General features: G+C 42.5%; 2 protein-coding genes across 9 annotated transcripts in view; both read left to right on the top strand.

The window, feature by feature from the left end:
* The window catches only part of TERB1 (telomere repeat binding bouquet formation protein 1), a 45,762-nt gene extending 13,328 nt beyond the window's left edge, over positions 1-32,434 (top strand). For 6 of the 7 annotated variants that reach the window (XM_054453806.2, XM_054453804.2, XM_054453801.2 and 3 more), the window contains 13 exons: positions 1,804-1,864; positions 1,960-2,075; positions 2,181-2,303; positions 9,055-9,207; positions 10,743-10,874; positions 12,810-12,935; positions 15,322-15,482; positions 17,735-18,081; positions 19,862-19,926; positions 20,524-20,619; positions 27,778-27,927; positions 28,230-28,295; positions 31,916-32,434. In XM_054453806.2, the coding sequence (XP_054309781.1) occupies positions 1,804-1,864; positions 1,960-2,075; positions 2,181-2,303; positions 9,055-9,207; positions 10,743-10,874; positions 12,810-12,935; positions 15,322-15,482; positions 17,735-18,081; positions 19,862-19,926; positions 20,524-20,619; positions 27,778-27,927; positions 28,230-28,295; positions 31,916-32,103 (1,784 nt within the window). In that variant the 3' untranslated portion in view covers positions 32,104-32,434. Of the gene's footprint in view, positions 1-1,803; positions 1,865-1,959; positions 2,076-2,180; positions 2,304-9,054; positions 9,208-10,742; positions 10,875-12,809; positions 12,936-15,321; positions 15,483-17,734; positions 18,082-19,861; positions 19,927-20,523; positions 20,620-27,777; positions 27,928-28,229; positions 28,296-29,846; positions 29,963-31,915 lie in introns of those variants that run through there. The other variant, XM_063655251.1, reaches the window with a different exon arrangement.
* Positions 32,435-35,275: 2,841 nt separating this feature from the next.
* On the top strand, positions 35,276-66,131 carry DYNC1LI2 (dynein cytoplasmic 1 light intermediate chain 2). 2 transcript variants are annotated; one of them, XM_054453800.2, is made up of 13 exons: positions 35,283-35,579; positions 35,714-35,787; positions 37,755-37,871; positions 44,357-44,587; positions 50,757-50,926; positions 52,684-52,777; positions 54,523-54,658; positions 56,770-56,881; positions 57,880-57,939; positions 58,738-58,779; positions 59,175-59,292; positions 61,084-61,200; positions 63,217-66,131. In XM_054453800.2, the coding sequence occupies exons 1-13, from the start codon at positions 35,473-35,475 to the stop codon at positions 63,315-63,317; spliced, it is 1,479 nt and encodes a 492-aa protein (XP_054309775.1). In that variant the 5' UTR covers positions 35,283-35,472; the 3' UTR covers positions 63,318-66,131. The 2 variants fall into 2 exon arrangements, 1 of the variants encoding a protein (XP_054309775.1); XR_010124477.1 differs by lacking the exons at positions 61,084-61,200; positions 63,217-66,131 and adding an exon at positions 59,938-60,046 and having other exon boundaries at positions 35,276-35,579; positions 59,175-59,685.
* Positions 66,132-70,712: the final 4,581 nt, after the last annotated feature.

Below are 70,712 nucleotides of genomic sequence, written 5' to 3'. Positions count from 1 at the left end.
TTGAGTTCTTATATCAGTTTTGTTTTTTTGTGTTTTTGGAGACAGAGTCTCGCTCTGGCACCCAAGGTGGAGTGCAGTGGCATGATCTCGGCTTACTGCAACCTCTACCACCTGGTTCAAGTGATTCTCCTGCCTCAGCCTACTGAGTAGCTGGGATTACAGGCACATGCTATCATGCCCAGCTAATTTTTGGATTTTTAGTAGAGACAGGGGTTTCACCATGTTGGCTAGGCTGGTCTCAAATAGTGCTGGGATTACAGGCATGAGCCACTGCTCCTGGCCCAGTGTCTTTTTTTAACCTCACCTCTGAGGAATACTAGTTTAAAGAAAAGTGGGTTATTAGCATGTATTTGATCATTCAATACTTATTAACTTTAATAAATAATTCATAGTGCTTAGCGTTGAAAGGTAACAGGTTTAAAGAAAAAAGAGAGGCATTTAATGAATTAGTTTAGTTGATCTTCTGCTGAATTGACCATTTAGTTACAGTGTTTACGGTGTAAGCCAGCAATGCTTTTTATTTTGGAATAATTTTAGATTTACAGAAAAGTTGCAAAGGTAATATAGAATGTTCCCGTATACTTACTGCTCAGTTATTTTTTAACTCTTTAAAATTTTAATTCTTCAAACTGTTAGAAATTCTGTAAGCATTTAAAATGTTTCTAGGCCAGAGGTGGTGGATCATCCGTGTAATCCCAGCATTTTGGGAGGCCAATTTGGGAGGATCCCTTAAGCCCAGGAGTTTGAAACCAGCCTCGGTAACATAGTGAGACCTTGTCTCTCTACAAAGAAATAAAAAAAAAGAAAGAAAAAGAAAAATTAACTGGTTGTGGTGACACACACCTGTACTACCAGCTACTTGGGAGGCTGAGGTGGGAGAATTGAGTGAGCTCTGGAGGTTGAGGCTGCAGTGAGCTGTGATCAAGCCACTGCACTCCAGCCTGAGTGACAGAGCGAGACCCTGCCTCAAAAAAAATAAATGCTTCTAGGTAGGCACAGTAAGTCACATCTGTAACCCCAGCACTTGAGGAGGCCAAGACTGTGTAACCCCTTCCCCATGTCACTCAGGTCCCAGCACAACGACCATATTCAGTACGAGCAGACTCTCTCATGCCACCCTTCCTGCTAGAGGGGAAATGTGGGCATCAATAGAGGGGGAAGTCTGGGTGGTTGTAGGGCTCAAGGCCCAAACCCCCAGGGTGTTGGGTGGGGGTGGGGCAGCCTCAGGGAAGCTAGGCATCAGGTTGTATCCTTTGAAGGGGAGGAGTGAAGCCTCACCTTCTTCTGCTAGCAGTGGCTGGTCTCTCACCCCTCTAGTCCTCTGCTATTATTGTTTCCATGGGGAGGGTCACAGACCCAGGCACAATGGTAGTCTGAGCAGGCTCAGGTAATTCAGCTAAGCCTCTTGCCAGAGAGGCCTGAGGAGGTGCCTTCTTGCTGGCGTGCACTTAATTAAAAATGTTTCTAGATTTTGTTTTATTTTGGAAAAACTAGAAAAGGTTGAATTTATTTATTTTTCCACTTTGGAACTTATCTTGATACTGCAACACAGAACCATGTTGCAAAGTAAGAGTTTTGTAATTTTTAGAGGAAATTTGAATGCAATTAGTCTCTAAGCAGTAGTGACATATTTTTCATAATAATCTTGATTACAGATTTTTATCCACCGTAATTCTATGTTATACTTTGTAATACTTTAAAGTTGTTTAAAAGTTATTTATTAAAATAAAACTTAACTGTTCTTCATTTCTGCAAGACTATCTGTAAATAAAACTCATATTTTTATATGGCTATTTTTTTAAGGGACCGGACAAACACTCGTGAGAGAAACAGGTTGTATTACAGTTCTGTCACGGTTATTCAGGTAAACAAATACAAATTTCTTTTTGTTAATTATTCATTACTTAGGACCTTAACACATTTGTATTAATTTACTTTCTTTTCTTTTTAACCTAATAGGACAGTTATTTCAAAACATGAGTTGGATTTGTCAGATAAAAATGTTTTCCAGAGTTATCAGTTGTGGTCTTCAGTGTGTAGTACTCTGTGTGTCTGTGTCAACAATCCTCAAAATGGTAATTATCTGTCATGTTTAAATATAAAAATAAAGATAAAAACAAATGAAAACTGATATTTTCCAATTGTCATATTACATCATGATTGACTTTGTCTTCTTTCAGATGAGAATCAAATGTTTTGCTGTTCCCTTTTTCCACATGCTAATGAATGGCTAAAAAATTGCATGACACCTGAGATAATTCGCCCTATTTGCTCATTTATTGGACTCACTCTTGCAAATAACAGTAAGTGTTCGTTATTTTCTAGGTCATAGTTGAAGAAACATATTTCAAAGCATAATAAAAACTATTGAATTTATTATTGAATCAATTGAATTCTTGTAATTTGGGTTATTTTGGATGTATTTAGACTCTTAAAGATAAGAAAATCTTAAAAGTAGACATATTTAGGAGGATATTGGGAAGATGGTGGTAGCAGCATCATTTTTTTTAATCTCCCCAGATACTCTCATAAAACGGAGAAACCAGATAGCAAGACTAAAAACCCATAGAGTGTGTTCTCTGATCACAAGGTAATTAAATTAGAAATGAATAAAAACAAAACATCTAGAAAAGCCCCAAATATCTGGTAATTAAACAACTTAGTACTAAAATCTGTGAGTCAATGCATAAATCATAAGGAAAATTATAAAATGTTTCTAACTGAATGATAATGAGAATACAACATTAGGCCGGGCATGGTGGCTCACACCTATAATCCCAGCACTTTGGAAGGCTGAGGCAGGCGGATCACTTGAGGTTAGGAGGTCAAGTCCAGCCTGACCAACATGGTAAAACCCCATCTCTACTAAAAATACAGAAATTAGCTGGGCATGGTGGCAACAATTAGCTGGGCATGGTGGCAGACACCTATAATCCGAGCTACTTGGGAGGCTGAGGCAGGAGAATCATGTGAGCCCAGGAGACGGAAGTTGCAGTGAGCCAAGATCATACCATTGCACTCCATCCTGGGCAACAGAATGAGACTTTGTCTCAAAAAAAAAAAAAAAAAAGCCAGACGCAGTGGGTCACACCTGTAATCCCAGCACTTTGGGAGGCTGAGGTGGGTGGATCACTTGAGGTCAGGAGTTTGAGACCAGCCTGACCAACATGTGAAACCTTGTCTCTACTGAAAATACAAAAATTAGCTGGGCACCCGTAATCCCAGCTACGCAGGAGGTGGAGGCAGGAGAATCTCTTGAACCTGCAGAGGCTGAGATCACGCCACTGCACTCCAGCCTGGGTGACAGAGTGAGACTCCATCTCAAAAAAATAAAAAATTAAAAATTAAAAGAAATATGTGGGATGCTGCAAAACAGTGTTTAGAGGGAAATTTATAGTATTAAGGCTTGTATAAGAAAAGAAGAAGGGTCTCAAGTCAATTATACTAGCTTCTGGCTGGGTGTGGTGGCTCACACCTGTAATCCCAGCACTTTGGGAGTCAGAGGTGGAGGATCACTTGAGGTCAGGAGTTCCAGACCAGCCTGGCCAACATGAAGAAACCTTGTCTCTACTAAAAATACAAAAAAATTAGCCTGGTGTGGTGGTGTGCACATGTAATCCCGGCTACTCGGGTGGCTGAGGCAGGAGAATCACTTGAACCTGGGAGGCAGAGGTTGCAGTGAGCCAAGATCATACCACTGCACTCCAGCTTGAGCAACAGAGAGAGACTCTGTCTCAAAAAAAATATATTAGCTTCTACCTAAGAAATTAGCAAACCAAGTAAGTTAAAATAAGCATAACAAAGGAAATAATGAAGAGAAGATTAGAAATCATGAAACAGAGAAAAATAATTGAAACATGAGCTAATTCTTTGAAAAAATCAATAAAAGTGATCCTCTAGCCAGACTGATCACAAAGTAATGAGAGAAAGCTCAGATTACCTGTGCCAGGAATGAAAGGTGACATCACTATAGATCTTAACAGATATTAAAAGAGTAATAAAAGAATAGTAGAAACAGCTTTATGTCATGACATTTAACAACTTAGATGAGTTGGACAGATTCTTTGAAAGATACAAACTACCAAACAAAGCTCACCCAAGAAGAAATAGTAACCTGAATATTCCTATATCTGTTAAAGAAGTCAAATTTGTAGTTTAAAACCTTAACACAAGCTGGGCATGGTGGCGCATGCCTATAGTCCCAGCTATTGGGAGACTGAGGTGGGAGGATCACTTGAGCCTAGAAGTTCAAGAGTATAGTGTGCTATTATCATACCTGAGAATAGCCACTGAAGCCTGGGCAACATAGCAAGAACCCACCTCTAAAAAAAAAACAACAACAACAACAACAACAACAAAACGCAAAACAAAACCTTAGCTTAGGAAATTCCAGGCCTTAATGGTTACATTGGCGAATTCTGCCAAACATTTCAGGAAACAAACAAATAATTTCACATACATTATTCCAGGAAAAAGAAGTGAGAGAAACACTTCCCAACATATAAGGCCAGCATTACACCAATATCAGAACCCAGAAACAACATTACGAGAAACTGTTGGCTAATAGCTCTATGAACATAGATGTAAAAATCCTTAACAAAATATTAACAAATCTAATTTAGCAATATATAGAAAAGATAATATATTACGACCAAGTGGCATGTATCCCAGGAATGCAAGACTGGTTTAACATTAGAAAATTCATCATATTTACAGTCTAGAAAAGAAGAACAATATGATAATTTTGATAGATGCAGGAAAAGCATTTGACATAATTCAACGTACATCTGTAAACTCATGGTAAACTAGGAACAGAAGGAAACTTCCTTAACATGATAAAGGGCCTCTACAAAATACTACAAGTAACACACTGAACGGTGAAAGACTTAATGTTTTCCCCTTGAGACTGGAAAAAAGACAAGAGGCTAGGTGTAGTGCCTCATGCCTATAATCCCAGCACTTTGGGAGGCCGAGGCAGGAGGACCACTTGAATCTAGGAGTTCAAGACCAGCCTGGGCAACATAGAAAGAACCTGTATCTACAAAAAATTTTAAAAACTAGCCAGGTGTAATGGTTCACACCTGTAGTCTGAGCTACTTGGGAGGATTGCTTGAGCCTGGGAGGTCAAGGCTGCAGTGAGTTATGATTGTGCTATTGCACTCCAGCCTGGGTAACAGGGAGATCCTGTAACACACACCCCCGCCACACACACACACAGTAACAAAAATAAAAAAGATATATAATACTCTGGATTGTAAGACTCAACACTGTAAGAACATCACTTTCAAATTCATCTTTAGATTCATGGAATTTCCAAGCAAAATCCCAGCAGATTTTTCTCTAGAAATTAACAGGCTGATTCTAAAACTTACATGGAATGCAAAGGGCCTAGGATAGTTGAAACTTTTGGGGAAAAAAGGATAAAACCATAGGACTATGTTGCCTGATTTTAATACTTATACAGAAATCAAGAAAGTGTGGCATTGGTGTAGGTATAGACTTACAGATTCTTTTTTTTTTTTTTTTTTTGAGACAGAATTTCACTCTAGTTGCCCAGGCTGGAGTGCATGGTACGGTCTCGACTCACTGCAACTTCCACCCCCCAGGTTCAAGTGATTCTTCTGTCTCAGCCTCCTGAGTAGCGGGGATTACAGGCGCCCGCCACCAAGCCTGGCTAATTTTTGTATTTTTAGTAGAGGTGGGGTTTCACCATGTTGGCCAGGCTGGTCTTGAACTCCTAATCTCAAGTGATCCTCCCGCCTTGGCCTCCCAAAGTGCTGGGGTTACAGGCATGAGCCACCGCACCTGGCCTTGTAGACTTACAGATTAAGGAAACAAAAGTGAGAGCCCAGAAATAGACTCATACATATATCGTTGTTGATTGTCTACAAAGATGCCATTGTAATTCTGTGGAGGAAAAGATATTTTCAACAAATAATGCTAGAAAAAGTGGATATCTATATGCAAAATATGAATCTGAACCCTTATACAGTATATAAAAACTAACTTGAAATGGTTCATAGACTTAAAGAGTGAAAAATATAAAACGTCGACAAAAGCAGAAAATTCTCACACCTTGGGGGTAGGCAAAGGTTTCTAAGGACACAAAAAGCATAAATAACTAAAGAAAAAATGATAAATCGGACTTCATTGAAATAATTTTGCTCATCAGAAGAGCTTGCTATAAGGATGAAAGGTAAGCTAGACAGAGAGAAAATATTTGAGAAACATTTATCTGATTAAGAATTTGGGCCGGGCACGGTGGCTCACGCCTGTAATGCCAGCACTTTGGGAGGCCGAGACAGGCGGATCACGAGGTCAGGAGATTGAGACCATCCTGGCTAACACGGTGAAACCCCGTCTCTACTAAAAATACAGAAAAATTAGCCGGGCGTGGTGGTGGGCGCCTGTAGTCCCAGCTACTCAGGAGGCTGAGGCAGGAGAATGGCGTGAACCCAGGAGGTGGAGCTTGCAGTGAGCCAAGACTGCGCCACTGCACTCCAGCCTGGGTGACAGAGAGAGACTCTGTCTCAAAAAAAAAAGAATTTGTACCCAGAAATTTGTAAACAGCTCTTATAAATCAATAAGAAGACAAAAGCAACTTGATGATTAAAAAAATGGGCAAAAGATTTGAACAGATACTTCGCCAAAGAAGATATGAATATTAAATAAGCACTTGAAAAGATGTTTAAGATTGGCTGGGCATGGTGGCTTATGCCTGTAATCCCAGTGCTTTGGAAGGCCAAGGAGGGAGAATCGCTTGAGCCCAGGAGTTTGAGACCAGACTGGGCAATGTAGTGAGACCTTGTCTCTACAAGAAAATTCTAAAAATTAGCCAAATATGGTGGCATGCACCTGTTTTAGTCCTAGTTACTCAGGAAGCTGAGGTGAGAGAATCACTTGAGTCCAGGAGTTCAAGCTTACAGTAAGCTACGATCACGCTACTGCACTCCAGCCTGGGTGACAGAGCCAGAACAAGACTTTGTCTCAGGAAAAAAAAATGCTCAAGAAATAATTAGTTATCAGATAAATCCAAATTAAAATCCCATGGAGATACTACTACACACCCACTAGCATGTTAAAAATAAAAAGTGATCATGCTAAATATTGGCAAGGATGTGGAACAACTAGAACTTTCACACATTGCTGATGTATATCTATATTCAAGTGTTTGAAACAAATACTCATATGTCACATGCAAAGGATATATCTCTAGAATTCAAAAAAAATTGGAATCTATTTCCATGATACCCTGACAGTCCCTTTATCTCTAAAAGCCAGCTTTAATGAGTGATAGTTATAGGATGTCATTACCCTCAGTAAACTACAGATCAGAGGAAATCTGAAATATTCAGTGTACAATAAATGTGGTCTAGGATGTTCTTCTGCCTATATGCCTGAGTTTTTGTCACTTAGGCTATAACTAAGAATCTGTGGTAACACACTGCCATTTTCATCAATGCATTAACAAGTGCTTTTTTTTTTTTTTTTGAGCTAGAGTCTCACTCACTCTGTCACCCCAGCTAGAATACAGTGGCACAATCATGAGTCACTGCAGCCTCAAACTTCAGGGCCTAAGCGACCCCCCTGCCTTAGCCTCCTGAGGTGCTGGGACTACAGGCACACACTACTGAGCCTGGCTAATTTTCAATTTTTTTTTTAATTTTGTAGAGATGGGGTCTCCCTATGTTGCCCAGGCTGATATTGAACTTCTGAATTCAAGCAATCCTCCTGCCTCAGCCTCTCAAAAATGCTAGGATTACAGCCATGAGCTACTACCACACCCAGCCTCTTTTTTGAAGATTTTTAAAAAATGAAAATACTTTCTAGGAAAGAAGTCTATTTTGAAGCTACCATAATATTGAAAATGTTTGCCTGCCCTTAAATAATGTTTCTGGGCTGGGCACCATGGCTCAACGCCTGTAATCCCAACACTTTGAGAGGCCGAGGCAGGCAGGTTGCTTTAGTTCAGGAGTTTGAGACCAGCCTAGGGAACATGGTCAAACCCTGTCTCTACCAAAAATACAAAAATTTCTAGCTGGGCATGGTGGTGCAAGCCTGTACTCATTAAAGGCATGAGCCACGGTGCTCGGCCCAGAATTATTTTCAACTAGGGAACAAAAGACTTCAGACTTAAAAAAATAGATACCAGTCCTTGAATCTTTGCTTGGAATAGTTATGACTCTCAGGGATCTGTTATAATTTTATGCTCCAAGAAGTAAAAGAATTAGGTGTAAATATGACGGATGAGATGTATGCTCTTTTAGAACAGTTAAATTACTTTGCATCTTGAAGAGTCAATCTGAGGAATTAGTTATGTTGGATTGCAGAAAATAGGCAGCTTGCCGAATACCAAGATAAATGAATGAATATATTCTTTATAACTCTATTGAAAGACTTGTTTAATAATGTTGAGGGTTAGGTTTTTTTTTTTTGGTTTTTTGTTTTGTTTTTGTTTGTTTTTTGAGACAGAGTCTTACTCTGTCACCCAGGCTGGAGTATAGTAGTGTGAGCTCAGCTCATTGCAACCTCCGCCTCCCAGGTTCAAGTGGTCCTCCTGCCTCACCACCTGACTAACTGAGATTATAGGCGTGCACAACCACACCCAGCTTATTATTTTTATTTTTAGTAGAGATGGGGTTTCAGCATGTTGGCCAGGCTGGTCTTGAACTCCTGACTCAAGCAATCTGCCTATCTCGGCCTCCCAAAGTGCTGGGATTACAGGCATGAGCCACCATGCTCGGCCTAAAGGACAGCTTAATAATGCCATTCTTACAAAATAGAGCAGTTCTTACTAAATGAAACAAAAAAGATTTCTAATACACAAGAAATACTGTAGTTTTACTATGTCAAAGTAAGATACTTACATAAATAAGTAATCTATTTTATGATTATGTATAGCACAGGTAAAGATTGGATTTTTAATTCTTTAATTTTGGGATTTTTAGAAAGTATTTGAAAAGGTCAATGTTATATTTAATGCAAATTTATTGAATAAAACCATTCAGCTGTCTTGTTTGAAATATTAATAGTTTTGCTACTTTATTCTTTAAGCATATGTTCAGAAATACTTCGTATCTGTGGGTGGACTGGATATATTGTCTCAAGTTCTCATGCAACTGGAATCTGATTCACATGAGACTCTTTCCAGTGCTAAACTTGCAGTGGTTGTGACAAAGACTGTGGATGCATGCATTGCCGATAATCGTGAGTGACAGTGCTTACTAGTTTTTTTGAAATTGAATTTTGTTTGAATATAGCATGAAGAGTGTTGAAATAGTAGATTGAATAGTAACATGGTTTAGACTAACAGTTTCTCACAAGTGGAAGGAAGTGTTAGAAAGTATCCAACATGGCCTGACGCAGTGGCTCACGCCTGTAATCCCAGCACTTTGGGAGGCCGAGGCGGGCAGATCACCTGAGGTCAGGAGTTCAAGACCAGCCTGGCCAACATGGTGAAACCTAGTCTCTACTAAAAATACAAAAATTAGCCAAACGTGGTGGCGGGTGCCTGTAATTCCAGCTACTCAGGAGGCCAAGACAAGAGAATCGCTTGAACCTGGGAGGTGGAGGTTGCAGTGAGGGAGCTGAGATCACGCCACTGCACTCCAGCCTGGGTGACAAGTGCAAAACTCCGTCTGGAAAAAAAGGCAGCATTAAATTAAAAATTTCAGGCTGTGTGTGGTGGCTCACACCTGTAATCCCAGCACTTTGGAAGGCCAAGATGGGAGGATTGCTTGAGGCCAGGAGTTTGAGACCAGCTTGGTCAACATATTGAGACTCCATCTCTCAAAAAAAAAAAAAAAAAAAATTAAAATTTCAGATGAGAAACCAAGGGATATTTTTGAGATTAAGAATGGAAAACCCAATTTATGTAAAGAATACATCTCTTTCTGCTAAGTATGAGGTCAGATTTACCCAACACAGCATTACTAGTGAGTGGCAGAACCAGACTTGAACTCATGGCTGCTGCTTCTCACATGTGCAAACACTGAAGAGTAAGAAACTCTATTCTTATTCACAAACAACTAGGGGGCAAAAAATAGATGGTTTTTTAAAAAGTGGTTATTGAGGACCTGCTATATGCGGAGCTTTACAAGTAGAAAAATGATTAATATGTAGTCCCTTGAGGAATTCACAACTTTTTTGTTGATATTAGTATTGTTAGACTCTGGATGAACTCTGTTAAAAGCCACATTTGGAGAAGTATAGCTTAAAATGGTGGACTTTTTGACTTTTGTCACATCTCAACATAGCTTCGCATATGCTTCATTGCAGCAGTAAGTCAGTAGAACTGTGGTCAGTTAATAGTGTATTTTAAATGACAGCAGGAACTGATTATGTAGGAAAGTCTTTACTATCCAATCTAGATAAGAAGAGGTATGTAAGGGCAGAATAAGCATACTCAGCTTTTAGGAAGTTAGTGTTACTTCATCGTCACGGCATTCTGCAGAACAATTAAGAAAAAAATTCTTCAAAAAATTTGCTTTAGTAATATGTCTTTAGTATGGGAAGAAAGAGTAATGAGGGTTATAGTAATAAGCCACCATCTTATTACAATGAATTTATATTTTATTTATATTCACACATACACATATTTATTAGATGTTATGATATGTGTATATTTAATGTTATATAGATATATAACATTCTGCCTGAATAAGCTCTGAAAAATATATAGTATATATACATTTATAAGTTTTAAATTTGTACTATCTTTTTTTCCTATTTTATACTAATAGCTACTTTTGGGATAGTACTCTCCAAGTACCACATTGTTTCAAAACTTCTGGCATTACTGCTTCATGAAAGTCTGGATTCAGGAGAAAAATTTAGCATCATGCTTACTCTTGGTCATTGCACAGAGGATTGTGGTAAGTATTGGATTTATTGAGTGTGGTTATTAAAATAGTAGAGCGGAAATATACTTCTGTTTTTTTTTCTTCCAGTTGTGTGAAGGTCTTAAAAGTATTGCTTTTCTTCTAGTCATTCAGACCTCAAACTAGTCATTTCAGCTCCTAATTCTCCTTCACTCATTGTATTAAGTCAGTCATTAAGACCTGTAGTTCTACTTCTGTTTACCCCTCTTGATCCCTTTCTGTCCAGTTCCAATGCTGCTCTTCCAAAGTAGGCCCTCAAACCCACAACATCTTTCACCAATATTATTGCAGTGGTTTTCTCACTGCAGCACAGGGAGAAAGCTCCTTCCCTTCTATCTTCATTTTTCAGCCCACTCTGCACATTGCTGCACAAATCTGATTCTGTTCTCCTTGTTAAAACTTTCAAAGATTCTTTCTTTTTCTCCCTATTACTGTCTCCTCTCTCTTTTCTCTTTCTTCTCCCCCTTTTATTTTCCTCCTCCTCTCTACTTTCCTCCCATTCTCCCTCTGTTCAATCTACTCCTTCTTACCAATTCTCTCCACTTTCCTCTCTACCCCCTCTCTAATCTCTCTCTGCTCTTTCCACTCTCACTTTTCCACTCTCCTCCCTTTGCTCTCTCTTGCTTCTTCCACTCTTTCTTCCTTCCCTTACTTTCTACTCCCTCCATTAGTTTATCTATTCTTTCCCTTAACCTCTGTATCATTTAGGATTGATTATACCCTTTTTCAAACCAAGTGAGTTTGTTGGCTCTTATGAGTTATGATACTACTCTGTGGCTGCATTTCTGAGATCACTTATGAGACAGGTATTTTGTGTAAGTGAATTATTTTCTTTTTCTTTTTTTTTTTTTTTTTGAGACGGAGTTTCGCTCTTGTTGCCCAGGCGGGAGTGCAGTGGTGCAATCTTGGCTCACTGCAACCTCCGCCTCCCAGGTTCAAGCAATTCTCCTGTCTCAGCCTCCCGAGTAGCAGGGATTACAGGCATGCGCCACCATGGCCGGCTAATTTTGTATTTTTAGTAGAGACGGGGTTTCTCCATGTTCGTCAGGCTGGTCTTGAACTCCCAACCTCAGGTGATCCGCCTGCCTCGGCCTCCCAAAGTACTGGGACTACAGGTGTGAGCCACTGAGCCCGGCCTTAAGTGAATTATTTTCTATATTAATCCTTTTGGGGGCTGGACGTGGTGGCTCACACCTGTAATTCCAGCACTTTGAGAGGCTGAGGTGGGCAGATCATGAGGTCAGGAGTTCAAGACCAGCTTGGTGAGCATGTTGAAACCCTGTCTCTACTGAAAATACAAAAAAATAGCTGGGCATGGTGGCGCGCGCCTGTAGTCCCAGCTACTCGGGAGGCTGAGGCAAGAGAATTGCTTGAACCCGGGAGGCGGAGACTGCAGTGAGCCAAGATTGTGCCACTGCACTCCAGTCAGGGTGACAGAGCAAGATTCCCTCTCAAAAAAAAAAAATCCTTTTGAAACTATGTGTTTCTCTATTTAAAAAATTTGTTGTTGTTGTTTTGTTTTGTTTTTGTTTTTGTTTTTTGAGACAAAGTCTCACTCTGTTGGCCAAAATGGAGTGCAATGGTGTGACCTCGGCTCACTGCAGCCTCCACCTCCCAGGTTCAAGCAGTTCTTGTGCCTCAATTTCCTGAGAAGTTGGGATTACAAGTGCCTGCCACTATGCCTGGCTAATTTTTGTTATTTTTTGTAGAGACTGGGTTTCACCATGTTGGCTAGGCTGGTCTTGAACTCCTGACCTCAAGTGATCCACCCATCTCAGCCTCCCAAAGTGCTGGGATTACAGGAGTGAGCCACCGTTCCTGGCCTGTTTTTAAAATTTTGAACTATATTCATAATTATCACAAGGAAGAATTACGACCTCATATAGATAGTTTATGATAAAATCATGTCCTCTTTGTTTATGTTTCCAGAGGAAAATCAGTATGACCTTTTTAAAAACAATGGGCTTCCACTCATGATTCAAGCCTTAACTGAATCTCAGAATGAGGAACTGAACAAAGCTGCCACATTTGTACTTCACAACTGCAAAAAAATTAGTAAGTGTACTATTACTTTAAGAACATACCAACCAAAGTTTATAAAGGGGAATTTATTTCTGCTTTCATGAGCCAAGGCCTTATAGCTCTCAGATTCTTCTTACATTTGAAAAGCAGACTAGGCCCTGCACAGTGGCTCATGCCTATAATCCCAGCACTTTGGGAGGCCAAGGCAGTCAGATCGCTTGAGTCCAGGAGTTCAAGACCAGCCTGGGCAACATGGAAAAACTCTGTCTCTATTAAAAAATATATATATATAGAAAAAATTATCTGGGCATGGTGGCACATGCCTGCCAGCTACTTGGGAAGCTGAAGTAGAAGGATCATCTGAGCTCAAGAGTTGCTCAGGTCGAGGCTGCAGTGAGCTGTGTTTGTACCACTGGCCCTCCAGCCTGGGTCATAGAGTGAGACCCTGTCTCAAAAAAAAAAAAAAAAAAAAAAATCAGAGTATAAAATTTGGACATGACAACTAGGGTATATTCAGCATATACAAACCCATGTGGAAGAGAGCAGCAGTATAGATAATTCACTATTTTATGCCGTGTGCACAAATTTAGTTTGCAGGAATTAAATTTGTGGACTAAGGGTTATTTATGGTTAAATCATAAGTACATTCATTTATTTAAAAATGTTTGGGGCCGGGCGCGGTGGCTCACGCCTGTAATCTCAGCACTTTGGGGGGCCGAGGTGGGCGGATCACGAGGTTAGGAGATTGAGACCATCCTGACTAACACGGTGAAACCCCGTCTCTACTAAAAATACAAAAAATTAGCCTGGCGTGTTGGCGGGCGCCTGTAGTCCCAGCTACTCGGGAGGCTGAGGCAGGAGAACGGTGCGAACCCGGGAGGCAGAGCTTGCAGTGAGCCGAGATTGCGCCACTGCACTCCAGCCTGGGCGACAGAGCAAGACTCCGTCTAAAAAAAAAAAAAAAAAAAAAATGTTTGGGCTGGGCACAGTGGCTCACGCCTGTAATCCCAGCACTTTTGTAGGCCTAGGCGGGCGGATCACGAGGTCAGGAGTTCAAGACCAGCCTGGCGAACATGGTGAAACCTTGTCTCTACTCAAAATACAAAAAAAATTAGCCAGGCCTGGTGGCGCACGCCTGTAGCCCCAGCTACTCGGGAGGCTGAGGCAGAAGAATTACTTGAACCAGGGAGGCAGAGGTTGCAGTGAGCCGAGATCGTGCCACTGCACTGCAGCCTGGGCGACAGAGCAAGACTCCGTCTCAAAAAAAAAAAAAAGTTTGAGTTTCTGTTATGTGCCAGGCAGAGTGCTAGGCATCAGGGACATCACCGATACGGTGATAAAAAACAGTCTGTGTATTCACAGAGCTTAGTTTAACTAGAGAAATAGACAGTAACTCAAAAAATGAGATTATGTGTTATTATAAATTGACATAACAAGTATACAGGGATAGACCACAGGTCTTTAAGAGCCTATAACAAAGGAATCTGGTCTAGACGTGGAGCAGAAAAGGCTTTGGGAGGAAGTGATTCTTGAGCTGAGAACTGAATGTCTAGAGTTAATTAGGTGAAAAGAAAGGAATTTGTTATCAGCGAGTGTCTCAAGCATAAGCAACAGTGAGGCACAAAGGCCCTGTGATAGGAGGGAACCTGGTGCACTTAAGGAATTGATGGCCAGTGTAGCTTGAGCTCAGAGGGCAGTGGCCATGATAAGAATTTTGATCTTTGTGGAAGAAAAACTGCAGACACAGTATGTTTAAAAAAAAAAAAGGATTATAGGAAGAAATCAATTTATGAACATTATTTTTTTAAAAAAACTACTTTTTTTTGAGACGAAGTCTCACTCTGTCGCCCGGGCTGGAGTGCAGTGGCTCAATCTCTGTTCACTGCAGCTTGTGCCTCCTGGGTTTGAGGGATTCTTGTGCCTCAACTTCCGGAGTATCTGGGAATATAGGTGCGTGCCACAATGCCTGGCTAATTTTTGTTCGTTTGTTTGTTTTTTTAGTAGAGGTGGAGTTTCACCATATTGGCCAGGCTGACCTTGAACTCCTGACCTCAAGTGATCCTCCCGCCGCCTTGGCGTCCCAAAGTGCAAGGATTACAAGTATGAGCCACTGTGCCGGGCCTAAAAAACTGACTACTTTAAAACCAGTATCCATGTACCTGAGGGTGTTTATGTGTCTGGCATAACATATTTGCATGTTTTTTCTCCTGTAACTCTGAAGAGTAAAGTCTGATTTATGACTGTTTGAGTCCTGGGCCTCTGCTAGGTACTCTTCCACTCACTTTTCAGTACCAATTAAGCTGTTAAGATAGTCTGGATGGAAAAATTTAGAGAAAGGAGAGGGTGGGCTGTGAGGTTGTCCTTATATACGAAGTGTTTAAATAACTTTTCATTCATTGTTTTTTCCCATATTACATAGCTGAGAAATTATCTTTAAGTCTAGGAGAATATCCTTTTGATGAAAATGAAACACAGCAATTAAAGGACATAAATGTGAAGGAGAATAATCTTGAAGAGCACTGGAGGAAAGCAAAGGAAATTCTACACAGAATAGAACAGCTTGAAAGAGAAGGAAATGAGGTTGGATTCTTTGTTTTAAAGAATATAGAACTTTTTTCAAATTTTTAAAATTTCTTTCTTTTTTCTCCATACTACACTGACATATAAATTTTTTGTTAATTTTTTTTGAGACAGAGTCTTGCTCTGCTGCCCAGGTTGGAGTGCAGTGGCACGATCTGGGCTCACTGCAACCTCCGCCTCCCAAGTTCAAGTGATTCTTATGCCTCAGCCTTTCAAGTAGCTGGGATTACAGATGTGTGCCACCACACCCGGCTAATTTCTTTGTATTTTTAGTAGAGACAGGGTTTCCTCATGTTGGCCAGGCTGGTCTTGAATGCCTGACCTCAAGTGATCTGCCTGCCTTAGCCTCCCGAAATGCTGGGATTACAGGCGTGAGCCACCATGCCCAGCCAATATTTTTTAACAGCAGAGGTTGGAGGGTAAAAAATTTTTTCTTCCCAAGTTATTTTTTAAAGTTTTAAATGGTTTTAAATGGAAAACTCCATAGTAATACTGGAAGAATCATGCTTTGACATAAAACAACAAAAAAAAAGATTTTTAAAAAGTAGAAATGATGACTGAAAAGACAGGAAATGTGGAATATTGAGCCAAGAGATCTAACATCTGAATAATTGGGGTTCAAGAAAGAGAAAAGTAGTAATAATCTAATAACTTCTTTCCTCTTTATATAAATATATTTTTCTATGTATGCATGCTTTGTGTTTTTGTATATGCATATATGTTAAAAAATAAAAACATAGTGTCCAAGTTAGTATAATATAGTGATTTTATTATTTTAATTGTCTGAGTAGTATTCACTATTGCAGACGTGCCATAATTGATTTAACCAGTCCTTTATTGATGGACATGTAAGTTATGTTTAAATTTTTACCATTGCAAACGACTCTAAATACCTGCTACACATGTACCCGTGTGTGTGTGTGTGTGTGTGTGTGTAACAGCTTTAATGAGATATAATTCACATACCGTACAGTTCACCCATTTAAAGTACAGTCAACCCTTGGTATCTATGGGGGATTGGTTCCAGGACCTCCCACAGATACCCAAATTCATGGATGCTGTGAACTTTAGGGAAAGTTTAGGCAAGTTATTTAATCTCTTTGTGCTTTAGTTTCATCATCGATAAATGGAGAAAATAATAGTACCTCTCAAATACCTAGATAGAGTTTTTATTATGAAAGATACTGTCAAATTGTTTCACCACAGAAGTTGTATCAACTTACACTCCCACTAGCAATGTTTAAGAGTACATGTTTCCCCACAGCGTTTTGATCTTTGTCAGTGTAATAGATGAAGAAAAATATCTCAGTGTAGCTTTAATATTTATTTAAGTGGGATGGAACATTTTTTCTTGTGTTTAAGAGCTATTAATATTTCCTTTCCTATAAACTATCTGTTCATCTTCTGTGCCTGCTTTTCCATGCTATCGTTGATCTTTTTTCATATTTCATTATAGTAGCTTTTTATAAATGTTATTTTTAAAAATTATCCTTCAGCTTGGGCAACATGGCAAAACCCTGTGTCTACAAAAAAATACACAATTAGCCAGGTGTGGTGGTGTATGCCTGTGGTCCCAGCTACTCAGGAGGGTGAGGTGGGAGGATTGCTTCAGCCCAGGAAGTCGAGGCTGCAGTGAGCTGTGATCATGCCACTGCACTCCAGCGTGGGCAACAGAGCAAGACCCTGTCTCAAAAAATATATATATGTATATCCTGTTGCTTAAGATATATGCTTTATACATGTTATTTCTGGGTGTTTTGATTGTCATTTGGTTTTGCTTCTGGTTCTTTATTCCTGAGATCCCTGCCCAGAGTAACGTTTTTGGTCTCTAGAAGAATTAAAAAAAAAATTTTTTATGTGGTCGAGTATATTAGTTTTGTTTTATTATTTAATTTTGGGTAATACTTGGAAAGGTCTTATACCCCTTGAGAATATTAAAATATAATGGTTTCTTTTAGAACATATATGACTTTGTTTTTATATTTAAATATTTGGTTCATTTTGACTTTTTTTTTGTATAAGCTGTGAGATATTCAACTTATTTTTTTCACCAGATGGCTACCCAATTGTCCCAATATTGTTTAATGAATAAACTCCCTTTTCTTCCTAATGTAAACTGCCTTTTATCATATATGTTCTATTGGCAATCATAAACTTTTTCTTCATTCTTCATTATTTAAATGAAGTATAAATTGGATTATAAAGGGAATGGATTATATTGAAATTATTTTCTTGCCATTTTTACACTATAGGAAGAAATACAAAGAGAAAGCTATCAGGATACTATTTCATCTATGAACATAAGTATTCAGAATACATGGAAACATCTCCATGCAGATCAGATTGGTCAAGGTAGCAAAGCAGAAGATGAGGATAAAAGCCATTCTAGACAGTTACAGAGTTATAAGTCCTATGGAGTCATGTCTAAAGCATGTACAAATGATGACCAAATGAAGACACTGTTAAAGAGCGCAAATCCAGTCCATGCTTGTTACAGGGAGAGTGAGCAAAATAAGACTTTATATAAAGCCAAGTCAAGCTGCAATCAAAACTTACATGAAGAAACTACTTTTGAAAAGAATTTTGTTTCTCAATCAAGGTATAGTTTAATAATTGTGTGTAACTTTTATTTATTCAGCAAGCATTTATTGTGTACTACAGTATGCCACACTGTTAAATACTGGGCATGTAGAAGTGACATGATGAAACATGGTCTTGGGAAGAGCCTAAAGTAGGAAGTGTTGGGAAAGGAGTTTGGACGGGGAGGTATGGGCCAGTTCATCTAGGGTCTTGCAATGTCATACTGTGGATTTTGGGTTTTAACTCACAGGGTATAGGGAGTGATTGAGGATTTTAAATTGAGTGGCGTAACAGATTTGAATTTTAGAAAGGATACTCAGAAAATAAAACCTAAACGGAAACCCTTTACTTGAAGTAACAATGCATACATTGATAATCAGCAGTATAGCAAAAACTAGTTTTTAAATTTAATGTGATAAAGGGAATAGGATGTGAAGAAAATTTGGTTTGGGTTTGCCCCTTTGTTTGTTCCCTGCACTTTGTCTCTAGAACATAGTCTTTTTCCCTTGCAGTTAGTTTGTGGGGCTAGACCTGGGATTGTAGCTTTTCTTAAACCCTTTATTGGGTTGTGCTCTTCTGATGGTTACTGTACTTGGGAAAAATGAAGAGGATGCTGCTACATTTCGGGCAGGTTGATGGGTAAACTAAGTACCAGGAAGAAGGGTTACACTAATACCACCCCTTTTATCTGTTTCAAGACCATTCTTGATGTTAATTTTAACTTGATTGCTCAGGTATGGGAATTGGAAAGCAGTAAGATATGGTCCTGGGCCAGCCTTCTTGACCTCCATCCCAAGCTTTCCACCCATACCCTTCTTTCTCCTATAGAGTTAGCCATATTTCTTTCTTTTTTTTTTTTTTTTTTGAGAGAGTTTCGCTCTTGTTGCCCAGGCTGGAGTGCAATGGCGCGATCTCGGCTCACCGCAACCTCCGCTTCCCGGGTTCAAGTGATTCTCCTGCCTCAGCCTCCCGAGTAGCTGGGATTACAGGCATGTGCCACTATGCCCGGCTAATTTTCTGTATTTTTAGTAGCAATGGAGTTTCTCCATGTTGGTCAGGCTGGCCTTGAACTCCCGATCTCAGGTGATCTGCTCTCCTGAGCCTCCTAAAATGCTGGGATTACAGGCGTGAGCCACCGCACCCTGCTAGGGTTAGCCATATTTCTACCTCAGCCAACTTATTAATATTTTCATCTCTTTGAAATGCTTTTTTTCTCCTATGTAGTAGCTCCTACAAATATAAGTACATGGACAGATAGCTATAACTATAAAGCTACTGCTATGCCTGCTATCTGATCTACAGTTCTTGCCTTTTTCTGTACTGCCTGTTATCATTGTGACAGTATAATCAAAACTTGTATTTATTCATCAAGGACTACAGGGTTCAAACATACAAATGTTTTGGGGGTTAGGAAGGATTTTTAAATTCAGTTCTTTAAATGATTATTGTTAGCACTTTGCCATCCTCCACCCATGTTCATTTTTGCTCCCACTGATTTTGTTCTCTCCTTTTTGCCTTCATCTCTCCTACTTCCTTCTTTTTATAATCTTTTTCTTCCATGTTTCTTCTGGCATCAATACTATTGCCCTCTGGAGTCTTGTTTGACTCTAGCTCTAGAAACATGGCTGTAATTGTTGCAGGCCCTACTTTGGCAGAATTTGGTAGATTTTGGTAGATCGTGATTCCGGGTTGCTTTTGCCCACCAAACACCGAAAATCACAACACTGCTTACAGAAACGTTGGTCCACACACCAAACAGTATGTTTACTTTTAGTAATCTGGTGTCTATTTTCTTTTAGTGACCATGTTTTTAAACACCCAGTTCACATTGCCAAAAATATAAAGCAGCAGTTACCAGTAACAGGTATGATTAAAAATGTTTCTTTGGTTTTTTAATAAAACAGATATTTGGGTAACCAGTATAGTTAAAAATGTACATTGGCTGGGTGCGGTGGCTCACGCCTGTAATCCCAGCACTTTGGGAGGCCTAGGTGGGCAGATCAGCTGAGGTCAGGAGTTCAAGACCAGTCTGGCCAACATGGTGAAACCCCATCTCTACTAAAAATACAAAAATTAGCCAGGCGTGGTGGCAGGCACCTGTAATCCCAGCTACTCTGGAGGCTGACGCAGGAGAACTGCTTCAACCCAGGAGGCGGAGGTTGCAGTGAGCCGAGATCATGCCACTGCACTCCAGCCTGGACGACAGAGTGAGACTCCATCTCAAAAAAAAAAAAAGAAGTCTATTGGTATATTGGCCCTCTAAAGTATAAGCCACCTCTTTGACTCTTTCTGTTGTAAATACCTTCCATTAAGATCCAGAATCTTTCTGTTTATTCACCAGCATGACTGGAGGCATAGTACTAGGCTAAGGTTTATGAAAAGCTTGATATTTAATAAATCCTTAAAATATCTGATTCTTTTCATTAATCCAAAAATCCTTCATTTTGCAATTTTTTTTCAGATCCATTTACATTATGTTCAGATATAATAAATAAAGAAGTAGTCAGTTTTCTAGCAACTCCCAGTTGTTCCAAAATGTTGACGTATAGGTGCTCAGGTAAGTATTTTTTTAATTGCAGTTGTTTCACAGTCAAAGCCTTTTATGATATTAACTAGAATTTTTTTTTTTTTTTTGATACGGAGTCTCACTCTGTTACCCAGGCTGGAGTGCAGTGGTGCGATCTTGGCTCACTGCACTCTCCACCTCCCTGGTTCAAGTAATTCTTGTGCCTCAGCCTCCCAAGTAGCTGGGATTACAGGTGCCCACCACCATACCTGGCTAATTTTTTTTTTTTTTTTGTATTTTTTTGTAGAGACAGGGTTTTACCATGTTGGCCAAACTGATCTTGAACTCCTGACCTCAAATGATCTGCCTGCCTCAGCCTCTCAAAGTGCTGGGATTACAGACATGAGCCACCACGCTTATTGTAATTAACTAGAATTTATAATAGTTCTACATGTATGATTTACTTTGTTCCCTTTGGAGAAATAATACTGTGGAGTATCAAAGCATTCAAATTAATATCTTCTATCTGGGCCAGGTGAGGTAGCTGTAATCTCAACACTTTGGAAGGCCAAGGCTGGAGGATTTCTTGAGGCCAGGAGTTCAAAACTGGCATGGTCAACATAGCGAGACCTTGTCTCTATAATTAAAAACAAAGCAAAACAAAAAAAACACGTTTTATCAGCATCAGGCTGAGCTTCCAATATTTGTATTATGAATAAACACAGTTAGTACCTTTTTATTACTTTATTATCTTTTTGTCATAATACCATCTATAAATTTAACCTTACTGAGTAAAATAAACATTTTTTAATGTTTTCAGAGAGCCAGTTATTACTAGGTATGCATTCTGGATTATCCTGTAAACATAGGCATTAAGTTTTAAAAATACCTATTTTTATATTTATAATATGTAAATGTTTCTACTATTTCATGTTCATTATTTGTTTTTTCTGCAGGGCTCTTGTAACTGTTCCACAATACTTATTCCATCCCTTCTCCTCCTCCTTCACACCCCGGTATTTCTTATTTGTTCATCTTGCTGTTGTACTCTGCTCTATGAACAAAATTGAGGTTCTCTATATTTGGCTCAGAACATCATTGTTCTTCCCTCTTGGATGAAGAGGTTATCTCTGTTCTTCTAAAACTGATGTCTGGCCATAAGCTGAATCTCATATCTTTTTTCTCTCCACATTTTAATACTAATTGCAAAATCTTTCTCTTCACTTCCATTCTATTCATTAACTCCTTTTGTTCCACCTTGAACTATGCTCATTTTTCCTCATCTTAAAAAAATACCCAATAGTTTGTTTGATTTGCTATCCTTTCAAGTATTCATCCACTCCTCCCAACAGATGCACATATCCCATTAGAAAGTAAATGTATTAGGCCGGATGTGGTGGCTCATGTCTGTAATCCTAGCACTTTGGGAGGCCGAGGTGGGTGGATTACCTGAGCTCAGGAGTTCAAGACCAGCCTGGTCAACACAGTGAAACCCCGTCTCTACTAAAATACAAAAAATTAGCTGGGTATGGCAGCATGCACCAGTAATCCCAGCTACTCGGGAGGCTGAGACAGGAGAATTGCTTGAACCCGCGAGGCAGAGGTTGCAGTGAGCTGAGATCATGCCATTACACTCCAGCCTTGGTGACAGAGTGAGATTCTGTCTCCAAAAAAAAAAAAAAGAAAGAAAGAAAGTAAATGTATTTAATAAGAATAAAGTACAAATATTTCTTTCAATGTAATTGTATTATTTTTTCAAATGGCTACTAAGTTGTTAGAACATAAATACTTATTAAGTTGTTTTGGATCTGACAGAATCATTAGGCATTTCTTTTGGCTTAGAGGTGCCATGAACCTAGAAAGTTTGGGAATCTCTGGTCAAAAGTATTCTGGGTGGCAGAGTGGATGTTCTGTAATTGCTTAGTTTGTATGAGATGGTTCTTTCCTTGTTCCTTTCTCCCCTAGTTACCATTCATTCATTCCACAAACATTATGGAGTGCTTAGTCCTTGGCTGGCACTGGAATCGAAGATGAATAGAACTCAGTCTTCACCTTTATCTTTCTCTTCCTGCCAGATTGCCACAAGTATTCTCCTCAAGACCTAGTCTATAGCACTTACGCAGTTCTTTCACTACATTTACTTTTGTAGCATCATCTATCATTTTATTGATGGTTTTCAAATATGTGTGTTGACTTTTGGCTTCTAACGTGGGCTATAGCCTTATTCTTTCATTTCCAGTAGTTCTCAGCACATACCCACTTCAATATCTTCTTGTTATTTTAAGCTTAATGTATCCTAAACACAACATCCACAGCATCTTTCTTCCTTTTAAATTGGCCTCCCAACTCACTGCTTTTCTGTCAGTGTTGCCACTATTTGTCTGGTCTCCCAGACTTTAAGCCTTGAATCATCCATGACTGTTCTCTCTCGTTCCGTCCCTTATTTCTAGTCTATCAAATTTTGTTCTTTTTTGCCACATAGGCCCTTTTTGTTTCATGCCTAAATTATCGCAGCCATTTTCTAGCAGTCTTTGTCTCAAGCCTCTCCAACTCCTAAGTATAATATGCATATCACTGTTAACTTATCTTCTTAATATGTGCTTTATCGTGTCATCATGCTAAAGAACCCTCAGTGCTTCTCTGTAACCCACTGAATCAACCTCTCTGCCTGGCTTTCAAAGTTGTATGGAATTTTGTGCTGCTTCCACTTGTTAAATTTTACTGTACATTTACTCTGAATCTGCTAGAAATGTGCTATGATTATTTCAAACTTTGCCATTTAATCAAGTACTGAATTTCTTGAGAATTATCCTAAACGTTTCCCTTATCCCAACAGCTCATTATTCATCAAACTCTGCTAATTTTACCTCAGAAATCTCCCGTTCTCCCTGCAAATGCCTTGTTTCAAAATCCCTTCATTTATTTTCCGGACTACTAAAGTAACCTCTCAACTGATCCTCTTGCCTTCAGGTGCCCTTTCTACAAGACAAATGAAATTGTGTCATCTTCCTGCTTTAAATAAGTATCTCTATGTTCCTCCCTGTTGCCTTGAAGAGAGTTAAAATTCCTTAGCATGGCTTTCAAGACTTTTCTTGGTCTGGTTCTCTGCAACCCTCCCCAGCCCCACCTTTTCTCCCATACTTCTCTGTACTCTAGTCATATTAGAGTGTCCATGATTCTCTGAATACTATGCTTTTTCACACTTCAGTGGTTTTGCACATCTTTATTGTACTGAAATGTCTTCATCTCAGCCAACTATCTGCGTGGCCAACTTCTAGTCCTTTAGGAATGGGCCACTAATACAATTAGGTGACAAACTGATGGAGAACTTTATAATGGATGGACATGGCTGACATTACCTGAACCTACCAATCTATCTTTTTTTAAAAAATGTTTTTCCAACTTTTATTTTAAGTTCAGGGATACATGTGCAGGATGTGCAGGTTTGTTACATAGGTAAACATGTGCCATGGTGGTTTGCTGCTGATCTATCTTAATATTTTAAAAAAAGAGGGAGTTTCTCTAACCCTGTTGGCTCAAGAGGCTGCCCAATTACAATTTCTTTTTTAAAAAAGAGAGAGACGGACAATATGTACCTCTTAATATGATACAGTAAGAAACATACAATACTACCTGCATGGAATTCTGGTAAAAATACTTGAACCTGAATCTGACCAATCATTTAGATTTAATTACTAGTTTATAGGACACACAACAACATTTTAAAAGACACAACTAGGATGCAATCAGCAAAACTTAGCCTTTGAGAAACTGTAGTACAAATGACCTAGTATCTTCAGTAAGTAAATGACAAGGAAGAGAGGGGAACTGGTAGATTAAAAGCACCTTGACATATGTTAACTGAATGTAAGTCAGACACAATGGTGCGTGTGTCTTTAGTTCCAGCTACGTGGGAGGCTGAGGTGGGAGGATTGCTTGAGCCCAGGAGTTCAAGTCCAGCCTGAGCAACATAGTGAGACCCTGTCTCTTAAAAAAAAAAAAAAAAAAAAAAAAAAAAAAAGTAATGATGAACCTTATTTGGATCATGATTCCAACAACTAACTTTCAAAAGAAATTTTTGAATTGATAGGGAAAATTGAACACTAGATGTTAGATTATATTAAGCATGATTTTTTAGGTGTCATAATAGTTTTATCTCTTTACAAAAAGGGGTCCTGGCCGGGTGTGGTGGTGGCTCATGCCTATAGCCCAGCACTTTGGGAGGCTGAGGCAGGTGGATCACTTGAGCCCAGGAATTCGAGAACAGCTTGGGCTACATAGTGAAACCCATCTCTAAAAAAAATACAAAAATTAGCTGAGTGTGATGTTGCGTGCCTATAGTCCCAGCTACTTGGGAGGCTGAGGTGGGAGGATTGCTTAAGCCCAGGAAGTTAAGGTTGTAGTGAGCTGAGATCATGCCACTGCACTCCAGTCTGGGTGACAGAGTGAGACACTATCTCAGAAAAAAAAAAAGTCCTGGCTGGGTGCAGTGGTTCACACCTGTAATCCCAGCACTTTGGGAGGCTGAGGTGAGAGGATTACTTAAGCCCAGGAGTTTGAAACCAGCCCTGGGAATGTAAGGAGACCCTGTGTCTACAAAAAATAAAAAATTAGCCAGGTATGGTGGAGCATGCCTGTAGTTGTAGCTACTTAGGAGACTGAGGCTGGAGGATCACTTGAGCCCAGGAGGTCAGGGCTAAAAGTGAGCTGTGATCATACCACTGCACTCTAGCCTGGGTGACAGGGAGACCCTGTCACAGGAAAAACAAACAAACAAAAAAGCAATTCCTTATCTGTTAAGGATGCATGTGAAGTATTTACAGATGAAATGATACTTTAATGTAAATTCCAGGTGTCATAATCCAGTGCATACGTGGGGACAGAGCTGAGTAGGTAGAGGTATAAATAAAATATGATTAGCCATGAGTTAATAATTATTGAAGCTGGGTGATGGATATATGGGAGTTCAGTGTTTGAAATTTTACATAATAAAATGTTAAAAACAAAAAAGATGACTGAGCTTAAGGATCACTTCTTTTGGATATCTTCCCTTAACAGGGACTGTTGCTCAAAACCAGACAAACTAGATATTCCTTTTTCTTTGTTTTGAGACAGAGTTTCACTCTGTCGCCAGGCTGGCATGCAGCGGTGCGATCTCGGCTCACTGCAATCTCTGCCTCCCGGGTTCAAGCAATTCTCCTGCCTCAGTCTCCCAAGTAGCTGGGATTACAGGGGCGTGCCAATACACTCAGCTAATTTTTGTGTTTTTAGTAGAGACGGGGTTTCACCATGTTGGCCAGGATGGTCTCCATCTCCTGACCTTGTGATCCACCTGCCTAGGCCTCCCAAAGTGCTGGGATTACAGGCGTGAGCTGTCCCGCCCAGCGTTTTTTTTTTTTTTTTTTTTTTTTAAGAGACAGGGTCTTATTCTGTGTAGTGGTGTGATCATGGCTCACTGCAGCCTTGAACTCCTGGTCTCAAGGGATTCTCCTGCCTCAGCCTCTTAAGTAGCTAGGACTACAAATGTGTGCCACCACACCCAGCTAATTTTTTTTTGGTAGGGACAGGGTCTCACTGTGTTGCCCAGGATGGTCTTGAATTCTTGAGCCCAAGTGATCCTCCCACCTTGGCCTCCCAAAGTGCTGGGATTACAGGCATGAACCACCACTCTCAACCCTAGATGCTCTTTTCTTTTCTTTCTTTTTTTTTTTTTTTTTTGAGACAGAGTCTTGTTCTATTGCCCAGGCTTGAGTGCAGTGGTACAATCTCGGCTCACAGCAACCTCTGCCTTCCAGGTTCAAGCAATTCTTCCACCTCAGCCTCCCAAATAGCTGGGATTACAGGCACCTGCCATCATGCACGGCTACTCTTTGTATTTTGAGTAGAGACGGGGTTTTGTCATGTTGGCCAGGCTGGTCTTGAACTCCTGATCTCAAGTGATCTGCCCACCTCGGCCTCCCAAAGTGCTGCGGTTACAGGCATGAGCCACTGCACCCAACCTACATGTTCTTTATCTTTTCTTTTTTCTTTTTCTTTTCTTTTTTTTTTTTTGAGATGGAGTCTCGCTCTGTCACCCAGGTTGGAGTGCAGTCATGATCTCAGTTTACTGCAACCTCTGCCTCCTGGGTTCAAGCGATTCTCCTGCCTCAGCCTCCCAAGTAGCTGGGACTACAGGCACCCGCCACCACGCCTGGCTAATTTCTGTATTTTTAGTAGAGACGGGGTTTCGCCATATTGGCCAGGCTGGTCTCAAACTCCAGACCTTGTGATCAGCCCGCCTCAGCCTCCCAAAATGCTGGGGTTACAGGCATGAGCCACTGCACCCAACCTAGATGCTCTTTGTCTTTTCTTTTTTCTTTTTTCTTTTTTTTTTTTTTTTGAGATGGAGTCTTGCTCTGTCACCCTGGTTGGAGTGCAGTCATGATCTCAGCTCACTACAACCTCTGCCTGGCGGGTTCAAGCGATTCTCCTGCCTCAGCCTCCCAGGTAGCTGGGACTACAGGCACCCGCCACCACGCCTGGCTAATTTTTGTATTTTTAGTAAAGACAGGGTTTCACCGTATTGGCCAGGCTGGTCTCGAACTCCTGACCTTGTGATCAGCCCGCCTCAGCCTCCCAAAATGCTGGAATTACAGGCGTGAGCCACTGCGCCTGCTCTAGATGCTCTTTTTCTTTTCTTTTCTTTCTTTCCTTTTTTTTTTTGAGACAGAGTCTTGCTCTGTCGCCCAGGCTGGAGTGCAGTGGCACAATCTCAGCTCACTGAAACCTCCACCTCCTGGATTCAAGTGATTCTCCTGCCCCAGCCTCCCGAGCAGTTGGGACTACAGGTGCATGCCACCACACCCAGCTAATTTTTGTATTTTTAGTAGAGACGGAGTTTCACCATATTGGCCAGGCTGGTCTCGAACTCCTGACCTCATGATCCACCCACCTTGGCCTCCCAAAGTGCTGGGATTACAGGCATGAGCCACCGTGGCTGGCCTAGGTGCTCTTTTTCTAAAGCACCATAACTGTTCATACCTCCCTCCCAGCACTTATTTCACTCTGTTGTATTTGTTGTCTTTACTCCCTCATATGATTTTGAGCTTCTTGAGGTATTTATAGTTCCTGATTTTACTTCATTTACCATCATATAGATATTTGCTTTCATAGATTTGTTACTAGATATTTTGTGACATCTACACATAACTTTAATTTGTTTTCTTTTAGGTTGCATAGCAGTAGAAAAATCCCTGAATAGCCGAAACTTTAGCAAGCTCTTGCACTCTTGCCCATACCAATGTGATCGTCACAAAGTCATTGTGGAAGCTGAAGACAGATATAAAAGTGAACTAAGGAAATCACTTATCTGTAACAAAAGTAATTAATTCAGCAGCTTTAAAGTTGTAATTATGGCTATACCTTCTGAACTATTATCTAAAGCATTAAATATATTAAAAACTAGAGGGTAAAATAATCTTAAAAAGAAAATCTGTCTCTAAGCAACCAGTAATAGAAGATGTACCCAGGGAGTAGTCTTAGACTGTTGGTTTAAAAATTCTTCCTAATCTACCTAAGTATTCCCACTAGACGGGGGAATAAAGGAAATATACTAATGGAATTGATATGCTATTACTCAGATTGATACGCTAAATGTGCTAAATGTTTTCCATATTTTTCAGAAATTCTGCTGACCCCACGTAGAAGACAACGACTCAGTAATGAATCTACTACCCCTGGAGGAATAAGTGAATATATTTAATTTAATTTTTTTTTTTTTTCTTGAGACAGGGTCTTGCTCTGTTACCCAGGCTGGAGTGCAGTGGAGCAGTCTTGGCTCACTGCAGCGTCCGCCTCCCAGGTTCAAGTGATTCTCCTGCCTCAGCCTCCTGAGTAGCTGGGATTACAGACATGTGCCACCACACCCTGCTGGTTTTTGTATTTTTAGTAGAGATGAGGTTTCACCATGTTGGCCAGGCTGGTCTCAAACTCCTCACCTCAAGTGATCCGCCCACCTTGGCCTCCCAAAGTGCTGGGATTTCAGGCATGAGCCATTGCACCTGGCTGAATGTATTTAATTTTTAAATGAACTTAAATTTCATATATTCCTGAGAAAGAAGAGAACAGCTGGGGTGTGGTTCTCAGTCTCATTATTAATGGATCTTAAATGATAAACCTTGCCTCTGATGAGGGTCAGACCTTCTAATAAAAGAGACTTTCCTCTTCCCTTCATGTTGCTTGCTCACTCATTGCCTGCCAGCAGGGGAAGGAGCAGGAGGAAACTAACATTTATTAAGCACCTGCTAGGTGTTAGGTGTTGTATAGATATTATTTCCTTTAATTCCTATAGTAATATTGTAAGTTAGATATTAATTTGCTATTGTAAGGCATAATTATTAATAGTTGGTAAGTGGCAGAACTTAGATTCAAAAAGCCATTCTCCAGAAGCCCTTGTTCTGTCCTCACATTTCTATTTTAAGAACAAAATTATTATGCACAAGTGCTTCAGAGAGACTTTGCAGGAGGTTTTTGATCATAACTATAGTGCTTGAAACAATAAAAATTGAAGAGACAAATAGTATAAACCTTAAAACTCTGCTTAAAAAATAAAAATGCCTCTTAAACAATTAGTTAATTTATGGGAATTTTTATTTAACTATAGGGTTAACATTTCACATTGATCACCATTTCCGATGTATCAGAAATTTAAATAACATCATCATTTTCTTTTATTCGTATGGAGTTAATACCTGCAGACTAAAATAGGTTGGATATATTAATTAGTAACATCTATAGAGCCACTCTGTTATTTAGACATTTGGACGTGATACATTCAGGAAGCATTTTGCCACATATATTTATTTGGCTATTTTCACTGCCAAAACTTTCAAGGAAATTTCAAATTTGCTTTTTTATATCTGAGTCTTTTTCTAGATTAAAAGTTCTGCATGCAAATTATAATTAAGTATAGTACCACTACAGATGAGCCCACTTTCTGAAGTAATGTTTTCTATAGTAATTGTGAGAAAATGGGTGTTTTTTCATAGAAACATCATGCACTTGGAGATCTTGTTCTTGACAAGGGCTTGGCATCAAATTAATAATAGGTGTTTTTCAGCAACATGTCTTCAAAGCAAGTACGTAACAATGAAAAATATGCTGTAATTTATTTGCATATTAAAATAATTTGCAGAACTTCATGAAATGTGCATAATAATGGTTATACAATGATTATATACAGCGGTCCTATATACTGTTAAGTGACATTGAGCTCAGAAAAACATGCTTTTTTTTTGTAGGTAAGACTTGCTTTAGCTAAAACCAAATAATCTGGCCTACTTTTTAGAATTTAGAAAGGAACCTTGAGAAAGTAGTGATTCTTACATCTCTTTCACAAGCCGGCCAGGAATATTTGGTATGTTGCCATTTTTTCCCCCCTTGATAAACTTAACCTTTTTTCAGGATACTCACCACCATTCATTTAATTATACTTTATACTCAAATGTGAGCCCATTCTTCTGAGAAGGGACCACTGTCCTAAGCATTTACAGATTTCCCCAAGGCTCTATTTCAGGATGGATTGGTGTTTTGAGAGGGCTTGAAAAATAAAAGAGTCCTTAGAATTAAGCCCTCTTGCCCATTTTCCCTTGCTCTTCCCTAATACCTAATATTAAGAGGAGCACTAAAGAAGTCACAGAGCGGGGAGCTTGGGGTGTAGAGAGCTGCTTCCTTCTTCCAGGCTGCTCAGTACTGTGCTGTAGGAATCTTTGAGGATTTGGGCACAGATATTAAGTATAAAAGTCAGAGAGATGGCAGCCACAATGGAAAAGTGGGGCTTTACATGATCAACTCCAGGGCTCAATATCCTGAAAGTTATAGTAACCAATCTAGTCCTGATTATTATGGGTTCAAATCATTTAGCAAGGGAAGTTGAAACCTATTTCTTGGATAGCCACAGTTTTCCAGTATACCCAAAATGAAGGAATAATTTAATTGATAAGTTTTGAGATAGTTTTACCACTAATTTTTTTCTCTTAACAAATATTTATTGACTACCTACTGTGTGTCAGATACTATTCTAAGCACTGGGGATACAATGGTGAATAAAATAGATCAAAATTGCTGCCCTCATGGAGCTTACATTCTAAATAATACTATTAAGTAATAAGACATTTACACTGATATCTCAGCCTTCTGCTGGGAAGATTTTTTCATCTGTTTTAAAAGGTCTGAACTGTGACTCTTAGAAAAGGTAAACAAATGGCTGTCTTGGCCTGCAAGGGCAAGATTTTCTAAGGGTGAACCAGGACAACTGCACCCAGTACTACGAAAGTAAATAACAGCCTCAAGTGGAAATACAAAAAACTTCTCCTCACCAGCATCTACCCACATTGATAACATGAGATAATAATGAATGAAAAAGCTTAAAGAAAGCTATTTCCTAGTAATCGTCACCAGAAAATATTTGTTTACAGATACCAACTGTATATTCTTTCTTTATAGAAAGTATCCCTTAAAAACCAAAGTTAAAAATTTCCTTCCCCATTGTGCAGCCTATATTTTGAGTTTTGATCTAGCTGACCACGTGTTTTTAAAAGCAAATTTCAAAAGACCCTTATTCTTAAAAATATTATCAAACCTAATATTTAACAAGTGTTGATATTCTTTTCTATTCTATCAAGTTATGGAGCCCTTTGGGAAGACTGTATCTGTAAGATACGTAAGCTGTTTTTTATTTTTATTTATTTATTTATTTTGAGACAGAGTCTTGCTCTGTCGCCCAGGCTGGAGTGCAGTGGTGTGCTCTCAGCTCACTGCAACCTCTGCCTCCCGAGTTTAAGCAATTCTTGTGCCTCAGCCTCCTGAGAAGCTGGGACTACAGTCATGTGCCATCATGCCTGGCTACTTTTTGTATTTTTGGTAGAGAGAGGTTTTTGCCACATTGACCAGGCTGGTCTCGAACTTCCGACCTCAAGTAATCCACCTGCCTCAGCCTCCCAAAGTGCTGGGATTATAGGCGTGAGCCACCGTGCCTCGCCGGTAAGATGTTTGTTAACTGTCCTCACAGGAATGTTGAATTAACAATCAAATGTTTATAAACTTTTGTTTCTTGATTGAAAGATGTTGTATTACTACTGTCAATTAAGTTATAATTACTGAAGAAGTCACAGTGATAGCAACTAGCTTAATATTAGGCACTCAGGTTTTTAAAATTGAAGTGGGTTTCCACATGATGAGAAGCCCTGGCATTTCTCACTCTATAGTTTATATCCTTAGGTATAAGTTAAGCATATCCAAATAAGCACTTATTTGCATCTCAGGACCTTTGTTCGGCAAATACTAATATATTCTACCATTCTAATTACAGAAAAAAGAAGAATTCGCAAAAATTTTACTGAAGAAGAAGTAAATTACCTTTTCAATGGAGTTAAGAAAATGGGAAATCACTGGAATTCAATTTTGTGGTCTTTCCCTTTTCAGCAAGGACGGAAGGCTGTGGACCTTGCTCACAAATATCACAAGCTGACCAAACGCCCCACGTGTGCAGCTTCTTGATTGAAAGAAGACTGTCAGTTTTTAGTTTGGATTCTTAAAATACAGTGCCTTTACATTTAAAGTATTTTTCTAAACTCTCATGAGAAGGAATGTGGAAATGAGAATACAGTTTTCATTAAACAGTTTTTGTGATGCTGAAAATCATCAAATTACAATGATTTATAAAGCAAATATATCTTCAGGGTACAGATTAGTAAGAAAATTCCTTCGTAAGATCGAACATTTGTTTAGGAATATGCTTTTATTTTTCCTTAAGCTTAAAGGACACAGAGAAAATAATTAGCCTTTAAATGTTATTTGACATTATATTGCAATAAATACTATGTGAGACATTTGGATTTTAGTATTTTTATATGGTACAAAAGTCCCTCCCCAGAATTCAGAAAGAATAGTTCCCCAAGCTATTTAACTAAGATTCCCACACACTAAATCAATATTTGGCATTTTGTTAATTAAAATGTTTCCTTGGATGTGGTGGTGGCCCATATTTGTAATCCTAGCACTTTGGGAGGCCAATGTGGGAGGATCACTTGAGGCAAGGAGTTTGAGACCAGCCTAAGCAACATAGTGAGACCCCTATCTTTACAAAAAAATTTAAAAATTAGCTGGATGTGGTGGCATGCCCCTGTGGTCCTAGCTACTTGAGAGGCTGAGGTGGGAGGATTGCTTGAGCCCAGGAGTTCGAGGATGTAGTTAGTTATGAGTGTTTCACTGTACTCTAGCCTGGATGTGAGCAAGACCCTATCTCTTAAAAAAGTTTCCTCTTCTATTGTTTACTGTAGTATCCTAGAGGAAAAAAAAAAGTTTCTTCTTCTAAAGACTAAGTATGCAGTTGCTTTGAATACTCCCACATTGTATAGTCAGGTTCACTTCTTTTTGGTATGTTTATTTGCTTTAGCTTTTCAGAAATGTCTACACTTTCCCCTCTTCTCCCTCTGTATCTTTATCCTTCATATTGATGAGCCCTAGTTACTTCATGTTGCAGCAGAACAATGTCTTGTCCCCTTATGAGTTTAGTCACTGACCACTGGATACCTCTGTCTTTGAAAAATGTGTCCAGAAATGTCACCCTAAGAAATCCAGCCTGACTGGCATGGGGGGCTAGCTTCTTTGTTAGCGTCAGTGAGGTTTTATGGGTTCTACCCTAAGATGTTTCTTGGCATTCTACATGACCAACTCTTAGATTATAGTTAATACAGTAATGACGTTTAGATTATCATTTTTATTTCAAATAATTTCCTTTCCTATTCCTATGCATTTTTAAATTTTTTTACTTTATTTGACAGAGTCTTACTCTGTCGCCCAGGCTAGAGTACAGTGGTGTGATCTCAGCTCACTGCAGCCTCTGTCTCCTGGGTTCAAGCAATTATCGTGCTTCAGCCTCCCAGGTAGCTGGGATTACAGGCACATGCCACCGTTCCTGGCTAATTTTTTTTTTTTTTGTATTTTTAGTAGAGACGGGGTTTGGCCATGTTGGCCAGGCTGGTCTGGAACTCCTGACCTCAAGTGATCCGCCAGCCTCGGCCTCCCAAAGTGCCGGGATTACAGGTGTGAGCCACTGTACCTGGCCTTCCTATGCTTTTTTGTTAAACTCTTCCACAGGACTTTAATAGTTCCTGCTAAATTTCAACTTGTTAGATTTAGTCTCTGCTCAGTTTGTCATGCAGTAGATAAGGCAACCCTTCCTGCTTCAGGTCATCCACAACTTCCATGACTGCTGCTGTATTCTTATCCAAGTCACTGATGGCACCCTGAATTGGCTGGCCAGGGCAGGAGGTTTGGGCAGGCCCCTAGCAGCCTCATCTGCTGGTCCCTCCTCTTCATCAGCCACCTCTGGGCTAGTCTTTAATAAGCCTCAATGCTATCATCCAGCATTGATTTCACTTTCGCATCTAAGATGTGAATTGTCAAATGCCCTGTTGAAATCTGCATTTGCTGTATCTGCAGCATCCGCCTACCTGGTACTCCTGCAAAAAAGAAAGATACTGTGTAAATCTGGTACTCTCTTTTCCTTTAATGTTTAATCACAAAATTTCACTTAGTGCTGATCAAGCTCACTGGCCTGTAATTTTCAACTCCATCTTACGTCCTGTGAAAATTCAGCACTGCTTGCCCTTTTAGGACTTCTGGCACTTTGCCTGATTTTCCCAGATTTCCAAGGGAGGAACTCAGTGGGTTTTCACTCTCATTGTCTTGTTTAAACCTTACATCCAGTTTGGCAGATGATATGCCCATTTGTTTTATCCCGTAATTCATGCTGCCAGATTTTTTGGCATCAGGATCACAATCCTACTCATCTGAAACCTACTTAGGTGGTGCTTTTCTGCCGCATTCCACTTCCTTGTGATATTTAGAAATGTCTTGTTAGCCTGTTTCCATAGAGAATGGCAAGAGCCCTCAAGTAGAGGCCACACCTAAAATTAAGCTTGATAATGGAATGTATGTTTTTCCTTCGGTTACTCTCCGCTCTTTCCCTTTTCCATCCCCTTTCCTTTTGTTTTCCTCCCCGCTCTGCACCTGCCAGCTGGCCCCCAAGGAAATTAAGGGCTCTTCTTCTGGTGTGAAATGCTGGCTCCCTGAAAACATCATTTTAAAAAGCATGTTAATAAAGCAAACCAAGTGTATTATGCACTACGGTCAAGAGCACTACCTCACAGTCTTTAGTCTTCGGAGGAGGAGGGGGAAAAGCAGGATATTTATGAGGATTCTGGGATCTTCCTTATGGCTAGTCTTTCAATGCAGGGCTTGAGTAGGGTTAGGCCAAGTTCATGATATAATGGTCCAAGGTTGGGGAATAAATTAGAAGTACCGAATGTTATCTTCTAGCCTTGGGTCCTTGGGTGGGTTTCTTAAATTTTTTGAGCTTCAGGTTCCTCATCTGTGAAAGGGTTAGATAAGATTCAGTGAGATAATGTGTGACTCTGGCACATAGTGAGCTCTAGATAAATGGCGCTTTTGTGTCCATTAGTCTCATTCCCAAAGCCTAGGCTTTCGGGTCAGTCATCCGGCTGCCCGGCGACTGCACAGGAGAATCGGCGAGCGTAGCGGGGCGCTGCGCTGCGCCCCTCAGCCGGCAGAGGCCGCCAGCGCGCCCTTGGTCCGGACGGTGCCCGCCCCTGCCACCGCCTCCCCGCGCATGGCTGCCCCGGCGGCTGCCTGACCGCCGCCCGCCACCTCGGCGGACTCGCAAGCCGTGGGAGCCCGTGGCCATCGCAGACCTAGAGGACACGTTGGGCGGCGCAGTCGCCGCGGGAAGGTCGGCGGGCGGCGCGGCGCGGGGAACGGCGAGCGGGGGGCGGCCCGGCCCGGGTCCTCGCGGGTCCTCGGCGGGCCCGGGGGAGGGCCCTCTTTGTGGCTGCAGTTGGCAAGATGGCGCCGGTGGGGGTGGAGAAGAAGCTGCTGCTAGGTCCCAACGGGCCCGCGGTGGCGGCCGCCGGCGACCTGACCAGTGAGGAGGAGGAAGGCCAGAGCCTATGGTGAGGCCGCGGGCGGTCGGGCCGGGCCGTGGGGGGCGCGGCCTCTGGGCCGGACCGTCGGACACAGGGGCCGTCGCGAGCCGGGCCATCCCAGCCCGGCCCGGGGCTGACCACTCTTGCCATTGTCGCCACAGGTCCTCCATTCTGAGCGAAGTGTCCACCCGCGCCAGGTCCAAGCTGCCGTCCGGCAAGAACATCCTGGTCTTCGGTGAGCGCCGGCGGCGGGGCGTTGCCCCAGGTCGCTGGGGTGGGCGAGGCGGGCGCCCCTCCCACAGGTCCCCGCTTTCCCCTTTCCAGTTGCTTGCCCGCAGCCTGGCGGGAAAGGGACCGTCGGCCCTGGCCGGGCAGCTGGAGAGTGGCCAAGCTTCCCGCGCATGAGGGTGGTATGCGGCCTTCTTTGGAGAGCCTAGTGGTGCTTTGGGGTTGTCGGCACATTGTTTCAGTCACTTGGCCTTCTATGCCTTCATTGCCTCGACGGTTACCAAATTGAGGTCGTGGAGAGGGGAAGCTAGTAGATGAGGTTAGATGGAGAAGGTGGGAGAACGAGGTTACCTGGGCTCGGAGCTGTGGGGAAATGACCACGGGAGCCTTCTTTGAGCCTCATCAGTAGTGCATAGTCCGAGGTTTTAGGGAGTTTGCAGAGGACAGAGAGTCAGCACTGGGGACGTTTCCTGCATTATGCCAGCCCTCACTGCTAGGTTACCTGAGTCAGGTCCCTTACTCCCTCTGGCCTCACTCTCCTCAAGTGAGGGAGTTTGGGTGCATTCACACAGCAAGTCCATTTGTTGCTTGGGACCTGTGAGCTGGGCACTGGCTCAGCATAGGCGACTCTTAAACACTATAGAAGAATCTCAGTCTGGTGGAAGACAGATGTATTGGTGATTGCATTGCACCATGCCGATTATTGTGGAAGCATTACACTGCTTAGAGCTGTTGAAGGAGGATGATTTGGGGGTTGAGTATTTTGCAGAAAAGTGTCAGTATGCAGGGACACAGATGACAAGAGGGTGTGGGGTTTGGAAACTGCTAGAAGCGCCTTGTGGTTGGTGGCTGCTAAGGTAAGTTGGGGGCAGATTGTGGGAAGGCTGAAGAGTTAATGCTGTTTCCTGAAGTTCTCTGATTTTCAAAGGCCTTTTATTTCACCTCCATCCCCCAATTCTCATGGGAATCACTGCCTTGATAGTTTTCCTACTGTTAGAAGAGAATGTGTGACCTTCCTCAGGAATTGACTGTGGTAGGTAATACCGGACCCTTAGAGATCTTCAAGAAGTGGGGGATCAAGATCACCAGATCTGAGTTTTAGAAAGAACACTGCCTGCAGAGGGACAGTAGCTCAAAATGAGCAGGTACTGAAGTCAGGCTGACAGGTACTTACCTTGGTCTGGATGCAGAGGGCCTGAATAAGGTAGAGGCATTGGAGATGGAGAGGAGGTCTTTGATTTGTGGACTGACTGACTGACTTTCAATTCTCATGTTCTGTAATTCCATATTATTAAATGCCAGAAGTGCCTAGGAATGTTTGGCGATGGTTCTCCTTGATGTTTAAGGATCCGGGGAGAGGGGGTGTTGTTTGGGTGGAGGGAGATGAAGAAGTGCTTAATAATTAACTGAGATTGTACTAAAGAGTTTTGCTAGGTCTATAATTATTTTCGTCAGTTTCTTAGCCTTCAGAATGTTTGTGAAGGAGATGTACTAAAATCAAAAGTGAATAACTTCCATTCGTCACCATTGTGAAGCAGGATCAGACTTTTTTTAGTTCACAGTACCTGGACTTTTAGGTTAATTGTATCATATTTTGAAGATTTCTTGTTTTTCTTGTGGTGAAAGTTTTTCTCATGAGAAACTAACCCTACCTTTTACTTTCACTTCTCCAAATGCATGTCTTATAAATTATAGATAGGGCCTGTGGACCTGCCTCATTATTTCCCTTGTGAAGTAAGGATAACTGCAGTAGAATGTCATTTTAGATCTTGGAATTTGCTGCCTTTACCACCCTCTCCTCCCCACCCTCCCAACCACTCTTCCAGCAGAGTCCTTTGTTTATGAAAGCAGGTGAGACTTCAACAGCAGACTTTGCATGAAATTCTTAGTTGCTCCTTGTCATGTGAGTGTCATGCCTCCCCATCCTTGCCCGGAATAAACAGTACACCTTTGTCTTGCAAACATCCTTTGTAGGTGAAGATGGTTCTGGTAAAACAACCCTCATGACTAAACTACAAGGAGCTGAGCATGGCAAAAAAGGAAGAGGCCTAGAATATCTCTACCTCAGCGTCCATGATGAGGACCGAGACGGTGAGTGAAGCATTGATCCCATGGTAAGGGGGTGTATGCAGGACTCTGACTGCTTCCTTGGGTGCAGTTCCTGCAACATGGCCAGGCATTCTCAGTTTTCTGTTTGATTCTCAGAGAGTTAATCACAGAATAGATGAAGTACGTATCTTTTGCAGGACTTAACCCCCTTTATACAGTGTGTTAGCAAAATTGGGGAATGGGACACTTAGCTGTTGCTCTGGCTAGCCTGCCTTTAAAAAGAGATACTGAAGAAAATTTTTACTTACCCATAAAGGTGATAAGAAAGATTTTTTAAAGCTTTGGAGTTTTATATGAGAGAAATGCTTGGCTGTCCTGGGGACCATTGTTACTCTGCCTGGTTCTAGTAGAGAATCAGAAGTTGGTGTGGTTTAGAGTGTAACAATTTAACATATGTTAATAGGAGAGTTTCCTGAATCTCTTTGTGACAGTTTAGAAATGGTAATTTCTGCCGGATTTGGTGACTCCTGCCATAATCGCAGCTACTCAGGAGGCTGAGGTGGGAGGATCACTTGAAGCCAGGAGTTGGGGACTGCAGTGAGCTGTGTTATACACTCAAGCCTGGATGACAGAGCGAGACCATCTCTGTTTTTTAAAAAAGAAAGAATGAAAGAAATGCCCATTTTCTGTGTTTCTTCTGGTAGAGGAGTAGATGCTCAGAGGTGGTAATATTCTTTAATTCCTTATCTTTAAAACGTGAGTAGTAATAGTTTCTGCTTAGGATGATTAAAAGCACATGATAAACATTCTTATAAGGATTACATATAATTTAAAAATGTTTTCTTACAAGTGTAATTGTGAGTTGGAGTAATGGTTTTGGGTTACAACTGCTCAGTAATGCCTCCTTTATAATGTTTTGGTTTTATGTTAGATCTTTTTTTTTTTTTTTTTTTTTTTTTTTTGTTTGAGACAGGGTTTTACTCTGTCACCCAGGCTGAAGTGCAGTGGCTGAGTCTCAGCTCATTGCAACCTCTGCCTCCCAGCCTCGGGTCATCCTTACACCTCAGCCTCCTAAGTAGCTGGGACTATAGGTGTGTGCCACCACACCCGGCTAATTTTCGTACAGATGGGGTTTCACTATGTTGCTCAGGCTGGTCTCGAACTCCTGAGCTCAAGCAGTCCGCTCGCCTCAGCCTCTCAAAGTGCTGGGATTACAGGCATGAACCACTGCACCCAGCCTATGTTAGATCTTTTCAATGATTCGAAAATAAATAACCATTGGTACCTAGGTTGGTTGGTTTGTTTTTTTGGTAGAAAAGTTATCTGTATAACCTAAAGATGAAGTGTATTCACTAAATTACTTTCTTTAGGGCAGGCGTGGTGGCTGACGTCTGTAATCCTAGCACTTTGGGAGGCTGAGGCAGGTGGATCACTTGGGATCAGGAGTTCAAGACCAGCTTGGTCAACTTAGTGAAACCCCATCTCTACTAACAATACAAAACATTAGCCAGGCATGGTGGTGCATGCCTGTAGCCCCAGCTACTCTGGAGGCTGAGGCATGAAAATCGCTTGAACCCAGGAGGTGGAGGTTGCAGTGAGCCGAGATTACACCACTGCACTCCAGCCTAGGCGATAAAACGAGACTCCATCTTAAAAAAAAAAAAAAAAAAAAATTACTTTCTTTGTATTTGCCTTTACTCATTTAAACAGTAAAGATTATGATGTATGGGCAATTATATAATGAGGGCGGGTCCTTTCCAGCACTGTAATTCTACCATCTCCAAGAGCTGTTTAGTAGAGGGCATGGGTGGCTGGGCGCGGTGGCTCACGCCTGTAATCCCAGCACTTTGGGAGGCTGAGGCAGGCAGATCACCTGAGGTCCATTTGAGACCAGCCTGGCCAACATGGTGAAACCCCATTTCTACTAAAAATACAAAAATTAGCCAGACATGGTGGCACACACCTGTAATCCCAGCTACCCAGGAGGCTGAGGCAGGAGAATCGCTTCAACCTGGGAGGCAGAGGTTGCAGTGACCGAGATTGTGCCACTGCACTCCAGCCTGGGCAACAGAGTAAGACTCCATCTCAAAAAAAAAAAAAATGTTGAGGGCATGGGTAAGAGTCTCTTGTGTAAGAAGGACAGAGGCATTTGGGTACTCATCTAGGCCCACTGGAGTCTGTACATACAGGGCTGCTGAGCCTTGCCAGAGGATCTCACATGTCATGAGTCTTTTGCTTCCTGTCTTTTGGACAGCGTGGTTACTGTGGAAAGAGCTGTGGCTTTGGAGCCAGGCAGAACTGGTTCAGAATGCCATGCCTGTAGTCAGTAGTTGTGTGGCTTTGGGTAACTAACTTAACCACTCTGTACTTGAGTTTCCTCATTTGTAGAATGGGGTAATGGTGCCTATACAAAATGTTACACCTGATGTGTAACAGTGCTTGAGACATGGTGATAGCTCTAGTACCCTTTTGTTTCTTTTGAAAGTGTAAAACATGTTGTAGGTAATCTGTGAATCTCTATAGCCTCTTCTGTTTCAAGATACCGTAAGCATATTTCATGCCAGAGCATCGTGTTGACCACATTTATTTGCCTTTAAGTATATTTTAACTTATATACAGATTTTTTTAAAGTTACCTTAAAAACTTCTTGGTCTCTGCATTTATTGGATTTTTTTAGGCCACCCGCTTGCAAGTTCCTATTTGATGGAAGAATTGCCCTTATCTGTTAATGGTATATTTTCCAGCCCTAGTCTTTCTTATTGTGTGGTGTGATTGAGTTATAAATATACACTTTGCAAGCAGTTACCCAGGTAGAGAAAATAGTCTCTGGCTTGTACCTAGCTTGTGGTAGGATGTGACATGTCAAAGGACCTCTGCCTCTAGGTTTGGGGGCATCTGTTTAATGCTACACATGGTGTGATCTCCAAGCACATGGGTGAGTTATGTGTAGTGGGCAGTGGGGAGAGAGGCTGAAAAAAGGAACCATGCCTGTGGATGGGTAGGCATTAAAACCCACAGACTTTGGGTACAGAGCAGTATTTTTGAGGACATTCACAGAACCCAAACTAAAGCCACTAAAATAGAATTTGAAAGTACTACTAGATTTAGATACTTTATACTGTTGACACAAAGTCATGAATATAAATTTTTTATAGCATGTTAATTGCTTATTCAGAAAAGGTAGTTAATAGAAGATAGGTTTTTTTTTTTTAAGTATATTTTTCTAAAAGAGGAAGATTGGGTTTTTTTGTTTGTTTTGTGTTCTTTATTTTTTTCTTTTTTTGAGACAGGGTCTGGCTCTGTCATCCAGGCTGGAGTGCAGTGGCGTTATCTCGGCCCCCTGCAACCTCCACCTCCCGAGCTCAAGCAGTTCTCCCTCCTCAGCCTCCCGAGTAGCTGGGACTACAGGTACATGCCACCAAGCCTGGCTAATTTTTGTATCTTTTGTAGAGACGGGGTTTTGCCGTGTTGCCCGGGCTGGTCCTGAACCCTTGAGCTCAAGTGATCCACCCACCTCAGCCTCCCAAAGTGCTGGGATTACAGGTGTGAGCCACCGCGCCCTGTTGGTTTTAAAGTATATGTTGGAATTTGTTGAAAAAGAAGCTAATAGGCCAGGCGCGGTGGCTCACGCCTGTAATCCCAGCACTTTGTGCGGCTGAGGTGGGCGGATCCCTTGAGCCCAGGAGTTTTCGACCAGCCTGGATAACGTGGTGAAACCCCATTTCTACTAAATATACAAAAATCAGCCAGTATGGTGGCACACAACTGTAATCCCAGCCACTCAAGAGCCTGAGGCATGAGGATCGCCTGAGCCTGGGAGGCGTGGGCTGCAGTGAGCTACACCAGTCTAGACACACCCCTACACCACACCACTCCAGTCGAGGCAACAAAGCAAAACTCATCACAAAAAGAAAAAGTATTAATAGTTAATAAAATATTTTTGATGATGGTTCTCAAGGTACTTTTATAAAAAATAGTTCTGCCGGGCACGGTGGCTCATGCCTGTAATCCCAACAAGGCTGAGGCGGGCAGATCACCACAGGTCAGGAGTTCGAGACTAGCCCAACCAACATGGTGAGACCCGGTCTCTACTAAAAATGCAAAAATTAGCTGGGTGTAGTGGTGCACTCGTGTAATCCCAGCTACTCAGAAGCTGAGGCAGGAGAATCGAAGCCTTAGAGTAGGAGATTGCAATGAGTTGAGCTTGCACCACTGCATTCCAACCTGGGTGACAGAGGGAGACTCCATCTCAAAAAATAAAAATAAATAAAAAATAGTCTCAAAGATAACTGAAAATTTCTAAAAATATATTATAAATTTGGCCGGGCGTGGTGATTCATGCCTATAATCCCAGCACTTTTGGAGGCTGAGGCGGGCAGATCACTTGAGGTCAGGAGTTCGAGACCAGCCTGGCCAACGTGGTGAAACCCCATCTGTACTAAAAATACAAAAATTAGCCAGGCGTAGTGGCACGTGCCCGTAGTCCCAGCTACTTGGGAAGCTGAGGCAGGAGAATCGTTTGAACCTGGGCGGCAGGGAGGGGTGGCGGCGGTTGCAGTGAGCCCATATCGTGCCACTACACTCCAGCTTGGGTGATAGAGTGAGACTCCATCTCAAATAAATGAATAAATTTGGAGAATTGTCTTTGGCAGTTAGATCATCCTGGTATTCATTTGGAACCACGTTTCATTAAATCTTAGCACTTGCACATTTGTGTGAATATATTTTAATAGAAAACAAAAAATATATACAAAGTAGAGAGTAGTGTCATGAGCCATACTGTACTTGTCACCTTGCTTCAACAATTACCAGTTCTGGCTGGGCGCACTGGCTCAGGCCTGTAATCCCAGCACTTTAGAAGGCCGAGGCAGGAACATTGCTTGAGCCTAGGAGTTCGAGACCAGCTTGGGCAATATCAGGAAACCCTATCTCTACAGAAAATTAAAAAATTAGCTGGGCATGGTGGCTTGTGCCTGTAGTCCCAGCTACTTGGAAGGCTGAAGTGGGCGGATCACTAGCCCAGGAAATCGAGACTGCAGTTGCCACTGCACTCCAGCCTGGGTGTCTCAGACCCTGTCTCAAAAATAAATGTACATACATACATACATACATGCATACCAGTTCTTGATCAATTTTATTTCAACTGTACTTTTACTCTTTGCTCTGTTTACTCCCCACTAGATGATTTTGAAGCAAATTTCAAATTTTTGCTCCCCACTAGATGATTTTGAAGCAAATTTCAAATTTCAAATTTTATCTATGGATACTGCCATAAGGACGTCTAAGATAAGGATTTTTTAAAAACATAACCTATTATTATAACAAAAAATTACTAATTCCCCAGTATAATTAGGCATCTGGTAATTCATATCTCAATTTATGTAAGTGATGATTTTATCTTCACATTTAAATACAAAGGTACTGTCTCTCTGGCATCCTTTATAGTATGTGAATGCATTGTTTAGTGTGACCAACACAAGGAGGGCTTGTTTAAACATAGGCTCTTCAGCATAGCTCACTGCTTCACTGATTGCTGTTATCTTAGGATGATGGATTATTTAGGTTGTGGCACAGTTGACCAGTGAACATTAGTATCTTTTGGTTCTTATTGAAAGCTAAGATACTCTCACTCTTTTTTTTTTTTTTTTTTTTTGTGACCGAGTCTCACTCTGTCATGCAGGCTGGAGTGCAGTGGCACGATCTCGACTCACTGCAACCTCTGCCTCCCGGGTTCAGGTGATTCTCCTGCCTCAGCCTCCCAAGTGCTGGGATTACAGGCGCCTGCCACCATGCCCAGCTACATTTTGTATTTTTAATAGAGACGGGTTTCACCATGCTGGCCAGGCCGATCTTGAACTCCCGACCTCGTGATCTGCTCGCCTCAGCCTCCCAAAGTGCGGGGATTACAGGCGTGAGCCACCGCGCCGGGTCTGCTACCCTCACTCTTTACTTCATAGACATTTTGGAAACCTTTTTAGGTGTGAACACTTCCTATATTACTGTAGTTTTTGTTTGTTTGTTTGGTTTTTTTTTTGAGACGGACTCTCATTCTGTCGCCCAGGCTGGAGTGCATTGGCACAATCTCAGCTCATCGCAACCTCTACTTCCTGGGTTCAAGCAATTCTCCTGCCTCAGCCTCCTAAGTAGCCGGGATTACAGGCGAGTGTCACGATGCCCGGCTAATTTGTTTTGTACTTTTAGTAGAGATGGGGTTTTGCCATGTTGGCCAGGCTGGTCTTGAACCCCTGACCTCAAGTGATCCACCTGCCTCAGCCTCTCAAAGTGTTGAGATTACAGGTGTGAGCCACCATGCCTGGACCCTATATTACTGTAGTTTTAAAGGCACCAGGACCAAGGATTGCTGTCTACTGAGCACTTGGGCACTTTTTGGTTTGGATTTCCAAATTTTGCATTCTGTTTAGAATTCATAGCTGTCACCTTCAAGATCTTCCTGATGTGTCTGTTTCTACAGCTGTGCTGATGGTCACTGTCAGGTGGTAACTAGCTTCATTCACTTCTTTTCTCAGATCACACGCGCTGCAATGTGTGGATTCTGGATGGAGACTTGTACCACAAAGGCCTGCTGAAATTTGCAGTTTCTGCTGAATCCTTGCCAGAGACCCTCGTCATTTTTGTTGCAGACATGTCTAGACCTTGGACTGTGATGGAATCTCTGCAGAAATGGGCTAGTGTTTTACGTGAGCACATTGATAAAATGAAAATTCCACCAGAAAAAATGAGGGAGCTGGAACGGAAGTGTGAGTAAAATATAATTTTCTTAATTGGGAAATCCACTAGTCTCTTTAGATGGTTCAAATCACTTTCCTTTTCCCAATCCTAGAGGCTTCCCTTCCTTCGTGGTTTTGTTTTGTTTGCACCATTTATTTCAGAGTTCCTCTTGTAAACTCAGTAGTCAAAAGTATTCAAAGCAGTCTTTAACTCAAGTGTCACAAGTTGAAGAAAACAAATCAATATTTATTATCTTCACTGGTTTCCGTTTCACATAAGAGTTCTTCTCTCACTCCCTAAAATGTGTTAAGTTCTGTGGATCTCTGTGCCTTTCTGTTACTCTCTGTCTGCTGAGTTAACATCAGAGGATGTGAGGGTTTGCTGTGGTCTCTGCAGCTTGAGTTCACTGCCCTGGAATTCCATTAAGGCCCTGTGGACCCTCATGTTGGCAGGCTTAGAGGAAGTCCTAAAAAAGACAAAGCTTTTAGCTCCTTAGTTCATTTTGGAATCCAGCAAAATATGATTTTAGTTAGAAATAGGAGAGTCTTTTTTTTTTTTTTTTTTTTTTTGTAATTAACATGAAAGGTTATTTTAAGACTAAGGACATCCAAGCCCTTTTGACAACAAAGAACTTTCAAATTAAAGGAAGTTTGTTTGGGTTTTTTTTCCCTTAATGTGGTTCAGAAGCTTGTTTTTCCTTTCCCTTGCTTCTGTGCAGTTACATCATCTTCTGTCCACTTGCCAGGGAAATGGGAGGGGCAGGGGCTGGAGCCATGGCAGCAGCAGCAGCCATCCTGGCCAGGGCAAGCTTGACCCAGCCTGGCGTATTTCCACAGGATGACATCACCTCCTCTGGTGAATTAATGAGGGCTTCTCGGGCATGGCACATGGGATCTTCACACTTACTGGCAAAATGGTTCAGAAATTTTGATGCGCTTTTTAAATCAAGTTTCTCGCAGTGTGTTTTCTGTCCCGTACTTCATCTTGCTTCTGTCCCACGTTGGCTAAAACAATGAGTTTAACATTGCATTCTTCGGTTTGTTGTGCATGTATATATTTCCCTGGTCACCCTCATGTGTACCACTGTGATTGTTATGCAGCTCAGCTCATGTGTCTTCAACCACTGACCTTTCTAGATAATGCCTCTTTTTCCCTGAAATAGAGCCCTTAAGGACAACTTCTCTGAATAGTTCTGAGTCTGAAGACCTGCTTTTATCCACTGCACAGACAGCTTTGTACCCAGATGAGTGGGCTAATGCACTGGCGACTTCACTTCTCTGAAGCTGTTTTCTTAGAGTGATAACCTTGTAGAGATCTGTTAAGACAGAAAAGAGAGAGATTGAGCCAATATTGTTTTTTCCCAGATAGGGAAAGTGTCTGCCCTATACTGTTCCAGGTACCAGCTACTGTTCTAGGTGCTGGAGACACAGTAAATAAAATGCCTGCTTCTGGGGAGCTTAAATTTCCATGAAACACTGAATTTATTTTGTGATTTAGTCATTGATGGCTGTTATTTAGGATTAGATTCAGCTGCATGTGACATAAAACCTGAGATAACATAATGGCTTAAACAAGACTGAGGGTTATTTCTCTCCCGTAAATGAAATCTAGAGGTGTACGTAGTTGAGGACTGGAAATTAGAGCCCTGGGAAGACAGCTGGAGGACCTTGCTCCTTTGTGCTTACTGCTTTGTCATTTCTAGGGTGTGGTTCTCTTCCTCCTGACAGAGAGCTTTAACCTTCACATCAGTCGGCAGGATGTGTTCCAGTCAGCAGGATGGAGGAAGAGAAATGCAGGGCTGCAGGGGCTGCTGCCTCTTAAGGAGGCTGGGAAATGTAATCTTTACTTTGGGTTGCCATGTGTTCTAAATATCAAAGTTCAGTTTGGTTGTAAGGAGGAAGAGGAGAGAGGACACCGTAGGGCAGCTAGCAATTGCTGGAACCATGTCTCATGACTCTGGTTGGTTTTCCGTTGGCCTGTCTGCCGTCACCACCCCTTCTCAGGTGTTTGGAATGGTAGCCATGTCTTTGTGTTGTATGTTGGAGGAGCCTTTGTTAGTACTGGGTTTAGGTTACATTTTAATAAAGCAGTTGGCTATCCTCTTGCCCAGAGGACTCTTGCTTTCCAGATTAATTGGACTCTAGATATTATATGGAATGAGTGAAGGGCTGTTATTCAACCTGGTTTCCAGTCCAACACCAGTCTCCAGTCTTAAGATTTTGGAAAGCTGCTCCATGGCTGGCCAGTCTCTTTTAGGGTTAGGTTCCCAGTGGTTTTGTGTCTGTGGCAGCGGTTTGGCTGCAGGGATCATCTGAGTGAGAGGGAAAGCATCCCCTATAGCCACCAGAAGGTGGCGCTTTTTTTGTACTTTAGTCTTCTCTTTCTTGTTTTATATCTGGGGCTTTTCTTATGCTTATGTAGGACTATGGGGTCTTCTCAGGACTGTGAAACCAATACATGAGGTAGGAGGGAAAAGTTGAGAGAGAAGCAGCAGCAGCAGTGAAGATGCTCTGTGATCTTCTTGTACCCACTCCCATCTGATTCCAAAGGGAAGCCCCAAGTGGGCTGATGTCCCCTGCTGTGAAATACTCACCATCTCACCATCTGGAGAGAAATTGTTAACACTGCAGTATGTGTATACCCAAGAAAAAATGCACGTTTTACTATCCAACTTACATAGTCCTTCCTCTTTTTAATACTCCCTTTTCACTCACGTTATGTACATTTGCTCTGCTTTCCAAATTGCTTTCTAAAATGCTAAGTTGGCCAGGCGCAGTGGCTCAATGCCTGTAACCCCAGCACTTTGGGAAGCTGAAGTGGGCCAATTGGTTGAGCCCAAGAGTTTGACACCAGCCTGGGCAACATGGCGAAACCCCGTCTCTACAAAAATTTAGCCAGTCATGGTGGTACATGCCTGTAGTCCCGGCTACTTGGAGGCAGACAAATTGATTGAGCCCAGCAAGTCGAGGCTGCAGTGAGCCATGATTGTGCCACTGCCCTGCAGCCTGGGCAACAGAGCCAAGACCCTATCTCAAAAAAAATTAAATAAAATAAAATGCTAAGTTATTTAAAAATATGAATTTCCTATTGTTGTTGGGCAGCCACAATTAAGTCATTCCTTTAGAGCGTGAATAATCTAGGGCTTCTGAACTATTTTGTCCTCATGGCACAGGTAAAATACAGCAGAAAAGTTTACAGTGCACGAGGTAATGGGGTGGAGGTTCGTGGAGCCAGCTGTCTGAGCTGCCTGCCTCCACCTTCCAACCGTAGCTTAGCTCACCTGTGAGCCTTTCCAGGCTCTGTGCTTCTCACTGTCTGGGAAGCCCTAGTTGAGTGCCTCATGAGATCTTGGGGCATTAGATCTTGCCCGGTTAAGCCATTGTATATTTTATTGATTTGAAGATTTGTTAAAAGTGCTTTTAAAGAGAAAAATGAGAATATTTGATTCCTTTAAAGACCCTTCAGCAACCACATGGAGTTCTTCTCTGTTTTTATCCAAAATGGAGTAAAGGTTACTTGACTAGATTATTTATATTGACGGTGAAGTATTTTTTTGTGTGTGTGTGTGTTTTGTTTTTTTGTTTTTTGTTTTTTGTTTTTTTGAGACAGAGTCTCACTGTCACCCAGCCTAGAGTGCACTGGCACGATTTTGGCTCACTGCAACCTCCACCTCCTGGGTTCAAGTGATTGTCCTGCCTCAGCCTCCCAAGTAGCTGGGATTACAGGTGCCCGCCACCATGCCTGGCTAATTTTTGTATTTTTAGTAGAGACAAGGTTTCACCATGTTGGCCAGGCTGGTCTCAAACTCCTGATCTCATGATCCACCCACCTTGGCCTACCAGAGTTCTGGGATTACAGACATAAGCCACCGCGTTTAGCCTGACAGTGAAGGTATATGAATGAGCTTAATTAAAGAGATGCTGTATGCCGGGCGCTGTGGCTCACGCCTGTAATCCCAGCACTTTGGGAGGCTGAGGTAGGTGGATCACAAGGTCAGGAGTTCAAGATCAGCCTGGCCAAGATGGTGAAACCCTGTCTCTACTAAAAATACAAAACAAAATTAGCCGGGCGTGGTGGTGGGTGCCTGTAATCCCAGCTACTCAGGAGGCTGAGGCAGAGAATTACTTAAACCCAGGAGGTGGAGGATGCAGTGAGCCGAGATTGTGCCACTGCACTCTAGCCTAGGTGACAGAGCGAAACTCCATCTCAAAAAAAAAAAAGAGATGCTGTAGAGATGAAATATCACATCTGCACTTTAGGGCTTAATCAGTTAGTTTTCAGTTTGCTCACTATTACATGAAAGACAGAGCTCTCATAATTTCAGAAGCTCATATAATAATAATGTCAAATCTTTGTAAATAAAAACTCGTGGTTTTGAAATGTTTGAAACTTGTTCTGTGGGTGAAGAGGAGCAGGCAGGACCTTTCTCTAGGTCCTCTTCAGTCCTGTTATTTGAATTTACTTAGCATGTTGGTGAGAGTAAAAGGCCTTTGATCCTTCAGTCTTACTGGACTTAGAAGGGTAGAGCTGCCTGTTTTCTTCTCTGGCTCAAGGTAGCTTTAACTGTTGCATTTTTTGTTCTCTGGCCCAACATGAGAGCCTTGAAGTGCCCACATAAAGGTGCAGAGCTGTGGGCTTTGTGGTCACTTGGCTTAACTGAGGCTCGGGCCATTGTCACCTTAATGGCCTTCCTTAGCTGGATTAGTGAACATTGTATGCCAGTAAGTGGATGTTGTACCACTGACCCTTTCTTGTGTTAGGCAGGAATAGGCCGTGAACACTGCACAAGTGACTTGGGATCCCCAAAAGATGAGACTGAGTCCACAAGAGTGAGGATAATAAGGCAATACATCTGGTACTGGGCAAGACCAGCCCGGTTACTTAGTGCTGACAAGCTTCAGCTGTGTGGAAACAGCATGTTCTTATAAAAACTCAAATTGTTTCATTAAGCTTTTTTTTTTTTTTTTTTTTTTTGAGACAGAGTCTCGCTGTGTCTTACTGCAACCTCCGACTCCCTGGTTCAAGTGAGTCTCCCGCCTCAGCCTCCCAAGTAGCTGGGATTACAGGCACGTGCTGCCACACCTAGCTAATTTTTGTATTTTTAGCAGAGACGGGGTTTCACCATGTTGGCCAGGATGGAAGCTTGTTTTTTTGTTTGTTTGTTTGTTTGTTTGTTCTGAGGTATAGTCTCACTCTGTTGCCCAGACTGGAGTACAGTGACGCAATCTTAGCTCACTGCAACCTCCACCTCCCAGGTTTAGGTGATTTTCGTGCCTTAGCACAAGTCCCCAAGTAGCTGGAACTACAGGTGCACCACCACCCCCAGCTAATTTTTGTATTTTTAGTACAGAGGGGGTTTTGCCATGTTGGCCAGGCTGGTCTCAAACTCCTGACATCAGGTGAACCACCCGCCCCGGCCTCTCAAAGTGCTGGGATTACAGGCATGAGCCACTGCGCCCAGCTCATTAGGCGTTTCTAATGAGGACTGTGATGAGTATTGTAAGTTATAGCTGTTTCTAATGGTCGGCTATGTTGAAGTTACACAGTTCAACTCTTCTGGTATTCTGAAAATGTAAGATACATAAGAAAAGTGGCTTTCTTCATGGTAAGAACTATTGAAACCTTAGTATTTTTTAAAAACCTGTTTAAGGGCCAGACATGGTGGCTCAAGACTTTAATCCCATAATCCCAGCACTTTGGAAAGCCAAGGTAGCAGGATCTCTGCAGCCCAAGAGTTTGAGACCAACCTGACAACACAGGAAGATCCCACCTCTACAAAAATTTAAAAAGTAGCTGGGCGTGGTGGCACATGCCTTTAGTCCCAGCTACTTGGGAAGCTGAAGTGGGAAGATCACTTGAGCTCAGAAGATGGTGGTATCACACCACTGCACTTCAGCCTGGGCAACAGAGCAAGACTTTTTCTCAAAAAAGAAGAAAAAAAAAACCTGTTCAGGGGTTTGGTGCAATTAAAGATGCCCAGGGGCCGCCCCGATGTTACAAAGCTCACACTGAATATGTCAGAATTGGCATTTTGTATCACCATCCCCAAATTCTTGATTTTGCAGTTGGATGTGACTGGGAAGTTTGTCACACACAACTGCCTGTGTTTTGTGCTTCTTGTTGCCTTCTTTTCAGTGTTCTAAAGCTAACATGTATTTTTATTTACGTGCATGTGATTTTTTCCCCTTTTTCCCCCAGTTGTGAAAGATTTTCAAGACTATATGGAACCTGAAGAAGGTTGTCAAGGTTCCCCACAGAGAAGAGGCCCTCTGACCTCAGGCTCCGATGAAGAAAATGTTGCCCTGCCTCTTGGTGACAATGTGCTGACCCATAACCTGGGGATCCCGGTGTTGGTGGTGTGCACAAAGGTGCGTGCCAGGGGGTTGTTGGCTTGGCTGGGTTCGGGTGGTGAACAGTCACCATCTGAAAGTTTGAGAAACTGTTGACATTTTTTTCCCAAGGGAGAGTTGGGCATATTTGAGATTCATTAAGGTACATTGAATATGTCAAGACAGAAAAAAATTATCATGTAAATTGGAAATTTAAATGCAGGAAACATGACTAGTCAGTTTGCTCATGGCCTAGGGTTAATGTCTCTGAAGCACTGTTGACTTTCAAACTTATAACTCACAGCAGTTGGCCAGTTGCGGTGGCTCACACCTATAATCTCAGCACTTTGGGAGGCTGAGGTGGGCGGATCATGAGGTCAGTAGATGGAGACCATCCTGGCTAACATGGTGAAACCCCGTATCTACAAAAAATACAAAAAATTACTCAGGCGTGGTGGCGGGCACCTGTAGTCCCAGCTACTTGGGAGGCTGAGGTAGGAGAATGGCGTGAACCCAGGAGGCGGAGCTTGCAGTGAGCCGAGAACGTGCCATTGTACTCCAGCCTGGGCGATAGAGCGAGACTCCGTCTCAAAAAATAAAAATAAAAAAAAAAAAGAACTCACAGCAGTTTCCTTAAGGCTATTTAAATCAGCTGATGTGGTCCAAACTGATGGTGGAAAATTAGAATGATGAGGTAGGAATAGAAATTAAGTTCAGTCATGCCAGACATGGTGGCTCATGTAATCCCAGCACTTTGGGAAGCTCAGGTGGGTGGATCATTTGAGGTCAGGAGTTCAAGACCAGCCTGGCCAACATGGTGAAACCCTGTCTCTACTAAAATAGAAAAATTAGCCGGGCGTGGTGGCAGGCGTCTGTTATCCCAGCTACTCGGGGGCTGAGGCAGGAGAATTGCTTGAGCTGGGAGGCTGAGGTTGCAGTGAGCTGAGATGGTGCCACTGCACTCCATCCTGGGCGACAGAGTGAGACTATGTCTCAAAAAAAAAAGAAAAAAAAAAAATAAGTGCAGTCATAAAGAAATAGAGAAATAAAGTTGTATCTCTTATATATATAAGGAAAAACAATAGGTTTTAAAACTTTTTTTTTTTTTTTTTTTTTTGAGATGGAGTTTCACTCTTGTTGCCCAGGCTGGAGTACAATGGTGTGATCTCGGCTCACTGCAACCTCTGCCTTCCCAGTTCAAGCGATTCTTCTGCCTCAGCCTCCTGAGTAGCTGGGACTACAGGTGCCCACCACCATGCCTGGCTAATTTTGTATTTTTATTAGAGATGGGGGTTTCTCCATGTTGGTCAGGCTGGTCTCAAACTCCCAGCCTCAAGTGATCTGCCTGCCTCGACCTCCCAGAGTGTTGGGATTACAAGTGTAAGCCACCATACCTGGCCACATTTTGGGTTTTAAAAGTACTTTATTTCCAGTCAGAGCCATCATGTTACCCAATTATAGTGTGCCATTCTCATCCTGTTCTTGAGAATGGAGCCCTGTGGAGTGGAGTGTACAACTGTGTACACTGGGCCTGTCTCCTGATGGGAGCTTGTTTGATGTTTAGAACAAACCATTAGGTGATCAGGCCTATTACATCTTCACTCTACAGATAAAAAACCGAGGCCCAAGATGAACAAGAAAAATCTCCAGTTCTTTTTTACTCTTCTCTAATTAATGCTTGGACCCTGAGCTATGGCTTTCTTCTTTGGAGCCACAATATATTTCTGAAGAATGAGGTGTTCCCGTCGTCAGCAGGCAATGAGGCAAAAAGGTGACTCTCTCTGTCTTCCCTGCAGTGTGATGCAGTGAGTGTCCTGGAGAAGGAGCACGATTACAGGGATGAGCATTTGGACTTTATCCAGTCACACCTGCGGAGGTTCTGCCTTCAGTGTATCCTTTGGGCGCTGTGTGGGGCCTGGGTCACAGGCTTTCTTCCAAATGGGGCATCTTCAAAGAGATAAAGCACCTCCCGAACCCAGAATAGTGTTCTGCCAAAGAGAATTTGTATATATCTTTTTACTAGGTTTATGTTTTACTGTATCGGAGTTTTAGGTTTATTAACTTGTGTCTACCTTTGATCACTCATTTATTTGTTTTTTTGTTTGTTTGTTTGTTTTAGGATGGTGTTTCACCACTTTGGCCAGGCTAGTCTCAAATTCCTGACCTCAAGTGATCGCCTACCTCAGCCTCCGAAAGTGTTGGGATTATAGCTGTTAACCATTGCGCTTGGCGTATTTTTTAATTTTTTTTCTGAGATGGAGTCTGCTCTGTCACCCAGGCTGGAGTGCAGTGGTGCAATCTTAGCTCTTGTGCTCCTGGGTTCAAGCAATCCTCCTGCCCCAGCCTTCTGAGTACCTGGGACTACAGGTGTGCGCCACCACTTCCAGATTTTTGTTTGTTTGTTTTGAGACAGAGCTTCACACTTGTCGTCTAGGCTGGAGTGCAGTGGCATGATCTCGGCTCACTGCAACTTCCGCCTCCTAGGTTCAAGTGACCCTCCTGCCTCAGCCTCCCGAGTAGCTGGGATTACAGGCATGAGCCACCACACCCGGCTAATTTTTGTATTTTTAGTAGAGACGGAGTTTCACCATGTTGGCCAGGCTAGTCTTGAACTCCTGACCTCATGTGATCCACCCACCTCAGCCCCCTCAAAGTGCTGGGATTACAGGCGTGAGCCACCATGCCCGGCCATCTGGATAATTTTTGTATTTTTAGTAGAGACAGGGTTTCAGCATGTTGGCCAGGCTATTCTCGAATTCCTGACCTCAAGTGATCTGCCCTCCTCGGCCTCCCAAAGTGGTGGGATTACAGGCGTGAGCCACTGTGTCCGCCCACTTTTAATTAATGCTATACATTTGATAAGCTTTCCTATTAAGAATTTAATGTGATCATTTTATCATCAAATTACTTTTATCATACTGTCTTAGAAATATTTTTAAACTTTGCTTTTATGTAGAAAAGGTCAATTATCAAACAGGGTATTGTTTTATAGGCTACTGGTGTTTCCCATATGTTTATGTTTCGTGCTGTCCATGATAGAGAGGTGGTGTCTGCAGTCTTTTGAGTCCTGTTAACTGTAAAAAGCCAATAGCAGTTGGTGCCATGGTTCCACACCCTGGGGTGGAGGTGAGAGATGAGTTCCTGCCATCTTTTTTGGGATGGCCCATTAGCCTGTTGGCACCCATCCCTCAAAAGATGGGTTTAATGATAAATTTGGTCGCATGTAGGCATCTGCCTGGGAAGGAATCTGTGTAACTTGATATTCTGAGAGTGTTTTCCTGGGCTAACCTCAGAGCCAATACTTTACTTCTCAGGAAGTAATCTGTGGGATCAAGACAACAATTTACATGTTAAAAAATAAACTGCACAGCCCACTAGCATCAACATAGCTTTACGCTTTTGACTTCATTCATCTGCTACTATGACCTTTTTACTTTTTTATTTATTTATTTTTTACCAGTGTGCAGTATGCCTATGTAATACTATAAGCGTTTTAGTTTTTAAAATTGTAATGCTTTCTGTTGCTAATGTATTGATCAAAAACTGATCAACCTATGAGTAGTACTTTGAGGTTGTATGTGTTTGATTTTGTCTCCTCCTGCAGTGAATTGATTTTTCTTAAGCAGATTGATTAGATGGAGCTGCCTTGATTTACACATCAGTGAAAGAAGAGAAAAACCTCGACTTGTTGTATAAGTATATTGTTCATAAAACATACGGTTTCCACTTCACCACACCTGCCTTAGTTGTGGAAAAGGATGCCGTTTTTATGTGAGTTATTTTGAGATGATACTTTGAAACTCTTCTTCTTAAAGTACATTTGCTTTTTACATTTTACCCCTTCAAGGAAGATGCCTTCTGTCTGTATCTTCTACAGCCAGCTCTCTTACTGCACCTTCTCTCTCTGTTCCTTTCCGGATTATGAGGCATCTGCCTGAGGGAAGTGGGTGGTGTGGTCAGGGGTGCTGCCTTTCTTCCTCGAGAGCAAGTTGCCAAAACCTAAGCCAGCCATTTTTGGCACTCACTGTCAACTCTGGTAAAATACTGGCTGGGGAGGGAATATAGGGAATTGTGCTTGGGGGATCCTGAATGTCTTCTGTTACAGCGCCTGCTTTATCTGTGTGTTGGCAGGGATGATTGCAAACATCCTCTCGGCATCTCTGTCAGCACGGGCTTTGGCTATATTAAGTGCTTACTGTGTTTCTGGCATTTCACATTTTGGGAGCCACTGGGATTGATTGTCCTCGATGGAGACTTGGATACCTGTTTTCCTAAGCTAGTGTCTTTCTCTCACTGGAGAATCATAGTGTTGCTGGATGCATAAATATGAAGCTGTGGTCTCTGACAGGACTTGTGTTAGCAGATTGATGTTCAGGCTTCAGTATCCTTCTGACTTAACAAACAATTACATTATTCATTCAGGAAACCTTACTCAGCACCCACTAGGTGCTCAGGTTCTCTGCAAAGGACACAGAAATGAATGATACATGTTCCTTGCATATGGCACCGTAGAGGGGACATACACAGCTGAAGAAGGGAAGGGCAGTGATGGGGTTATGGAGAAGTATGGCAGGGAAAGCAGGAGGGTGATGCTGGAAGACAAGTGGTAGATCCCAGGCGGACTGGAAAGAATTGCAATAGGGGGAGCCGGGGGAGTGCAGTCTGTGAGAGGCTGGAAATGTGAAAGCCAGGAGCTCTCAGGGATTTGGGTTGCCTCCTGCACAGTCAAGGAGAGTGTCACTCAGGCTAGTCATAGATGGCATACAGGCTTGGGCTGATTTTAGAGAGTTGTTCAGAGCAGTCAGGCAGGTGCCAAAGGCACAAGCCCAGTGAGAGGTGTGTTTGGAATCACTTGGTATCCAAATCACATGTCATCCCTAGGAGCAAGGAGACCGGTTGGATTTGGGGCTGGTCTGGAATGAAGAAGCATCTCTCAGCTTCCGAAGGCTGCATGGCTCACGGCAGTATCTCAATCATGCCCTGCCCCTTTGCACATTTGGTCCTGTTGGTAGTTACCTCTCTGGTGACTGGCAAAGTCAGTAAGGATATCGGGGTGGAGCACCCTGGCTAAGCACCCCCTTGATTATAGAGCTATGGAGTAGAAGTCAGATGGAGAATCAGAGGCCTATGAGAACAATCAGTCAGTTGCCATCTTTCAGAGCTGCTTGAGTTCAAAAGTGTGTCATACAGGACATTTTACCATTGCTACCTTTAAGGGATTCAGGTGGGAACCCTAGGCTGTGGCTTCACATAATGGAACTTGGGTGCCATCCTACCCTATGATGTTGAGCTGGCCAGCACTGGTGTAGGAACCTCAAGGACTCTGTGCTCCTCTGGTTTGGGGCCTAGGATAAACACAGGCCCTGCTTGCCCCTTGGTTCTAGGACACATCTTCCCATGCCAACAAAGTTAATGAACCAGTCCACGAGATAACTGTTGAAAGAATTCTTAGAGAAACAACCCACAGGAGGGGAGCCATGACAGAGCCCAAGAAAACCATCCCATCCTGAGCTGTGCCTTCTGTGCTGCTCTCTGCATCCTATTCTGTCGGAACAGGACCCCACTGTGTCCTTGCTCTTCTAGGCGGAGTTGTGGGAGAGTGCTAAATGCTTTGAGTGAGGCAGCCTGTGGAATTGGATCTCATACTGGCTCCTTAGACCTTGGGCCCATGAACTCAGTATGGAGCAGGACCTGCGATGTTGTTCTGATGGATTATACCCACAGTGTATTTTGGCACATCTGCCAAAAGCTACAAACAACCCCCAACAACTACACACTATATCTTGTGAGAAGGGTCCTACCCAGGAGTCCTGAATGTGATCTGAGTATGCTCTAAGGCAGCCCCAGGAAAAGCAATTCAGTCCCTCTCTCTTTGCCTTTAGACCTGCAGGCTGGGACAATGAAAAGAAAATAGCTATTTTACACGAAAATTTTACAACCGTGAAGCCGGAAGATGCATATGAAGACTTTATTGTGAAACCTCCCGTGAGAAAGGTAGTCAAAGACAATTGCTTTAAGGGTTTAGGGCCGGGCGCAGTGGCTGATGCCTGTAATCCCAGCACTTTGGGAGGCCAAGGCGGGCAGATCACATGAAGTCAGGAGTTTGAGACCAGCCTGGCCAACATGGCAAAACCCCATCTCCACTAAAAATACAAAAATTAGCTAGGTATGGTGGCAGGCGCCTGTAATCCCAGCTACTTGGGAGGCTGAGGCACGAGAATCACTTGAACCTGGGAGGCAGAGTTTGCAGTGAGCCCAGATGCACCACTGCACTCCAACCTGGCAACAGAATGAGACTCCATATCAAAAAAAAAAAAAAGAAGAAAAAGAGTTTAGGTGTCTTTTAATGCAAAAAGAAGCCTATAAAGATGGGGCATGGTGGCTTATTCCTGTAATCCCAGCAGTTCAGAGGCTGAGGCAGGAGAATTGCTTGAACTCGGGAGGTGGAGGTTGTAATGAGCCGAGATCAGGCCACTGTACTCCAGCCTGGGCGACCAGAGCGAGACTCCGTCTCAAAAAAAAAAAATTATAAAGAAACAGGTCTTACACATTGTATAGTTTGTGGGGGGTGGTGGGGAGTAGTAAGTCCCAGGGCCTTTTTGTTGATCTTTAAATGAGGTCTGGTGTTATGTAAATGGCTTAGGGCTGGTGGGCAGGATGGAATGCCCACCTGGAGTTGGTGGTGGTTCCCATTAAGTCCTGCCAGTGCTGCCGTTGCCTCTGGTACTGTTACTGGATCCCCTCATGTGATTTCCTGCGGACCCTGAGGTGTTTAGAACCTGCCAGACTTAAAAACGCCAGTTGGCTACATGCTGCGGCTGGTTTTGGGAGAGGTCTGTGCCAGGCTAGAAAAATATTACTCTCTAGTCTCAGCAGGGATCTCCCAGACCTGTGTTGAAGCCTGAGCCTCGGACTCTCCTTTTGGCATGAAGTTTGACAGTGGTTAGGAGTATTCTTGGCCTGTGGCCACAAACATGTATGTTGCTTCACAGCTGGTCCACGACAAAGAGTTGGCAGCAGAAGATGAGCAGGTGTTCCTAATGAAGCAACAGGTAAGAAGACCAGTGAGGGTAGAAGAGAGGCCTTCTCATGCATGAAATGCCAGTTCCTAGGGTGGGGTTGGGGGGTGTCTGCATGTGGGGAGTCACAAAGAGCTTGCAGTGGTATAGGGGTTGAGACCAGGTCTCCTCATTCCCTCCTATTTCTAGGATTAGTTGGGGATGGACCACCTCCCTTAGGAGATCACCTGCCTGCCTTGCAGACTCTCCTACAGGAATAGTAGGATTCGCGTCTTTTAAGTGCTCTTTCTTTGGAAATGTGGTTTTCTGGCATAATACTTCCTATGTTGACAGTTAACCAAATAACCTGACCACACTTCCATTATTTCATGTAGCCTCACACAGCCCTGTACATAAAGGCAAGTGATGCCCATTTTGCAGGTGAGGAGAGTAACTTCCCCAAGCTGACGGTTTAGAATGCAGACTGCCCATTTCTGTCACCCAGATTATTGTTAGATGTGTCCTGGGTCCACCTATCATCTGCCTAGTGGTACAGGCAGGTCAACAGGAAGTTTTGATGGTTCTTTTTCCAACTGTTTCCTTCTTTTTCCATCTTTTTCCTTTCTGTCCTTTGCTTGCTTCCTTAGCTTCAAAACTGGTTACTTGGAGTATTTTTTTTCACCATATACCAAACGGCTCAATTAAAATTTTTTGGCATTTGTGGTATAAAACATAGGACTTAGTTGTTGATAATAGTGCCCTCTAGTGGAGTACGTGGAGTAAGTTTTTCTCTAGACCTTCAGTGCTCTCTGCAGGCCTTGGTTAATGGCCAGTTTGTCCCTCTCTTTGCAGTCACTCCTTGCCAAGCAACCAGCCACGCCCACGAGAGCTTCTGTGAGTACCTTACACTAAACAGAGGGTCAAGGCCCAGTGTTGTGGGTGTCGTCAAACTTTATACCATTATTTGTGAGAGCTTATGTTTGTGTGGGTTTTGTATTTTCAGTGGGAATTTGGTTTCCCTAAAGACCCATGACCAGAAACATAAAAGAAACTCAAGAAGTTTCTGATGAAAGAATACAACTCTGGGAATTAGAGTGAGCTGGCTTTGTTATCTGGATGTCTTTCTCTCAGGAGAAACAGATCCAGAAAGGGCTTGAATTGAGAGCATACTCACAGTCCTGTACCATAGCCTGTGAAAAATATCCCGCAGAAGCATGTCTCCATTTGTGGCATATGTGTTTTTTGTTATTGTTATGCCTGTGTGTGACCTTAGCTGCTTTTGGACGTAGGAATCTCCTGCAAGAGGACCCTCTGGCTCTCCAAGGACCCAGGGTCGGGGAGGGCCAGCCAGTGTGCCTAGCTCCTCCCCAGGCACGTCAGTAAAAAAGCCGGACCCAAACATCAAAAGTATGTATTCCTCAAAAGTATGTCTCTTTGGAGAGTAGTTTAGTTTTAGACCTGAGCCCTGCAGGGGCTGGGTGGCTGAGTCTATAAGGTGGCGACTCATGGAAGCCAGGCTATTCTCTTCCCCGATAAGGGCTACTTTCCATTTCCCCCATTCCAGAGGAAGGTCCATGGTAGGCAGAGACCAGGGCCTGTTCCTTTGTTAGAATTGGTAGCCCATGCACCTGGCTCTGTGTGAGACCTCACTTAGGCCCTGCGCATTCCTTCAGAAAGGAATGCAAAATAGTAACTTTATTTTTTAGAGACAGGGTCTCACTCTGTCACCCAGCCTGTGGCACAGTGATGCGATCATAGCACACTGCAGCCTCAAACTCCTGGGCTCAAGTGATCTCCCATGTCAACTCCGGAGTAGCTGGGACTATAGGCGTGTGCCACCATGCCCAGCTAATTTTTTAAATTTTTATTGTAGGCCAGATGCAGTGGCTCATGCCTATAATCCTAGTACTCTGGGTGGCCAAGGTACTCAAGGTAGCCGAGGATAGCTTGAGCTAAAGAGTTTAAGACTAGCCTGGGCAACATAGTGAGACCTCGCCTCTACAGAATATTGAAAAATTAGCTGGGCATGATGGTGCTTGCCTCTAGTCCCAGCTACTCAAGTGGATGAAGCGGCAGGATTGCTTGAGCCCAGGGCATTGAGGCTGCAGTTGAGTTGTGATTATGCCACCACACTCCAGCCAGGGTGACAGAGTGAGAGACTGTTTCAAAAAAAAAAAAAAAAAAGGCCTGGCGTGGTGATTCAAGCCTGTAATCCTGTAATCTCAGCACTTTGGGAGGCTGAGGCGGGCAGATCACTTGAGGTCAGGAGTTTGAGACCAGCTGGCCAACATGGTGAAACCTTCTCTGTACTAAAAATACAAAAATTAGCCAGGCGTGATGGTGGGCACCTGTAATCCCAGCTACTCAGGAGGCAGAGGCAGGAGAACGGCTTAAACCTGGGAGGTGGAGGTTGCAGTGAGCCAAGATTGTGCCATTGCACTCCAGCCTGGGTGACAGAGCAAGACTCCATCTCAAAAAAAAAACACAAACAAAAATATTTTTTATAAAGGTAGGGGTCTCACTTACGTTGCCGAGGCTTATCTCAAGCTCCTAGCCTCAAGCAGTCCTACGCTCTTGGTCTCCCCAAGTGATGGGATTACAGGCGTGAGCCACCATGCCTGGCTGAGGGAGTCACTTTAAAATGTGTATTTTGAATCTGTAGCTTTGTTTCTCATTATGTTTATATGATGACTATCTATGAATTGTGGGGATTTTTCCACCTTCACTTCTCTTGTCAAGCTCAATTACTTTTCAGATTAAGTAGCTTTTATCCTAGTAACTTAGTGATACTCACAGATACTGCCTGCAGTAAAATCATTAAAAAACAGTTTTATTTAATGCTTGCATGTTTGATGGGTGTCTTCTATTCAGGATGTGAGCTTTTCACAGCAGGTTTGGAATGTTAAGTACTCATGCAACTTTGAAAAACACTGTATCATGGACGGGGAGGTGGTGTGGAGCACAGGTTATCTATTCTGCCCCCAAACAGGTGGGAAATGTAAACATGGTTCCACTTAGTAATCATGCTAAGTAGCCTCAGCAGTAGCAGTGTAAAGGCATCGTAGCGAATGAATGTTATCAGTATCCTAGGAAGCTGATAGCCACAAGTGGCTAATGCCAAGCTGAGAACTAGGGTGTTTAATTTTGTTTAAGTCTTCCAGTTTATACGATGCTTTTTTTCCCTTTAATTTTCCTTAGATAATGCAGCAAGTGAAGGGGTGTTGGCCAGCTTCTTCAACAGTCTGTTGAGTAAAAAGACAGGCTCTCCTGGAAGTCCTGGTGCTGGTGGGGTGCAGAGCACAGCCAAGAAGTCAGGTACAGAAGGGCCCTGGAGACTTGTGACTCTTGTGGTTGAGTAGTGCTGCAAGGATGGAGAGGCAGACACCTGCCCTGCAGACCCCTGCAGTGTCCTGAATAGCCAAGCAAGGAAGCAGGTCTTCGTTTCCTACTGAGCAGTGTGCCGTGCTTTCAGTGGGATTGCCTTACTACCATGCAGGTTTCCTTGGCACATTGAGAGTGGGATTTGTGTACATTTGGGTTCTCGGGAACTGGGTGTTGGGTGAGTTGAGGTATAGCCTAAATTACATATGTGGCCCTGTTGTAGAACCTCTCCAGTAGAAGTCATGGTCCATGGAGGGTGTACCAGTGACTTTTTTTTTCTTTTTCCAAGATGGAGTTTTGCTCTTGTTGCCCAGGCTGGAGCGCGATGGTGTGATCTCACCTCACTGCAACCTCCGCCTCCCAGGTTCAAGCGATTCTCCTGCCTCAGCCTCCCGAGTAGCTGGGATTACAGGCGTGTGCCACCACGCCCATCTAATTTTTTGTATTTTTAGTAGAGACGTGGTTTCATCATGTTGGCCAGGCTGGTCTTGGAACTCCTGACCCCAGGTGATCCCTCCATCTTGGCCTCCCAAAGTGCTGGGATTACAGGTGTGAGCCACCGCCCGCGGCTGACTTTTTTTTTTTTTTTTTTTTTTTTTTTAAATAGAGATGGAGTCTTGCTCTGTCGCCCAGGTTGGAGTACAGTGGCATGATCTCAGCTCACTGCCAACCTCCGCCACCCGGGTTCAAGCAATTCTCTTGCCTCAGCCTCCCGAGTAGCTGGGACTACAGGCACGCGCCACCACATCCGGCTAATTTTTTTGTATTTTTAGTAGAGATGGTTTTTCGCCATGTTGGCCAGGCTGTTCTCGAACTCCTGACCTCAGGTGATCCGCCTGCCTTGGCCTCCCAAAGTGCTGGGATTAGTGCACCTGGCCTACTTTTAATTTTTTAAAATTATACTAAAGCCTTAGTTGTTCCGAACCAGTGATGTTTTATTTGTTCTATTTTTTTTTCTGTGATGCTTTGTAAGGATTTTTGTTTACTCCACTGCCCCCAGTTTTGCTGTGAACCCTCACTGTCTCACTGCAGAGTCAGGGCCTCCTCCTCCCTGAAGCTCCCTACTTGTCACATACATACCTCTGTCGCAGCCACCCACCTGTCCTTCCATGTAAGCAGGTAGGGCAGGTCTATGTCTTGGAGATCTCTGAAACAAAACATGTTTTCCTTGGGAATTACACATTTTCCCAAGAAGCTGGAGGACATTTTAAGGGGTCTTTGCTTACCATTTTCCATTGGCCATAAGGTATGTTTATACATTGTTTTCCCTAATTGTTGTCTTCAGGGCAGAGGAGACCCTCAGGAAATCACTTGGGGCAGCCTGGGCCTCCAGTGGCTCCTACGTTCTAAGAAACTCAGAGTCTGGTCTAGTGGCCCAGACTCTGGGCTGGTAGTATTCCCTTCTGGGAAATAGGTGTCTATTTCTAGGTCTATTAGTGTCTGACAGCAGAAAAACACAAGTACAGACTTTGTGCAGGACTGAACTATCTTATTCTTATTGAAACATAATGTTTTCAGGCTATCCATTTGAGTCAGTCTAGAATGTTATAAAGAAAAACACCTATCTGGGGCAAAGAAAATAGTTTCCTGCGTTGCTGAAATTCAGGTGTACTACCTCTAGGAAGATGGTGGTGAGAGTGCACAGGGGTCAGGGTTGGGCGGTGAGAGGGTTTTCAGAAAGGTTCTTGTATTTGGCAAAAAGGCATCCCCCGCCAGGGAGCAGTCAAGTCACTCCCTTGGAGTTGGAGGAAGCACTGGCCTGTGACTTTTGGGATTAGGATGTGCTGAGTTGGGGTCTCCTCTCTACTGCATTAGAAAAAGGCTTTCCTCATTCTTATTAAGGTTACTATCATCAAGTGATTATAGAAGGCGTATAATTTTAAATGCTCCCTTAAAAAAAATTGTTTCCTCTTCTCACATCATAACTTTGCTTTTTTGCTTTTTTTTCAGGACAAAAGACTGTGTTGTCAAATGTTCAGGAAGAACTGGATAGAATGACTCGAAAGCCAGACTCTATGGTAACAAACTCTTCAACAGAAAATGAAGCCTGAACCTCCTTAAAAAGTGCATATGTCGAATGACCAAATAACTATGTATATTGATCTGCTAAGACCAGGATTTTTCTGATATGGCACATGCTATCAGTTTTTTGGGGCAGGGGAGATGAACTTAAAAAAAAAAAAAAAAAAAAAAACTTCATTGGCTTGTCCGTGTGTGAAATGCACATTTAGGAAGGTTACATGTCAGACCCTTTGTTAAGGATAACCCTTGGACTCTGGGGCATGTGGCTCTTTTGTGGGAGGCAAGCACATCTGGGCTTCTTGTGGAGGGGATGGTAGAGTGAAAGAAAGAGGGCCCACTTTCTATCAGGGTGGAGCAAATGAGACCAAGAAATCATTGGTAAGATGATGGTTAGTCTGACCAGTTTCATGTTAGTAAATTCACTTGTTCTTGGGAAGCAGATTAAGTAGCAGAAAGTCCAGGAAAGAAAGACCAGAAGGAGTAATGAGACAAGTGATGGTGGGGAAGCTGAATGTTGAGGGAGGTGGAGGAAGGAGGAGATGAGCAGTGTCAGTAAATACTGTGCATTCAGTAGAAGTTGAAGAATCATTGTTAGAAGCATTTCCAAACAAAACACGAAGCAAAATGGGAATTAGGCTTATTTCAAATGCATCTTTAACTTAGGAAAGATGTACTAATCGTGGGGGTGCCTGAGTCAGGCGGAGTTGACCCAGGGGTGGGAATGATGGCAGCTGCCCAGGACCCATGTGTTTGGCCCAGGCTATGTCCTTGTGAGAGGTACTGGGGTCCACGGATATGTGTTGTGGGGCAGACAGTCACTGTGGGATGTCTTCAAAGTCAACAGTTACAGAATTAGTTTACTTTGAATTTTGTTGTCTAAATAGCTCCTGCTTTATTTTTTAAATTAATTTTTTTGTTTTTACTACCACAGGCTGGCCTAACTAATACAAAATAGGTGATCAACCTCTGGTTTTACCATAATGCAATGTGCCACGGAAAGTTTGGGGGGAGGTTTTTAATGTAATTGCACTCTGGTTAATTGGCTCGTACCAAGCCCTGCCTTATGATTTGTGGAAAGCTTCAAGGAGTTCCACTGATGCAAAAGGGTCTTTTCCTAGCTTCCTGGTCTGATCAGTGCTATGAGATGGACAGATAAGTGTGAATGTTTTATACACAAAATGGAAATGATACATTTCTCTTGTTAGGTGTTTTCATAAAATGTAGCATTTTTTTTCTTATGGAAATAAGAGTTTCAGGTGTCTCCCCACCTAGGGCAAATTCATGCACATTGTCATGTTATACCACCATTCTGGAAATAATTTCTGTGGATTTGAAATTGCACTTTTAATTTTATGTATGACAGCATTTAAATGCAAACACTACCATGAATTTAATGTATAAAATGTTGTCAAACCAAGGGAAAAAACCACAGTTCACCATGTGGAGTTTACTTTTTTTATATGAATGTTTGTTGTACTGTGTCTAAGCATAACTTCCCTAATGTCATTACTTTTACATACCAGATTTGACTGACCACTAATGTAGTACTGGGGATAACTTAATATCCTATGTTGTGTCAAGACTCTTTGAAGACTTTCTTGAATTGCTTTCGTAAAGGTCTGAACACTGTTAAGGAGAAAGCTGAGTATCAACTTGCCTTTCTGATAGAAACATTTCTTGTGCCAGTTTTATTGTTGAGATATACTATTTTTTTCCTTTTTTAATTCAGTTTTTTAAAAAAACAAATGTATTGTGGCTTCCAATTACCAAGTTGTCTAGGTAATGACAGTAAACTGACTGTAGAATGATAACTGTGGTATAGTGACCAATAGATGCCAAACAGCTTGTGGCCTCACTAAAGGTGGGGTCACTTAGTCCCCGGGAGTAAAATGAGTGACCTCAGAAACAAGAATTCCTGGAAAGGCAGATGCCGAAGAGGAATATGGTATAATTTTAAATTTTGATGCAAAATTTTAATTTGTCTTTATTTTTTATCATTTGAACTGATAAGCACTTTTTGTGTCAATATAAAATATACTAAAACTGATGAAATGCTAAGACATGTCTTGTGAAGGAAGGTTTCTTGGAGACCACTTTTATTTACTCATGACAAGTGGAAGCTCCTAGTATCAGAAGAAGCTGATACATAGTGTCATGTGCTCAGTGGTTGCCAAAGTCTACCAACTTTGGGGAGCTGCAGGGTTCTTTTTGGGAGGTGGGAGGAAGGGAGATGAGTTTTGTTATTTTGGGGTTTTCAAGCATTGGAACCAAAGGCCAAATAATAAACAGCCTTTAGTTTTTAAAGTAAAATTCATTTTATTTGCAGAGTACACTTGTATGGTAGACTGTTAAAGACAATTTTATGACTATTTATGCACATTATAATGGTTACATCTGCTGTTTGTCTTTAAAATAAAAAAATCAGAGAAAAGCCCAACTTTGAATACGTGGCTGAAGATAACAGCCAAGAATTGGTCTTTCCTAAAAATGCAACAGATATGCTGCTAGATTGTTATTTTGTTTGCACTTTTTTTTGATTGGCATTTTTAAATCGGTATTTAAACTGAAGACATTGTCACGTTTTATTAATTTAACAAAGTTGAAAGTGACTGCTCTGAACATCATGACCTTAACAATGTTAATGCTGTAAGTGAAAGTTCACTGTCGTCTGTATACTAAATTTATTGGTGTTTCTGCAGATTATCCCCCACCAGCCTTAGTCCAGGGGTGTGGCTCTGTCTGGGTGCAGTATGCAGTCATGTGGAACCTTGCTTTCTAGTCCTGGGAAAAAAAGATGTCTCTAATTACTGGCTTCAATAAACACGAATCCAGACTGCTTACAAGTTTTGGTGGCTTTCTTTATGGTAAATCATCCCACTGGAGATACATTGAATTTTCTGCTAATCATATGGGGTATCTGATCACATAACTAAAAATGTTTACCTCTCTCCCTTGAAATTGTCAGAAATTCTGGAAAGAATAACATTGTAAAGCCATATTTATTTTATCTTATTTTTTAGAGATGGGGGTTGTCAAGGCTGGTCTTGAACTCCTGACCTCCAGTGGTTCTCCCGCCTTGGCCTCCCAAAGTGCTGGAATTATAGGTGTGTGCCACCACACCCAGCCTGGTTTTTTTGGTTTTTAAAAATTACAACCATCCTCATGAGTATGAAGGTGGTAGGTATCTCAGTGACTAACGATGTTAAGGAGCATCTTTTGATGTGTGTATTGGCCATTTATATATCTTTGGAGAAATGTCTATTCAGATTCTTTGCTCATTTTAAAATTAGGTTATTTGCCTTTTGTGTTTTTTGTGTTTGTTTTGAGGGTCTTGCTTTGTGTCTCACCCTCCCAAAGTGCTGGGATTATAGACATGAGTCACTGCACCCAGCCTATTTGACTTTTTATCATTCGGTTGTAAGAGTTATTTATGTATTCTGGATACTGTACTCTTAAAGATATAACTCTGTCCTTTTGATACGCTCCCCTTAATCTCTTGAGCATTTTCTTACTTTCTGGCACAAAAAGGTGTTCCAGGCTTACCTTGCATTTTCCCTGACTTTGACCTGGAATCAGCCGTTTTTCCAAGGAGTCCTGGTTCCTGGTTTCTTTTTTTCTTTTTCTTTCTTTCTTTCTTTTTTTTTTTTTGAGACAGTCTTGCTCTGTTGCCCAGGCTAGAGTGCAGTGGCTCAATCTCAGCTCACTGTAACCTCCACCTCCCGAATTTAAGCGATTCTCCTGCCTCAGCCTCCTGAGTAGCTGGTTTACAGGCATGTGCCACCACGCCTGGCTAAATTTTATATTTTTAGTAGAGATGGGTTTCGCCACGTTGGCCAGGCTGGTCTTGAACTCCCGACCTCAGGTGATCCACCCTCCTCTGCCTCCCAAAGTGCTGAGATTACAGGTGTGAGCCATTGTGCCCGGCTAGAGCCCTGGTTTCTTTTAGTGGGAGATTGGTTTTTGGAAACCAAGATCTGGACGATAGGCATACTTAATTTTACTGAGTGCTATTACTTGTAGGCCTTTTGAGTGGACACACCATATCTACTTTTTCACTTAACATTGCCTGTAAGTTGGTTTATATTAGTTCATGGAGATGTTTATTCTTGTTTATGGCTACATCCTATTCAATTGTATAATGTACCTTGTTTATTCATCCAGTCTCCTGCAGATAGGCATTTAGGATGTTTGCAGTCTTGTATTATTACATCTAACGCTGCAGTGGGTAACCTTCTGCATATCTTGTGTTTTATTTTGGAGATGTGTCTTCAGGGTAAATTCTTAGCAGTGGGCTTACCTACTCAAAAGGTAAATGCGCGTCTGTGGTTGTTAGATATTATCAAAATCCCTTCCATAGAGGTCACACCAGTCTGCGTGCCTGTCAGCACTTGTACAGATTATTAATTCATTGTTACATTTTGTCTTAAAATTAAGTTAGGAAGTTTGGTGAATAAATGTGTTGAGGATTATTTTATTTGATAATACGGGCATTAACATTGTAATAGTAAACGCTTACATTAGAGATTGCTGTATACCAGTCACTCTTCTATTTTTATTTATTTTATTTTTATTTTATTTTATTTTATTTTTGAGATGCAGTCTCACTCTTGTCGCCCAGGCTGGAGTGCAGTGGCACAATCTCGGCTTGCTGCAACCTCTTCCCTCCTGGGTTCAAGCGATTCTCCCTGCCTCAGCCTCCCGAGTAGCTGGGACTAAAGACGCACGCCACTACGCCTGGCTAATTTTTGTATTTTTAGTAGAGACGAGGTTTCACTATATTGGCCAGACTGGTCTGGAACTCCTGACCTCAGGTGATCCGCCCGCCTCTGCCTCCCAGAGTGCTAGGAGTGAACCATGGTGCCCAGCCACCAGTCACTCTTCTAGGTGGTTTATACAAACTGATTTAAACTTCACAACTCTGCTGATGTCCATCTTAGTTTCCAGATTGAGGAAATTAAGACATGGATAAGGTAAGTAGCTACTAAGGTCCCAGAATTTGAACCCAGGCAGTCTAGCATCTGATTTCAACTAATCATGGTAGTATGCTGATACTCTGTGCTCATTTAAAGCAGTTGGGGGCCCGCACACGGTGGCTTACATCTGTAATCCCAGCACTTTGGGAAGCTGAAGTGGGCAGATCACAAGGTCTGGAGTTTGAGACCAGCCTGGCCAACATGGTAAAACCCCATCTCTACTAAAAATACAAAAATTAGCCAGGCATGGTGGCACAAGCCTGTAGTCCCAGTTACTCGGGAGGCTGAGACAGGAGAATCACTTAAACCTGGGAGGCGGAGGTTGCAGTGAGCCGAGATTGCATCACTGCACTCCAGCCTGGGCGACAGAGTGAGACTGCGTCTCAAAAAAATAAATAATAAAGCAGATGGGGAAAATGTATCAATCGAGAGTGTTTTCATCTGTGGTCATAAGCAGCTGTGTGCTTCTGTTCAACCTTTTCCCCTTGCCATGATGGATGGAAGTGTCACTCTTGCTAGGTGGACAGAAATGGCAGATAAAGTACCCAATATCCTCTACAAAGGGAGAAGGGGCTGCAGTTGCAGGTATCTTTCTGGGAAACGTAAATTGAGGTGTCTGCCACTCCTATCTTGGAATTTCCTTTCTCTTAAGGTATGAAGAGCTTTAGGTGTTGCCTGTGGCAGGAGCCCTTGGCAGGCTCTGAGACAGACTTTCACCAGTGCAAATGTTCCTAGGTGTGCCTGTGAGGCTGGCAGGCTGGCCTACCTCTCGACCTGTCTTAGAGGCCCTCACACACACCACTAACCTCTCTGGAATTCCTCTTCTGCCACCTCTGGATTGGGAGCAACCTGTGGAGGGAGGCAGTTGGAATGTTGGGGAGGGCATGGGCACTAATGGGTTCCAGTCCTAGTTCATTCTCTGGTGACATTTGAATCAAACAAGTGCAGTTCAGATGGATGAGAAATTGATCAAGAAGCAAAACAAGAAAACAACCAAAATTGGGGAACTTCACCCCTCTTAGGCCTCCTTTTCCCATCTTTGTAAAGTGGGGATAAAATTTCTTTCTAGTCATTGTGGACATTAGAGGAGGTACACATGTGCCTGGCATATGGTAGGTCTTCAGTGTGACTAATGACCCTGAAAACATCTCTAGGATGTCATCTCTAAGTAACACTGATCCAGCAACCTCATTCTTAGCCCCTAACCTTTTTGGTTGTGGCATTTCAGTTTGTAGTGTAAATACCATCTCTAAAGAGAATAGAGCATAGAGGGATGGATATCCTGTGACCATTGACTGTGATGATGCCTGGTGCTGCTCCTACAGGATGCCACAACAGAGTTCTGAGGTATTTAGTATTGTATTCCTTACCCTGCAAGGCTTGCAGATAGCCGAAAGGATGCCAAGTGCTGTCTTGATGCCGTCTGTATTGACAAGGCAGAGATGGTGTGTTCTGACCAGGAGACAGATGACAGGCCAGTAGCAGTGGTGGTGATAGCCGGAGGAAGGAAGCGGCTGAAACTCCCACTGGAGATGAACAGCACACCCTGCTGGCTCACAGTGAGACGGCCAAAAGTGTCTCCCTGGGCTTGACACTGAGGGACTCTCACAGCCTGAAAGGAGAGGAGACAGCAGGGGTTTGAGGCCAGGAATTGGGGGTGGATTCTGTGTGGGTCAAGAACTCCTTTCCCCAACCTTGGGCAGTATTTCAGATGCGACAAGCCTAACCTTTCAAATGTTTCTAACCTTGTTACGAAATTACTATGTGAAAATTTGGCTGGCGCGGTGGCTCACACCTGTAATCCCAGCACTTTGGGAGGCCAAGGTGGGTGGATCACCTGAGATCAGGAGTTCAGGTCCAGCGTGGCCAACGTGGTGAAACCCTGTCTCTACTAAAAGTACAAAAATTACCTGGGCATGGTGGCGGGTGCCTGTAATCCTGGCTACTGGGGAGGCTGAGGCAGGAGAATCACTTGAACCTGGGAGGTGGAGGTTGTAGTGAGCTGAGATCGTGCCACTGCACTCCAGCCTGGGTTACGGAGTGGGACTCACTGTCTCAACAAAAAAAAAAAAAAAAAAAAAAATTTCCTGGTCAGGCACGGTGGCTCTTGCCTGTAATCCCAGCACTTTGGGAGGCCAACGGGGGGTGGATCACCTGAGGTCAAGAGTTTGACAGCAGCCTGGCCAACATGATGAAACCCCATCTCTACTAAAAATACAAAAAATTGGTCAGGCGTGTTGGCTGACGCCTGTAATCCCAGCACTTTGGGAGGCCGAGATGGGCGGATCACGAGGTTGTCAGGAGTTTGAGACCAGCCTGACCAACATGGTGAAACTCCGTCTCTACTAAAAATACAAAAATTAGCTGGTCATGATGACGTGCGCCTGTAATCCCAGCTACTCAGAAGGCTGAGGCAGGATAATTGCTTGAACCCAGGAGGCGGAGGTTGCA

The sequence above is a fragment of the Pongo pygmaeus genome, chromosome 18, assembly GCF_028885625.2.
Source record: "Pongo pygmaeus isolate AG05252 chromosome 18, NHGRI_mPonPyg2-v2.0_pri, whole genome shotgun sequence".
NCBI classification, from domain to species: Eukaryota; Metazoa; Chordata; class Mammalia; order Primates; family Hominidae; genus Pongo; species Pongo pygmaeus.
This window is presented reverse-complemented; position numbering and strand designations above follow the sequence as displayed.

Excerpts from the sequence above, each read along its gene's own strand:
- DYNC1LI2 (XM_054453800.2), top strand. The coding sequence starts at position 35,473 with ATGGCGCCGGTGGGGGTGGAGAAGAAGCTGCTGCTAGGTCCCAACGGG. Across the intron at positions 35,788-37,754 it reads CAAGAACATCCTGGTCTTCG|GTGAAGATGGTTCTGGTAAA; the intron begins GTGAGCGCCGGC and ends CATCCTTTGTAG. Across the intron at positions 37,872-44,356 it reads CCATGATGAGGACCGAGACG|ATCACACGCGCTGCAATGTG; the intron begins GTGAGTGAAGCA and ends TTCTTTTCTCAG.